General features: G+C 44.2%; 1 protein-coding gene, 2 long non-coding RNA genes and 1 other non-coding gene across 5 annotated transcripts in view; all 4 read right to left on the bottom strand.

Annotated features, from left to right (window-relative positions):
• Nucleotides 1-22,470: 22,470 nt before the first annotated feature.
• On the bottom strand, nt 22,471-23,967 carry LOC115299448. The gene is made up of 2 exons (XR_003912187.1): nt 23,916-23,967; nt 22,471-22,948 (listed from the first exon to the last, which is right to left on the bottom strand). It is a non-coding gene; the product is annotated as an uncharacterized LOC115299448 (long non-coding RNA).
• An 18,462-nt stretch (nt 23,968-42,429) lies between these two features.
• Nucleotides 42,430-42,502, bottom strand: TRNAR-CCU. The gene has a single exon. It is a non-coding gene; the product is annotated as a tRNA-Arg (tRNA).
• Nucleotides 42,503-48,161: 5,659 nt separating this feature from the next.
• On the bottom strand, nt 48,162-51,634 carry LOC115299446. Of its 2 annotated transcripts, XR_003912185.1 has the most exons (5): nt 51,070-51,634; nt 50,121-50,300; nt 49,665-49,822; nt 48,911-49,002; nt 48,162-48,338 (listed from the first exon to the last, which is right to left on the bottom strand). It is a non-coding gene; the product is annotated as an uncharacterized LOC115299446 (long non-coding RNA). The 2 variants fall into 2 exon arrangements; XR_003912184.1 differs by lacking the exon at nt 48,162-48,338 and having other exon boundaries at nt 48,751-49,002.
• Nucleotides 51,635-55,805: 4,171 nt separating this feature from the next.
• S100A10 (S100 calcium binding protein A10) overlaps nt 55,806-65,481 on the bottom strand; it is a 9,963-nt gene continuing 287 nt past the window's right edge. The window contains exons 2-3 of the mRNA XM_029948814.1: nt 59,300-59,452; nt 55,806-56,223 (exon numbers count right to left, since the gene is read on the bottom strand). Of these exons, the coding sequence (XP_029804674.1) occupies nt 56,062-56,223; nt 59,300-59,431 (294 nt within the window). The 5' untranslated portion in view covers nt 59,432-59,452 and the 3' untranslated portion in view covers nt 55,806-56,061. The remainder of the gene's footprint in view (nt 56,224-59,299; nt 59,453-65,481) is intronic.

Genomic DNA, 65,481 nt, shown 5'->3' with positions numbered 1-65,481 from the left:
CCCCCCCCCCCCCCCCCCCCCGGGCCAGTGGTGTCCTGGAGCTGGCTCACGGACCAGATTTAAACATTAAGAATTTGGCTAGCCAGTCCTTAAATACTGCCATTATTAAAAAATTTAAGTTATGTTGCCTTACAATAAATAAATAATTTTCAAAACTTCAGCTCAGGTCATGATCTCACGTTTCTTGGGTTTGAGCCCCGCGTAGGGCTCTGTGCTGACAGCTCAGAGCTTGGAGCCTGTTTCAGATTCTGTATCTCTCTCTCTCTCTCTGTCTCTCTCTCTCTCTCTCTCTGCCCCTTCCCCTGATCACACTGTCTCTCAAAAACAAATAAATATTAAAAAAATTTAAAAATACTGAAAACTGTAACTTCCTAATTATTTTACTATTATATGTCCTCTTGGGGTTGTTTACTTCTATCCTATTTGTGTGGTGGGAATAGTGGGCACAAATCTTCCCAACATCGCTTTCAGTCATATCACCTGGCAGCTTGAAATCCACTGCCTGGGCTTATTCACTCACTGCAAATGAGGATCTCTTCTCTCCCTTTTATTAAACATTTACCAAATACCACAGTCCTAGTAGGTCCTTAAGTCTTAAGACTCAAGAAGTTACTAGCATAATAGTTATTAAAATTGTTTGACACCAAGCACATATTCCTTACATAATGTTTTTCCTCCAACACACTTCTGTCACGACTCGTAGTAAAGGGGGAACTGGAGGGACTATTATCAGGAAAGATTTATCACAGAGAAACTTGGCTTTGAACTTGGCGCTAAGTTGAGAGAGCCCCCATTGTACATTTTTTGGTAAGCAGTTAGTTATCTATGAAACTGGTTTCCCATTATTTCACCACCCTTTGTTGAAAAGCTCTCCTCATTCAGTTGTGTTTGCACTTGGATCAAAAATTGATGTATCCATATACCTTTGGGTCTTTTGCTGGACTCTATTCTATGCCATTGAGCTAGTTAACTTTTCTTTCTTTCGTTCATTCCTTCCTTTCTTCCCTCTCTTTCTTTCTTTCTATTTATTTTGAAAGAGAGCAGAGAGGAGAGAAAGATTCCCAAGCAGGTTCCGTGTTGTCAGCACAGTGCCCAACGCGGGGGTCAATCCCAGAAACCCATTGAGATCATGACCAGAGCTGAAACCCAGGTGCCCCGAGCTAGTTATCTTTCTTGATGCTAATACCACACTGTCGTTATTCCTGTGGCTTCATAATTATAGTTTTAAAGTTATTTTCAACTTTGTTCTTTTTCAAAATTGTTTTGGCTATTCTAGAGATATTTTGCATTTCCATGTGAATTTTAGAGTCAGCTTGTCAATATCTACAAAAAAAAACCCCACTGGGATTTTAAAAAAATGTTTTTTTATTTATTTTTGAGAGACAGAGACAGCACGAGCAGGGGAGGGTCAGAGAGAGAGGGAGATACAGAATCTGAAGCAGGCTCCAGGCTCTGAGCTAGCTGTCAGCACAGAGCCTGACGCGGGGCTCAAACCCACGAACTGTGAGATCATGACCTGAGCCGAAGCCGAACACTTAACCAACTGAGCCACTCAGGCGCCGTATCCACTGGGATTTTAAATTGACATCTCAGCAAATGAAGTCTTCTCATGAATAAGTTATATTTCATCAGCAGGTCTTATGAACAAGTCATGTCTTCCCATTTATTTAAATCATATATAATTTCTCTCAGCAATGTTTTGTAATGTGGGTCTTGCACATCTTTTGCCATATAGACTTGCTTTGTTTTTTTGTGATTCTCTTTACTGGGCTTTGCAGATGTGTTTATACAGATTGAAGTTTTGTGGCAACCCTACAATGAGCAAGCCTATTGGTTCCATTTTTCCAATAGCATTTCCTCACTTCATGTCTCTGTTGCATTTGGTATTTCTGCAATATTTCAGGCTTTTTCATTATTATATTTGTTATGTGAAATGCCCAATATTTCAATATCACCCCAAAACCAGAAGCCGCCAGGGAGACCGAGTCACGCATGTAAAAGCAAAGGGCATTTATTATTACGGCTTAGGCTCGCCGGGCCCAAGTTCGGTCTCACAGCCTTCACCAACGCAGTGGCTCCGGGCTGAGAGCCCCGAGCAAGGGCTGAGTAGGGTTTTTATGGGGTTTGGGAAGGGGGAGTTACAAGAAACTGTGACATCCAATCATTATTGTGTAAGAGCATTGGCAGCAGCTCTAACCATACACATTGTCCAGGGTGTTCGTTACTTTTGGCGGGACCCAATTACAACATGTAGGGTATCTTTGAAATCAACCAATCACAGAGCAAGTTCAGGGTCTTCTTCCGTGACTATCGGGTTAACTTTAACATTAGGTCACAGGGTCCTATCTAAAGTTCCCATCTGCAGGTCTCACCCTTAGGAATGTGGGGAGAGGTAGCTGGCCTTCCCTGATTGGATACCGCAAAGTGGTCCCTTTTGCCCGGGGGTAATGTGTAACCGCCAAATGGTTCCTGAGAGACTGACCTTAGGCCTTCTAGCTTAGAGGGGAAACTTAAAGCCTGTCATGGCGTCTGTTTGGTTTAGACTCATGTTCTTACATTATGGTGATCTGTTGATGAGGTTTTTTTTGGGGGGGGTGATAGTGGGGTTCATGGGGTCCAGAGCCAAGAATTCTTGAGGCTATTGTTATGCCCAAGTTTTCATTATTGTCCGCAAAACCAGAGACCGCCAGGGAGACTGAATCACGCATGCAAAAGCAAAGGGCTTTATTATTATTACGGGCTTATAAGCTCAGGCACACAGACTTCAATGCAGGGGATCCATGCTGAGAGCCCCGAACAAAGGCGGGGTAGGGCCTAAGGTTTGGGAAGGGGGAGTTACAGGAAATTGTGACACAGGTACAGTGATCCAATCACTATCGACTATCATTATTGGCAGTAACTTTAACCATATACATTGTTACTTTTGGTGAGACCCAATCACAACATTTAGAGTATTGACCAATTACAGAGTGGGCCCAGGACCCTCATGTAGGGTGTAACTAGCCTTCTAGGCCTGCCCTTGGAAATGTTAAGGGTGTTAGCTGGCCTTTCCTGATTGGGTGTTACCTCCTGCCTTGGGCAATGTGTGCCCTTCTATTTTCTAATGATTCTGAGAAACTGACACTTAGGCCTTCAAGGTCAGAGGGAAACTTGAAACCTGTCTTAGAGTCAGTTTGGTTCAGACCTGCGTCCTTACAATATCTTTGGTGCAAAAGTGACTTTACTGAAGCACAAGGGCAGGACACTTGGGCAGGAAGAGCTGCCCCAGACCCAGGAGGAGAGATTGGTTTTATACTATGGAGTTGAGGGGGGAAGGGCTGAAGTCCAGGGCAAGTTTCCATTGAGATTTTCATATGCTAAAGTATTCCAGGATACTGGAGGCCTAGCTATCTTCAAGCTACGGTTATTTTCCCTCTAGCAAAGCACTAGCAGAGAGTAGGGAGTTCCTGGAGGGATGTTCTACTCTGCCAGCCTCAAGTATCTGTCAATGGGCTGCATGTTACAAGGAAATTTAGTTCTATCTGCCTGCCCTTTCCTTCTACCTTTGTTTCCCACAGCACTATGGAGGGTGATGGAGACTTAGGTCCTGTAGGACTATGATCTCTATCAGTTAGCCATTTGTTTACCCCTTTCCTTTGTTTGTGGGCAGCCAGGAGTGCCCTAAGAATATCATCTATCACCTGGGGTGGGGATGGGGAGTGTTTGCGACCTTTCAGCTTGCTTTATGCTCCCTCATCACTGTGATCCGTGATTCTGACTCACTGAATGCCCAGATAATGGTTAGCATTGTTTAGCAATACAGAATTTTTAAGTTATGTACATTGCTTTTTTAGACATATGCTATTGTACATTTAATAGACTGTAGTGTACTGTAAACACAACTTCTTTGTGCCCTGGGAAACCAAAAGGTTCATTAGACTTGGTTTATCGTGGTGGCTCGGAGCTGAGCTTGCAGTACCTGAGTGCGCCTGTAGTTATCTTTAAGTATTTCATGTGGGTGATCATATTATGTTTCAGTCCTTGATTGTTCTCTGTTAGAGTTGCAGAACCAGGCTGGATCTCTGGAGGAAAAACCAAGCAGCACTTGGGGATCTTGGTGGATCAGAGTTTTATTTTACACTGGTGGGCTCAGAGGAGATCCTTCTCCAGAGATCTGAGACCTGAGCACAAGCATGAGGGACAATTTATCATCTGTTACTTCTGCATTCTGCATTAGTAATAATTTGGCGCACACACGGCGAGCAGGGCAGGAAGAAGAACCCGGAAGAGGCGTCTCTAAGCTAGGGGCTAGAGTTAGTCCTGTCAGCCATCTTATGGTGCACAACTTTATTTTCCCGACATTCCCCCCTTTGATGCTTCTTTTAAAAACATTTTTCAATAGACATTGCCCTTTAGCTCTAGGGGTTGGTACCCTCAGGGGGCTAAGATGTATGTTGCAGTTTGGGGAGCAACGGTCTTTTCAGTGAAGTGTTTGGGATATAGGGGCTGATGGTCACAAGTAAAATTATGGAAAGGAGGGGTCCTGCCAGGGCAGGGAGCCAGGATGTCCACTTTGTGGGGCAGCCTCTATTAGTTCAATAGTACAGAGCAAGAGCAGGGTTATGACACTGGTAAGGAGCAAGGTTGGCAGAGTTGCATCCAAACACCCAGACTTGGTCCACAAGCTGATTCCTCAAGCTTCTGCCATGCGCAGGCCAGCAGGCTTCTTGGGAGTGGCTGGAGAAGGGCTGAAGAACTCAGAGGCCAGTGTCTTTTTGAGGGTCATTTAAAAATTTTTTAAATAATTTATTTATTTTTGAGACAGAGAGAGAGAGAGAGAGAGAGAGAGAGACAGAGCATGAGTGGGGGAGGGGCAGAGAGAGAGGGGGACACAGAATCTGAAACAGGATCCAGGCTCTGAGCTGTCAGCACAGAACCTGATTCAGGGCTTGAGCCCACAAACCGTGAGATCATGACCTGAGCTGAATTCAGATGCTTAAGTGACTGAGCCACCCAGCTGCCCCATTTTGAGGGTCATTTTAAGTGGGTTGACCAGGTCTGAGTTACTTTGCCAGGTTGAGGGCACTTTGGAGTTGGACTTCTTAATCCTGGAGTGATGGACCCATGGGGTCTTATTATTATCCCCACAGAATAACAAGCACAGAAGATTGTCTATTCATGAAATACTGTGACAATTTTCTGAAGTTTACTTAAAGTTATCTAGTTTAGGCAAACAAACACTTAAAGGCAATCAGAACTAGAATTTAACATACATAATGGTGCATTGTTGAAACATAGTTTTTCTCTTTAAAAACCCCCATTTTCAGAGATAGCCAAATCAAGACCAATGCATTTGTAGAACAAGTCTAATCTTAACAACCCTGGCCTAATTATTTTCATAAGCTCAGTAAGAATAGTGATTGTTCATGAGGATCTTCAAAGTCTACTTTGCTGGGACCTTTTAGAAGGAATCTCCAAGTTGAACTTTTAGTAGCCTCTACGGGCCAGAAATCAAGCCAAGCCCTTTCCATCAGACAGGCCTGCAATACCTGTAGAACTGGGTGAATTCCTCTTCATGAGGTCCCCAAGATATGCTGAAGTTCCTGCACCTGCCAGGAAGTGACCTTCTTTACTCACCTGGGGAGGCTGCTGGGAACTCCATAGGCAGGTATCAGGTCAGCATTTCCAAGGGACTTCATGGCTACATGTTTCATAAAGCCAACTTTAGTTCCTTAAAGCTACATGGTCATATCTGAGTCTATGTATGTCACTCTCAATATGACATTCCTGTCAGATAACCAGTATTTCCTGTGGTGTCCTGTTACAAGATGAACAGATTCTTATTGAACTTATGCAAACAACTGTAATTGCCATGAAAGAAAGAATACTCACTGAAAGTTTATGAATTTCAGATTTAGGTAAAAAGCTAAGTGCTTCAGTTTACAAATGAATACTTTATGATATTTCTGTATATCACAGATATCTTAAGAGAAAGTCTCTTTAATTTCGAAGAGCAAATGTTAGAGAACAAGCAATATTTCCAACAAGAGTCACAGAACGATAATCTTCCTCAGTTCATTTAGTCTCATGCTCCTAATTCTTGTTCAGTTTGAATGCAGCTTTTAGCTCTGGAAATTCTTACCCATTTTCGTATTAAAAATTAAATGTCAAATTTAAAATTAAATTAAAAATTAGATGTCAAATACCTGTATTTGTCCCAAAAGTCCTTTTTATAAATCTCCTTGAAGAAGAAACACATTTTGTGAGAGAATAAGAACAACTATGAATGACAAAATCTCAGAAATGGACACTGTTAAAGATCTGATGAGAGTTCATTATTATGCAGTTGACACATTTGGTTATTTCTGTGACACATAACACTTCAAGTTATCAGAATATTAAGTGATGACTTTATGCCAAAACATTAAAAGTTTAGGAATTACATATATATATTTGGGGAGTTACAGCATTTACCCATGTAATATAACCTAAGGTTTGCCATTGTATGACAGTACTTTTCCAAGTAACTTAACATCCCAAATAAAAGGGCCTAATTGGCCCCCAAAGACTTCATTTACCATTGAAATCCTGGGAACTTTGTTAAAACCTTAGGAAGTTATAAAGCACATCCTAAATAGGATTACAGATCATTACAAATCTTAAAACTTTATTTATTCAACCAAGGTGGCAATAAAAGATCCTAAAGACAAATGTCGAGCATTATATAGTTGTTAGCAAGACCAAGTTCCTTTAACATTGAGATGTTTTAATTAAGCAATCAAAGACCTGATAAAGGTGAAACCTAAAGCTTTGGTTTTCTTGGCAGGCAAACGAGAAAAAGACCTTTGTTTACCTTGTCTTATCAAGAGCCGATCAACAGCCCAAGAAAACTTTGCCTTTTGAATAGAGAGAAAAGCAGAATGTCAACCTTATACCAGGGTACCTTTAAAATTCCAGTCATCTCAACCTTGGTCCATCCTGAGCACACATGAAATTCCTTTCCAAAGATTTCCCTTCGCGAACCTTCTACAACTCTCATTTGCCTTCAAGCTTTGTCCCAAAGCCATTTATCTCCAAACAACCAGTCTCATTTAGGACAAAATTACTTCCTTTTACCCTCAACAAAAAACTCATTTCCATTCCTTATATCTTTCTGACATATCTCTTACTTTCCTACATAGAGGGTTGCTTTCCTTATTTCCATCAGTCTTAAGTACACTTAGCAGAATTTTAACTCTTAGGAAACCTTAGTCTCCAATTGAGGACTTAGTAAGCAACTGAGAGATGTTTACACCAGAAATTTTTTTCGATGGTGAATTCATGAGCCAATTAAGCACAAAGCATGTTTTCCAATAGATCCAAATAGCCTTAGTTTCTCTGCAATAACAAATTAGAAACACAAATCTATGTTCAGTAATCAAAGCTTTAGCACTCCATTCTATTTGGAAAAGATCTAGATGTCCAATGAATTTAATCTCATTTACCATGCAATCAAAACGTTAAAACTTCAGGTTACCAAAGACCTTGAAAGTTATCTTAACAATTACCCATTAAAACTTTGTGACAGACAAAATTAACTACGATTTTAAGTCATCTTTTGGCTAACAAATTGCAACAGAGATAACATGAGCTTATTTGACCATTGGTTAATGCTGATAGAATGAAAGTTTCATATTTAATGCTGATAGTTTTAAAGACAGGTCCAACAAACTTAAATAGTATAAACACGGAATATGTTTTACCTACATCCACTTAAAATCAATCAATTTTTCTCCATTGTCAGTTTTCACTTGGGACACCAATGGGAGTATTTGAAGTGGGTGGTCCAAGGTGGGGTTCTCTTTGCTTCTTGACCTTGAGGGTGAGGGGAGGAGCCAATGGTGCCTGAGGCACTGAGGTTGGTATAGGAACCAGTAATGTAGGGCACACCCAAGTTAGTGCAGAAACAGGACGGGGAGAGGAAGGCAGAAGAGGCAAGGTGCCAGCAGAAGGCGGAGAAGGAAAACCTTATTCAAGACTTTAGCTCAGACAGAGGAGCAGATGCTATGTTTTTTTCCACCAAAGTGGAAATATGGAGTTCACATCAAGCCAGAGAAGACCAGGAATTTCCCCGAAACAAATGGAGTTTCAGCAACTGCTTGGGAATATTCATTAAAATTCCTGTCCCAAGGTAGACTAACCACAGTTGGCTCCAATTATAGCTGTTAACCCAGGAAATGAATGAGGGAGAAACCCTCATATCTATTATGCAGAGGAACAGAAAGAGAGAGAGAGAGAGAGAGAGAGAGAGGGAGAGTCAGCAGCCCTTCAGTCTGATTCTCTCTGCCAGATCAATAAGGTCCCCATCTCAAGGTTCCTCTCGATATCAGCTGGGTTTTGGGGACCCTTTCCAATTTGGGCACTTATTCTTCCAGTGTCCCTTTTCTTTACAGTAGGCACATTGGTCTTTTGCTATGGGGTCTCTGGGCTTTCCCCCCTTTGGTGGTGGAAGCTTCCCCATCCTTGCATTGTCCTTTTCTTTCAGCACTGCTATGAGAAGCGTGACCCTCTTCTTTAGTCTTTTTTTTTTTTTCAGCTTTTCTCTTGCCTGTGACTTCCCTGTTCATGAAAACTTTATTGGTGACCTCTACCAATCAAGTGATATTCATCCCGGCAAAGCCCTCTAGCTTTTGGAGTTTTCTCCTGATGTCTGGGGTACAGTCTAGCAGCTGGCCCTGGTGAGAGAGGATTCTCACCTCTATGGTGAGGTTCCGGGGGTGGAGGAGAGATGGATGGCAGAGGAGTTTCAGGCCCCTGTGTGAGGGGTGGAGGGGTGTGGGCCTCAGTGGGTAAGGCGGAGGAAAGACAGGGTCCTCCTCTGGGTCTCCCACAAATACTGGGGAAGCATTGCTTCACCTGCTGGCCAATTCCTATCAACCCCACAAGACTTAACTCAGACCTCACCTGCTCAGGGACTTACACACGGACAGTTTCATTATTAATCTATTGAAGCTTTCCTATTCAGGACTCTTAAGGCATTTGGACTAGCATCTAATCCTAAATGGTTTAATACTGTAGCAAAGGAAGTAATCCCACAAGTATAGAAGTAGATTTCTTTCTTTAGTCACATGTTGGTGCCTTAAAGTCAATCTGTATTGAGCATTTATAAGTATTTATAAATGGTGCTTTTAATTAGTCATGGCATGTCAGGGCAAAAATAAGCTTTCTTAAAATACAGCTCTGTAAAGAGTGCTGTGCATCCAGAGTAGTGGACCCCACTCACTACCAGAATCTCCATCTAAAAGCAAGCGTGGATCCGTCAGCCGAGGTGTCTTTACCATAACAAATCTTATGGGAGCCTTTAATTCTGAAAGCAACAAAAGCAGTGTTGAAAAAGACTGACCCAGCACTCTGTGACGGTAACGACAGAGCAGACCTTCTTAGGAATGTACCTAAGGAACCCTCCCTTTGATGATAGCACCAGGGCATATCATTTTCCTCAGGTAGGGCTAATAATGGTTCTCCCGCACGGTTATCCTAGTGACTGACTGAAGAGAGCTTTGAATTAGAGATAAAACGTTGGAAGCATCGGCATACATACAGTGTTTAAATACACGGGAACTGATGAGATACTATAGAGAGGAGGGCGGATAGAAAAAGAGATCCCAGCCTCTTTCCAAACGTTTCCTATATATTCACCCCACAGCTAGTTTCCGAGTGCCATGAACTGTCAGTTACTGTGCCAGGCACTGGAGACGCAGGGCTGAGCTCTGAGACCCGGAGAAAGCACAGTCTGCGGAGGCAGCAGGCACACAAATACATACTCACTTGCGAACTATACTAAGTGCTTGAAAGGAAAAGTTCCAGCTACTGTGGGAGAGCATCATGAGGACCTAACTCAGATTGAATAAAATACCGAATGTACAGCACCTAGCGTTGCCTCTGCCTCACTTGGTCAAGGAAGGTGTCCCTAAGAAAGTGGCAGTTTTGCGGCCACCAGAGGATTAGTTGGAGTTAGCCAGGTGAAGAGTTGGGGTAAGAGCACTGCCAGCAGAGGGACAGCACACAAGAAGGCCTGAGGCAGGAAAGAATTTGGGGTAGTCCCTGGAAGGGGACCCAGTGTGACCAGAACATATGACAATTAGACAATGACAATGCAAAAAAAAAAACAACCCACGAAAACCAAAAGACAGACAACAATACAAAGGCAGAGGCCTGGCCACTCAGGGCAGAACTCTCCTCAGTGCCACTTGGTTAAAATGACTATGAAAACCACCCAATACCTCTTGATGCCACATCAACATAGTAATAACGCACACGAATTGCATCTGCCTGAAGTGCTCCTCTTTGTAACCGCCCCTTTCCTCACCACCTGCTCCCCCACCAACCTGCACCCTTCACCATCCAGAATCTCACTTTGGTGTGCTGCCTTGGGGAAACAATTCGAGAATGTATCCTTCCTAAGCAGGATATATTCAAAGTGCTGAAAAGGAAAAAATCTGCAGCCAAGAATAGGCATCCAGCAAGGCTGTCATTCAGAATAGAAGAGGTAAAGAGTTTCTTAAACAAAAACTTAAGGAATTCATGAGCACTAACTAAACCAGACCCACAAGAAATATTAAAGGGACTCTGAGTGGAAAGGAAGACCATAAGTGAGAGTGTGAAAAATAGGAAGCACAAAAGCAGTAAAAATAAAAATATTTATAAAAATCACTCAAGGAATTCACAAAATAAAAGGATGTAAAATGGCACCATATACCTAAAGAGTCAAGGTAAAGGAAAGGAGTGAAGAATGGGTTTAAACTTAATCAACCATCAACTTCATATAGAGTGCTATATGCAGAAGATACTATATAAAAACCTAATGGTAGCCACAAACCAAAAACCAGTGATGTATGCAAAGAATAAGGAGAAAGGAATCCAAGTATATGACTAAAGAAGCTAGGGGCACCTGGGTGGCTCAGTCAGTTAAGCGTCCGGCTTCGGCTCAGGTTATGCACAGTTCGTGGGTTCGAGCCCCGCATTGGGCTCTGTTCTGACAGCTAGCTCAGAGCTTGGAGCCTGCTTCGGATTCTGTATCTTTCTCTCTGACCCTTCTCTGCTCGCACTGTCTTTCTCTGTCTCTCAAAAATGAATAAAAAAATTTTTTAAAAGCTAGCAAATCATGAAAGAGAGCAAGGATCAGAGAAAAACTATAGAAACAACCACAAAAGAAGTAACAAAATGGCAATAAATACATAATATCAAAACTACTTTGAATATAATAGGACTAAATGCTCCAGCCAAAAGGCATGTGGTGACAGAGTGGACAATGTTGCCAGAAGAGACTCATTTCAGACTCAAAGACATCTGCAGCTAGAAAGTGAGAGGATGGAAAAACATTTCTCATGCAAATAGGCGTCAAAAGAAAGCTGGGATAGCAATATTTATATTGGACAAAACAGAGTTAAAACGAAGACTGTAACAAGAGACAAAGGGTTCTGTGTCATAATAAAGGGGACAGCCCAACAAAAAGATAGAACAATATGAAAGCACCCAAACCATAACACAGTTAATAACAAAAATAAACTAATCAATAGTGATATAATAATCGCAGGCGATTTTAACGCTCTACTTACATCAGTGGACAGATTATGCAAACAAAATCAACAAGGAACCGTTATAATGTGCTCCCAATAATACAAGGTGTATGTTAACAACACTGGAATAAAAAAAAAGAATGCATCCCTCACATGGAAGAGTCTAATGATAGCAAATCTGAGAGAAATTCAGCAAGAAACATTAAAAGCCAGAATCTTTTCTTTTTTTCTTTCTTTTTTTTAGATAGAAGCAGAAAGAGAGCATGAGCAGGGGAGGAGGAGAGAGAGGGAGAGAGAATCCCAAGAAGGCCCCGTGCGGTTACTACAGAGCCCGATGTAGGACTCAAACCCATGAACCCTGAGATCATGATGTGAACTGAAATCAAGAATCAGATGCTTAACCAACTGAGCACCCAGGTGCCTCAACACAGCATCTTATTGCCCCTCAGGTAAAGTACAAATGCAAGGTTCAGAATTTAACTTAAAATTCAGAAGTGAAATGGTTTATCAAAAGGATGCATATTAACACCATTATTTGAACTGAAAAATGACACTTCTAAGAGAAAATCTGATTGATTTGGCTGGATGGTTTTGCCAATTAGTTCATATGGCAAATATTTCCAAAACGAATGAGCTAAATCTGCAGCCCTCCAGATTTTGATGAAAATATATCTAAGGTATATTTTCTTTATATAATACACAAAAAATAATAAACCCTACAACTATTTAAATTTATGAGGAAAATTTTATTTTTTTATGCTTATTTATTTTTGAGAGAGAGAGAGAGAGAGAGAGAGAGAGAGAGAGAGAGAGAGAGAGAGAGTATGCAAGGGGGAGGGGCAGAGAGAGAGACACACACAGAATCCAAAGCGGGCTCCAGACTCTGAACGGTCAGTGCAGAGCCCAATGTGGATCTTGAACTCACAAACTGCAAAATCATGACCTAAGCCACAGTCAGATGCTTAACTGACTGAGCCACCCAGGTGCCCCTATGAGGAAAAATGTAAATATCAACTTTAAGACATATGAGAACACATAGTCTTTCTTTTTTTTAATATTTTATTTATTTGTTTGTCTATTTATTTATTTATTTATTTATTTAGAGAGCACCTGAGTCAGAAGGGGCAGAGAGAGGGGCAGAGAGAGAATCCAAGCAGGTTCTGTGCTGTCAGCATATAGCCGGATGTGGGGCTCAATCTCATGAGCTATGAGATCATGACCTGAGCCGAAATCAAGAGTTGGACGCTTAACTGACTGAGCCACCCAGGTGCTCCAAGAGCAGACAGTTTTCCAAAATTATTTTAAGGCAAAACCAAAAACGTGAAGACAACTGGATTACAAGGTAAACTCAAGAGTATGTGCTAACTAGATGGGGAGAAGGGTGTGGAACAAGGAGAGGTCAAGAGTGATTCCTAAATTTCTAACCAGGAAAGGTAAGTTTGAGATCCAATCAAAATTCAGTTATGTTCATGGTGCATTGAGGTATCTCTTAAATGTTGTTAGTTATACTTTGTCACATTTTGGCAGAGAAGGGGTATTATGGTAATATGGGAAAATGTGAAGATTTGTGAAGAAATCTCAAGAAAATCCGAAGCCCACTGTAGCAGGCCCCTCGGGTGGCTCAATCGGTTAAGCATCTGATGCTTGACTTTTGCTCAGGTCATGATCTCACAGTTCATGAGACTGAGCTTCACGTCAGGCTGTATGCTGACAGCAGAGAGCCTGCTTGGAATTCTCTCTTTCCTCTCTCGCTGCCTCTTCCTTCCCTCCCCCACTCTCATTCACATGCTACTCTAGACTTTCCTAAGGAATCTTAAAAGCATGTCTCCAAAGGATGAAAGGATCACACTGTTTCCAAATAAATTAACTGTATCCCAGAACAAAGCTCAAGAAAGTTTACAGGAGTACAAAACTATCAGGTACCTAACAGGGTAAAAGTCACAATGTCTGACGTTCAGTTCTTCCTCTTCTAAAATCTAACCCATATTGAGGAGAAAAATCAACCAGTCAAACCCAACCCAGGACTGACATAGATATCAGAAGTGGCATAAAATGACATTAAAACTGTTACATCTGTATTCTGTAAATTCACAAGATTAAATAGACATAAGGCAGATATTTAAAAGACTGAAGTCAAACTTCGAGAGATAAAATTTACAATGTCTTAGATGAAAAATATACTGATGGGATTTAACAGCAGATTAAATATTTCAGCAGAAAAAAGATTAGTGAACTTGAAGACACAGCAATAAAAACTATCCAAAACAAAATAAAGAAAAGGGATTTGTAAAAATGAGATTTGGAAAGAGAAAGAGCATCAATGAGCTACAAGACAATGTTAAGTGGCCTACTATACAAGTATTTGGAGCTCCTAAAAGAAAGGAAGAGGGGGGAGAACTGAAAATATACTTGAAGAAATAATGCCTTATGATTCCTCAAACTTGATAAAAACTATAAATCCACAGATTCGAGAATCTCAATGAACCCCAAACACAAGAAATATGAAAAAAACGACATCATGGCAGATCATAACCAATTTGCTTAAACAAAAACATAAACAAAACCAAACAGTGATAGGGGCGCCTGGGTGGCTCAGTCAGTTAAGCATCTGACTTCAGCTCAGGTCATGATCTCACGGTTCATGGGTTCAAGCCCCGCGTTGGGCTCTGCACTGACAGCTAGTTCAGAGCCTGGAGCCTGCTTCAGATTCTGTGTCTCCCTTTCTCTGACCCTCCCCTGCTTGCACTGTCTCTCTCTGTCTCTCAAAAATAAGTAAAAAACATAAAAAAAAAAACCCCAAACAAACAGTGATAAAGAGAAAATTTAAAAAGCATCCAAGAGTAAAAAGACACCTCATATAGGGATGCCTGGGTGGCTCAGTTGGGTAAGCGACCGGGTCATGATCTCGAGGTTCATGAGTTCAAGCCCTGTGTCAGGCTCTGTGCTGACAGCTCAGAGCCAGAAACCTGCTTCGAATTCTGTATCTCTCTTTCTCTCTGCCTCTCCCCGGTGCTCTCTCACTCTCTCTCAAAAATAAACATTAAAAAAAAAAAAACCACCTCCAGTATAGATAAAGGTAAGGGTGACATAAGATTTCTCATCAGAGAGTGCAAACGACACTACAGGGGCGCAGTATCTCTAAAATACTGAAAGATGAACTGTCAACACAGAACCCAGTACTCAGTAATCTTGTCAAAATGACAGCAAAACAAAGACATAGTCAGGCACATGAAAGCTGAAAGAATTCACTACCACACTATACACCACAAGAACCCACACTACACGCATAGACCCCCACTACAAGAAATATAAAGGAGCAATTTAAAACATAGAAGTATTTGAGCCCCTAAAAGAAGGGAAGAGGCAGAAGAAAATGATGCCAGATGGAAACCTAGATCTCCACAAAGGAGCAAAAAGCACCAGAAACAGTAACTATGTGAGTAAGATTTTTTTCTTATTATTTAAAGCTTTAAAAAAAATTTTTTAATGTTTTATTTATTTTTGATACAGAGAGAGACAGAGCATGAAAGGGGGAGGCGCAGAGAGAGAAGGAGACACAGAACCGGAAACAGGCTCCAGGTTCTGAGCTAGCTGTTAGCACAGAGCCTGACGCGGGGCTCAAACCCACTAACGTGAGATCCGACCTGAGCCGAAGTCGAAGGCTTAACCGACTGAGCCACCCAGGCGCCCAGCTTTTAAAAAGATAAATGCCTAAAGAATAATACTGTGGGGTTTTAACATTTGCAAAAGTAAAATTCATGATCAAAAGAGCATCCATAAAGGCCAAGAAGGAAGAAATGGAAGTAAATTCCTGCAAGGTTCTTATGGTGTATGCAGTGGTATAATGTCACTTGAAAGCAGATAGTGGTAAGTTAAACTCTGATGTATAAACTCAAAGTACAAACTCTGATGAAGAAATAAATAGAACAGAAATTCTATGTGTGGTTGAAAGATTTGCCACAAAGTAAACTCTATGTACAGATTGCTTCTCTAGTAAATGCTATCAAACATTTAAGAAAAAAAGAAAGCCAGTTCTACACAAACCCTTCCAGAAAACTAGAGAGAAAGGAAAACTTTCCAACTCACTCTGCGAGGCCGGTATTACCCTGAATCTCACAACCAGGAAAAGCTATTATGAGAAAAGTACTTGGTTTCATGCCAGGGAGGCAAGCTTCGTTTCATGTTCAGAACTCAGGCAGTTATGTGTGGTGATGGAGGCTGACTAGACTTAAAATGGTGACCACTTTACAATATATACCAATCTCAAATCATGTTGTGCCTCAAACAAATATAATGTTATATGTGAATTACATTAAAAAAAAGAAAAAAAGGGCATCTGGCTGGCTCATTTGGTGGAATGTGCTGCTCTTGATCTCGGGGTTGTAAGTTCGAGCCTCACATTGGGTGTAGAAAGTACTTAAAAATAAAATCTTAAAAAAAATGAAAAAGAATCACGTGTCTCATCCTTTCTTCCTTTCCCTCCATTATGAGTGAGAAGAAAGTGTGTCAGATTTCAAAATCACCCAGAAAGCCAAGCTGTGAGCCGTGGCTCTGCCACAGATGACAGAACTGCTTGGAAGTAATGCCCAAACGGAGGCCTCTTGGCATGTGAAAGAACCACAAGGGCCACCTTAGACGACATGCAACAGAAGGTACCCAGGAACCAGACCCAGGTCCTTCTGATGTCGTTAGCCACTAAAAGGGGGCCATCAGTAGTCATTCACAGGATGGACGTGGGGAAAAGACAAAGTTTCAATTTTCAAATGTCATCCATACATTTAATGCTTGTTACTTGCTATTTGTGAGATGCTTTTCTGCGAGGAGTTTGTAATAAGAGTGGCAGGAAGGAAATGGCTTAAACAGAACACATCTGCATATTTCACATCTTCCTAGGACTGCTGAAAGGGAGTGGGGAGGGGAAAATGCCAAAAGAAGTATCACATGAAATTAATTGCCTGCAAGACTCATGAATTAAGTCTTACATGTATTTAATATACAATAATAGCTACTATGTATTAGGCATTTGCTTTGTTTCTAGGATTATATTTGTCTGATCTCATTTAATCCTTCCCACAACTCTAATGGCAGGAAAGCGGTACTATTGACAAATCAAGAAATTGAGGCACAGAAAAGTTAAATAATAACTTGCCCAAGGCCAAACATATGTGTCAAAGACAGGATTTGGATCTAGATGTTTGATTCTGGAATCCACACCTGCACTTTAAACCATGACACATACTGTCTGTCTTTCATATGACATATGCATATACATATTCATATGTCATAGACATGCCTATACTGCATTTCAGCTTCCACATATACATGTTTTTTATTTTATCTGTTCTATTTCTCTATTTGAAACCACATACACTTATACAGATTTTGCTTATCGACAACTGAGTCCTAATTCGATCTGAATTATTTATACATAATTTCCCTTCTAAGTACACGTCTCAGTTATATCTCTGAACTTTATTTTGGCAAATGCAGAGACACTTGGCACTGGCCTCTTCTTAACTCTCTTCCACACATTTAGTCTTGAAATGCTGATGCATCTCCTCTACAAATGAGGCATTTAGTGCTCTGTGTAATCTCTGGTATCAAGAATAGATTCACATGCTGAGATCATTAGAAATACACGGTCCGGGACAAAGAAAAAAATCAATGTAATTCATGCTATCAAACAAATTTTAAAATAAAATGACGTGATCATCTCAATAGATGTAGGAAAAGCATTTGATTATCCTCCAATTCCCATTAACAAACGAGGCATAGGAGGGATTTTTCCACCTGTTAAAGAGCATCTACAAACATCTTACAGCTATGATCATAGTTCATGGTGAAAGCCTGAATACTTTCCTCCAAGATTAGCCCATAAGACAAGGATGTCCGCTTCATCACTACTACTCAACATTGTACTGGAGATTCGAGCCAGTGCAATAAGGCTGGCTAAATAAATACATATACATACATAATACATGCACACACACACAAGCTGTCCAGAGAGTAAAGAAAGAAGTAAAACTATTCACAGATACCACGATCATCTATGCAGATAATGTAAGGAATCTATTAAGAAATTATAAGAACTAGGGCACCTGGATGGCTTAGTCAGTTAAGCAGCTGACTTCAGCCCAGGTCATGATCTCACGGTTCTGTGAGTTCGAGTTCCGAGCTGGGCTCTGTGCCAACAGCTCAGAGCCTGGAGCTGCTTCCGATTCTGGGTTTACCTCTCTCTGCCCCTGCACCACTCACACTCTGTATCTGTCTCTCAAAACGGAATAAATATTTTTTAAAAAGTTAAAAAAATAAAATATTTCTACATACTAGTGTTGGGGAAATAAGTAAAATTATGCACCATAAGATGGCCGATGGGACTAACATAAGTTCTAGTCTCTAGTTTAGAGACTCCTCTTCCGGATTCTTCCTGCCCTGCTAGCTGTGCATGCCAAATTACTACTAATGTGGAATGCAGAAGTAACAAACTATAACTTGTCCCCCGTGCTTGTGCCCAGGACTCAGATCCCTAGAGAAGGATCTCCTCTGAGCCCGCCAGTGTAAAATAAAACTCCAATCCACCGAGACCTCCGAGTGCCACTGGTTTTTCCGCCAGTGATCCAGGTTGGTGCCATAACAAACATTGCTTGTGTTGACTTTAGATTTAGAAGGTGGTCAGAACTAAGGAAAAAATAAAGCAGAAAAAGCAGATAGGGAGGTAATTAGGGAAAGGACTCCCTGAAAACATGATACTTGAGCAAAGACTTGGTGAAAATAAGGGAGGTTCTGGGAAAATGACAAGTGCAAAGGCCCTGAGGTGGGAATTTGCCTGGTTTTTCAGGGAATAGCTAAGAGGCCACCGTGGCCACAGCACAGTGCGTACAGGAGAGGAAAACACAGAGAGAGCTAATTAGGGCGCCTTGTGCGGTTCAGTCAGTCAAGCATCCAACTTCACTCCAGTCATGATCTCGTGGTCCATGAGACTGAGCCGCAACTCGGGCTCTGTGCTGACAGCTTAGAGCCCAGAGCCTGCTTCAGACTGTGGGTCTCCCTCTGTATCTGCACCTCCTCCGCTCATGCGCGCGCTCTTTCTCTCTCTCGCAAGCGCGCCCTCTCTATTATAAACATTAAAAAAAAAGAAAAGAAAGAGTTAATTAATGAAAGCCAAATTACATGGAGCTTTGTAGATCATTGGAAAGACTTGAGCTCTTACTCCTACGATCACTACTCCTACTATTGTTTTGTGTGGAACAGGGACATGATGTGACTTGTGTGAGCTAACTTCACAGTATTACATTGATCACTAGGTAGATAGTCACAGAAGCTGGGGCCTTTCTTCCCTCTGCCCCCAAACCAATTTTCTCCTTATCCCATTTTGGAAAGAGTGTCCACCATTCATAGCAAAAAATCTAGGTAGCATCCTGACTCCTCCTTCTTTCCCATGCCTCACCTCCAACCAGTTACTACTAGTCAAGGAGACCAGTTAGAAAGTCAACGTGGTAATCTGGATGAGAGACGATGGTCACTTGGACCAGGGTGTGAGTGATGGAGGTACTGACTCTAGATATATTTTGAAGGTAAAGACAACAGGATTTGTTGATGAACTGCAAGTGGAGTGTGAAGAAAAAGCATCAGGATGATACCAAGAGCTTGGACCTGGGCAACTGGAAGTATGGAACTGCCAGCAGCTAAGACAAGGCAGAGAGTAAGACTTAGAGCAGGTCTTAAGGGGGAAAGATCAGTTTGGGATGCATTAGGTTTGAGACAGACAAACAGATCCATCGAATAGTGCCCCAGACTTTGAGTCTGGAGTTCTCTTTTGTCTGTCAAGAGAACAGATGCAGAACTGATATGAGAGGAGCTAATGTCCAGGAGGAGACAAGAGCCTGGAACAGGGGTTTTATATACTTAGTGAATATGCAGAGGAAAACAATAAGACAGTGACCATTAATATGTGTAAGCAAAGGGTTTGGGGTGCCAGTGGCATTAGAAGTAGGGATTAAAGCACAATGATATAATGGCGCCAGATGTCAGATGGACAGTTTTTCTCTGTGAGGGACACAGCCAAGTATCTGTTATCTCCACACATGCCGCCTCAAGGCTAACAAGGCCCCCTTTTCACTAGCTAGCCTTGGGTGCTTTTTGCCCTGTAGTGGTTTGTGCCTCTTAACTGTTCTGGGGTTGGGAGGGGCTTTTGACCTCTGTGCTTTGTCTACTTAATGACAGGCCTTGGGCACTTGCCCTGTGGCAGCTTTGCGCCCTAAGCCTTGTCAACCCTTTGGTGCAAGCACGCAGAAATATTGAACTTATTTCCCACCAAATAGAAAAGAGCATGTAGACACAGACTCGCACATATATGGACACCTGCTTTACAACCAAGGTGTCATTGCAATAGAGCAGGTTAGATATGTTCTTTTTTTTTAATGTTTTATTTATTTTTGAGAGAGAGAGAGAGAGAGAGACAGCATGAGCAAGGGAGGGTCAGAGAGAGAGAGGGAGACATAGAATCTGAAGACAGGCTCCAGGCTCTGAGCTAGCTGTCAGCACAGAGCCCGAAGCGGGGCTCGAACCCACGAACTGTGAGATCATGACCTGAGCTGAAGTCGGATGCTTAACTGACTGAGCCCCTCAGGTGCCACTAGATATATTCTTTTTAACAAATGGTACTGGATCCATTGGGTAGCTGATGGGAAAAAATAATCCTTGACCCTCTTTCATACCATTCACAAAAATCAATTCCAGATGGATTATAGGCATACACAGGAAGGAACAAGAAAACTTCTGAAAGGAAACATGGAAGAAGACCTTTATGACTGTAGAGTAGAAACAATTATTTCTTAACAAGATACAAAGTCTCTAACCATAAACAAAATATATTGATAAGTTGAACATTATAGTTAAGAACTTTTATTAATCGAAAGATACCAATAAAAGTAAAAAGGCAGGCCTCAGAGAAGGAGAAGATACTTGCAAAAATGCATCTAACAGAGGGTTTTGTGTATACAAAGAACACCTACCTATATGTCAGTAAGAAAAAGTCCAACAACACACCCACATCCCCCTCCCCCCCCACGACTGGATCAAACACATCAGAAAAGAGGATACCCAAATGGTCAATAAGCAAATGGAAGGGTACTCAGCTTTATTTGTCACTAGGGAAATGCAGATTAACCAATATATTCCTATCAGGATGGCTCCTAAAAAACCCCTGACAATCCCAAGTTTTGTATTTGTACCAAGTTTTGGAGGAGCACCTGAAATTCTCATTCTCTGCTACTAAGAGTATAAATTGATAAAAATCACTTTGGCAGACTGTTGGGCAGTATCTGCTAAGGCTGAACACACGCATTCTGTGACCGAGTGGTTCCGCTCCTAGGCTTAGGCCCAACAGAAGTGAGTGTAAGGGACAAGGGAAAGAACCCACAGTGGCTTCTTTGGTGAGAGCACCCATGTGGAAGCCCCTGTAAATCCCTCAGCAGTAGAACAGGTAAGTTGTGGTAAACATCCAGCTTCTTTAACACCTTGATGAAGAATGGACTGTGCCTCACACAACAGTCTGGTTATGTTGAGTTAAAACCCAATCAGAATTCAGCAGATTCAGGAAGAGCTCTTTACCTCCTTCACAATTGCCGGAAAAGAATTTAGACAGAGAACTTGGTCCAGAAAGAGGGCTATCACCTTAGATAACTACACTGCGCCGTAAACTAGGGGTGGGAGACAGGGAGGAACTTAGCAAGGCCTGTTTGACCCAAGTCCTCTGTGTCCCATTGTTTCTGAGCGGCCTGGCAAACATGTACTCTCTTTTATCTTCCTGGGTATTGCATCCCTTCCCTTTGAAGTTCTAGACCCTACCTCCTGCTCCTTAGCTTGGGACCACATATACACCTCATTTTGCCTGACTGTTTTTAGGTTAAAATTTGATTTTTTCCTGTGAATCTGTCTCATGTCAATTTGATTCTTAGTCCAGCCAGAAGGACCTTGAAGGAGACAGGAAATTCTTGCTCCCAACACTGTGAATGTCCCTAAGGTGTTGGTTTTTCTATCACCTTCCCAGTCTGGTTTTAGGTGAGGATTCAGAGATTGAAAAATTGCTGTCACCTCTGCCCCATCTTTCCAGAATCCCCTATGCCCTTTGCTGTATTAGGTATTTTAGATAGACTTTCTATTTTAGAGCATTTTCGGTTCATGGAAGAGTTCAACAGAAAGTACAGAGAGTTCTCATGTACCCCTTTTCCCCCAAACAGTTACCCTTATTATTAATACCCTGCCTTTGATACAGTTGATGAGCCGGTAGTAATGCCAGATTTAAAGTCCATAATTTACATTAGAGCTGGCTCTTTATGTTGTGTAGTTCATGGTTTTTGACAAATGAATAATGTCATATGTTATATTTCTGTAAGAGTTCAAAAGTCCCATTTTCTGCTTAGAAACTGCTCTCTTGTTTCTGGTATGGAGACGTCAAGGCACGGATGGATACAGGGGTTCTCACAGAGGGAATTCTTATAACACAGTGAATAACACCCTCGATGACATCCTGACTGTAAGGACAGGAGAAAGCTTCATACAGCTCTACCATGTAAGTCCCTCAACATATGTGATGGTACCATAGTCCAAGGAAAAAGATTCAAGGGGATGGAGAGACCCAGCAGGGAAGGCAAAAAAAAAAAAAGTATAGGCATATAGCTTCCTGGCAGTCTGGCCTATTTCAGAGAAAAATGTACTGCAACTTCTATATACTTCAGATAATCCTACATGAAAATTTTGATAGGCATCTGGGTGACTCAGTCAGTTACATGTCCGACTTCAGCTCAGGTCATGATCTCCCGGCTCGTGGGTTTGAGCCCCGCACAGCTCAGAGCCTGGAGATTCTATGTCTCCTTTCTGTACCCCTCCCCTCATGTTTTGTCTCTCTGAGTCTCTCAAAACTAAATAAACGTTAAAAAAATTTTTTTTTAATTTTTTGATATTGAGAAGTGACACCAGCATTATGGCTCTGTTTGCTTCTTAGACATTCTCTGTCAGATGGATGCCTCTTTCTTTCTTTTGCTTGAGCTATTGTAAATCTGGGCTTTAAGGCTCCTCTTCTGTCTGAGGAGAGGCAGGCTTTACGCACGGTTATTGGTTGGTCCAGTGACATCTTACCAGCTCGTGGAAAAATGCATTAAGAATAACACCAGATTTCTGTAGTTTATTCCCCCTTTGTGTGCTTTTGTGTGGAACTGTTTGCAGCTATATGTTCCATAAAGTTGTGGTTTTAATACTTCCAATCAGGCTATAGTAACTCTGCCTTCATTTACATATTACATTTTTTTTCTTTCATGTCTTCTGAAAATGCCTTGTGGTACACTGAGCACACACAGAAGGATCATCATAGAATTTGTTGACAATTTTGTTGAGTGTGTTCTCACCAGAACCTGAAATAGCCAAAATAACATGTATTAGTTTCCTACTGCTTCTGACAAGTCACCACAAACTTAGTGGCTTAAAATAGTGCAAAGATAGTTCTGGAGGTCAGAAGCTCAAAATGGGTCTCATGGGGCTAAAACCTGTGGTGTCAGCAGGGTTGGAGGATTTAGGAGAGTCGGTTTCTTGCTTTTTCCAGCCTCTAGAGGGCGCCTTCATCGCTTGGTTCTAGGCCTCTGCTGAGGTCCTCACACATCCTCGGATTCTTCCGCCTCCCTCTTCACATGTAAGGACCCTTGTGAGTACAGTGGGCCCATCCAGGCAGCCCAGGATCATCTCACTTAAAGTTCCTTAATTTTATCACATCGGCATAACCCCTTTTGCCACATGAGGTCACATTCATAGATTCTGGGGGCTACAATATGGACATCTTGGGGAGCCTTCTATTCCACTTACAAGTGTTTTTAGACAATTATCTGTCCTTCCATTGATTTTTATCCTAAATCTTCTTAATTTGTGATCAGTAGGTAAAATTTTTGGCTATTTATAAACACCTTTTTGAGTAATCAGGAAAATTGTATACGTCTTTATTTCCCTGTGTTCTTGTGGCTAACTTTCCTCAATAAGCAGATAAGTTTTGTCTATCTCAACACCTAATAGTTTGTTCCTTTAACTGATGACTACTGTCTTATTAAGGGCTTAGAAAAACTTCAAAATTTAGTCTGCTAGCCCCACACCGTGATAAATTGTTATTTAACTTTTCTGGTTTCCAAACGGGGCATGGAAGAGCCAACAGATCTATCAAATAAGATCTTGGGACTGTTTCCTCTTCTGTGAAAAGAGGGATAAGGTGCTCCCTCCCTCTTTCTCCACGGTTCTTAGAGTTCTATCTCCACGGTTCTTACATCCACAGCAGCACTGAATATTCCTGGAGCGCAATGAAATCTGGGCAGTGATTCCAGCTAGCTCAGAACTTACCACCAGGAGCGCCCATCCTAGGTCTCCCGGAAACATGGCGGGCAAAGCGTGTTGCCGTCAAGTCTTACGGAATAGAAGGGGGGATGGCTTCCGGTTTGTTGCTATTGGGCGCCCTGTCCTGCAGCAGACACAGAGCAGCTAGTGAGCGGTATCCATGCCCCCCCGCCCCCCCCAGCAAGGGGATTAAGGTTGGAGAAAGCAGCGTCCTGGGCACAGACATCTGTTGTGTGAAATGTCTGTAGGTGAATGCCCGTCCAAGTTTCTAGGGCTACAAGGACCAAGTACTGTGAGTTCTCGGGACCCTCCTGGGAAATGGGGTGCGAGTCACACTGAGGATATTCCTTGTCGCAGGGGAGCAGCAGCTGCAGGAAATAGGGCTCCACCTGTGGGATTTGTCATTCCGGAACCACAGCAGCTGCAACAGCGTCAGCGTGGAGGAATAGGGGAGAAAGGGAGAGAGAGAGAGAGAACATAAGAAGATGACAATTATTTACATGTCCTTGGTTTCTGGATCACCAGAGATCTAGAGCTCTTAATATATTTTTTTTCTCTTTGGGATGAGGTGATTAAGAGCCACCAGGTACTAGATACTGAATGAGGCACTTTATACCCATAATACTGCATTTAATTCTCACAGCAATCCTATAAGGTCTACTTTGATATGTCTATTTAGAGGTGAGGAGACAGCTCCAGAAGATCTAAGAACTCTCCCAGGATTACAAAATTAATAAGTTATAGAGCAGCCTTTCTGACAAATTTCATGCATTTTAACTAAGTCACAGCTAACTACACTACCAGTCTTGTATAAATCCTGGTGAAATCTCTCATCTCATTAATATGAGGGATGCCAGAGCATAATCTTGATGTCATTCCCAGAAATTTACACTGTTGAAATGGGTTTGCTCTGTCTCGTTGGGCCCAGGTTTCTCTATACAGGTTAAATGAGGTCTAAGAAGTCATATTTAATTTAATTTAATTTTGTAAATGTTTATTTTTGAGAGACAGAGAGACAGAGAGCAGGGGAAGGGCAGAAAAAGAAGGAGACACAGAATCTGAAGCAGGCTCCAGGCTCTGAGGTATCAGCACAGAGCCTGACGTGGGGCTCAAACTCTGGAACCGCGAGATCATGACCTGAGCCAAAGTTGACCACTTAAGCTACTGAGCCAACTAGAGGCCCTTTAGTCATATTTTTAAGAAGGGCCAGCAAGTTGCCTTGAGGACCTGCAGGGGGCATCAGAGGCCTATTGACCTGGTACTGGTTTGCCTTTCGCACAATTCATAAAGAAGCCAAGGGGCACTGTAACCAGGGGTATCAGCTGTTTGGGGGAGCAGAGTCTGAGAATAAAATGAAAAAAATGTGTCCCACTCCTCCCTGCTGTTTTCCTACCACACTGCTCTTCCTTTTCTTTAAAAATTGTTTTGTTTTTGTGTTGTCTTTTAACTTTTCTTCCTGATCTTGTCCACCATAATTACGTTGTGCTTCTTACCTTAGCTTCCTTATTCTTTGTGACTTTCTCTCTTTCCAAATCTTTTATACCTCCCTTAAGATTATTTCTCATTTTTAAAAACCTTAAATTTGTCTTAAATTATACTAATTTAAAACTGCCTCTATAATGTAAAGATAACAGTAGTATCAGTATTATAAACAAGTAATTACTACTGAAAGAAAAAAGGGCCAGTAGGTGCTCACTGACTTTTTATTTTTATTATTTAAAAATATTTTAAAAAATGTTTTATTTATTTTTGAGAGAGAGAGAGACAGCATGAGCAGGGGAGGGTCAGAGGGAGAGAAGAGGATGCAGAATCCGAAGGCAAGCTTCAGGCTCTGAGCTAGCTGTCAGCCCAGAGCCTGACTCGGGGCTTGAACCCACAAACTGTGAGATCACGACCTGAGCTGAAGCTGGACGCTTAACTGACTGAGCCACCCAGGCACCCTGCTCACTGACTTTTTACAGAGAGGGGACACTGAATTAAAATTAAATGGAATTGAAAGCAATCACAATACTTATACCTTAGTTTGGGAGGAAAAAAAAGTTTCACAGAGATGCTTTGAATTGAGATAAATTAAGAGTGTGATTTACTGTTTCGGAGAACTCTTTTTGGTGCTCTAACTTCCAATAACTGTTTCCTGCAGTCTAACAAAATTTGTGCACTCAGGGAACCTCACGCATGTACCTAACAGGTAGTAAGCATTAAAATTCTATTTAGATTCATGCATTCGGAGACTGTTAAAGGTGAATGAGACCTCAGAGCGCATCTAGTCACCTCTCTTCTGGAGTGACTGAGAACCCCCTGGAGACCAAGGACAACGCTCCATTCTTTGCCCCAGGAAAGCTCAGCCCACACTCTGCTTAGTAGCAGGTGTTCTGTAAATATTTGTGATGTGAATGAGGATACTGGAGGCCCAGAAAGATGACTGATTCTTTTTTTTTTAATGTTTATGTATTTTTGAGAGACAGAGAGACAGAGTGTGAGTAGGGGAGGGGTAGAGAGAGAGACACACACAGAATCTGAAGCAGGCTCCAGGCTGTGAACTGTCAGCACAGAGCCTGATGAGGGGCTCCAACTCACGAACCGAGAGATCATGACCTGAGCTGAAGCCGGACGCTTAACCGACTGAGCCACCCAGGTGCCCCGAAAGAGGACTGATTCTTATAAGTTCGTACAGCAAGCCCGTTGTGAAGCCAGGGGTCTCCTGACCCTTGATTATGGTCTAGTTCCATAATTTAAAAAACCAATCTAATACCCGAGCAGTCATATAAAGGAGAAATGAAAAGGAAGTAATTTATAATAAAACATACCAATTCCAGCATGTAGTCGCTCAGGAATAACTACCTTGGAAGACTTATGAGGGAATGAGAATCTTGCACACACACCTAGAGATCACGCTGATTGCACTAGTACAGGTACTGGCCGGTACAGGTGTGTTAGGTTGGTGACTCAGGCTTGTTGTTAGTTACCTCATTTGACAAAATGTGAGTAATTCTTGGGAAGGTTCTAAACAATTGAAGTTTAACTTTGCTTAATTTACGTGCCAGTTGCATTCCTGTAAAATTCAATAATGTTCAATGCTTTGCATTTATATGTAAAATGGAACTGGGCTCTAGGTTCAGATAGTCATAGACAAAATTCTGACCCATGTGAAGGCTGGGAGGACATATGAAATTAGATAGGATCTGGGGCAGCTCACCACTGCCCTGACCTATGGGTTGTGGGACATCTAGCCCTAAACCTGACTCTACGTAGCTATGGAGTGTTGGCCGTGTCTGCCGATCATGGTGACAACCAAAACACTCACTTGTAAATTCCCCACTTTTTAGAGGGGACTCATCCTTGTTGAGAATCACTGGTCAAAAGGGTCAGCATTTTTGAGTTACCTCTGATTTTCATTGGGAGAGATAATAACGTTGACATTTGTTGAGTACTAATTATGTGCCATCCACTGTTCTAAGCATTCAATCTATTTTAACTGATTTAATCCTTATAAGAACTTCACAGGGTAGGGTCTGTTATTATCCCCCATTTACAGCTGGAGGAATTGAAACTTATCAGGGTTAGACAACTCATCCATGAAAACATAGCAAGGAAGTAAAGCATTGGAATTCAAACTTAGGCAGTCTGGTGCCAGAGTCCGTGCGACTAAACATTGGACCCACTGGCTTATGGTTGAAAGTAGTCTTGAATCAGTTCCCTCAAAGTACATCGTGATTCTCCTAAAGTTTATCAGTGTCCTAAACTAAGCCTGCTGCTGGGGAAATTGATGATCATTTGACTCCGTTTCTTGCTGCCCTGCCCCATTTCTGACACTGCTTCTTTCCCTCTGGTTCATTGGAAGAACTGATGATATCATGGCCACTGTAAATCTGTGAGTGATGTTATTGACTGGTGAAAATGAGTCAGGGGCCTTTTGTTGGAAAGATCATGAGTGTGTGTGTGTGCGCGTGTCATTATTTTCACCACTGATGTAGTAACTTGGTTACAGTTGCCTGGTAACTATACACCATTGTAAGCAGATTTTAAAAATTAAAACTGGCTCTGGTAAAAGCCCATACAGATTTTCCCACCCCTTTTACAGTCTCTAGATCTCACTATGATCACAGAGAAACAAAAAGCCGGTAGTCTTCTGTGCTTTACCTTTCCCTCACTCTTCCCTTAGTTTTGGCATTCACTCAGAACATTCTTTTTGCCAGATTTTGCAAGTTTAGACATTTGAATCCATGGCATGTAATTACTTCACAGTAGCTTTGAAATAGCTTTACTTATTTATTTATTTATGGTTATATCTTTATTTTTGAGAGAGAAAGAGAGTACGGGAGGGACAGAGAGAGAGGGAGACCGAGGATCTGAAGCAGGCTCTGCAATGAGAGCCCAATGCAGGGCTCAAACTCATCAACTGTGAGATCATGACCTGAGCTGAAGTTGGACTCTCAACTGACTGAGCCACCCGGGCACCCCAGAAATCACTCCTTCTAGATATTTATTGGCAAAACTCTATCACTGATGTCCTTCACTAAAAGAGAAGAATTAAATAAATTTTGTATGTGAGTGGTCAACATGCAGTGTGACCACACTGAATTGTATGTATTAGAATCCACAGTCTGAGAGGCACGCTCAGTAGAATCCTAGCACATTAGGTCCGAGGGGTCAATGGAGTCCCACCCCTCAGCTGGAGTGTGTGGCTGCCCCAGGACAAACCACGTATTTCCTCTCTGACCTTGGATAAATTACTCAAAACTCTTCAACTAGATAAATAAGGCTTTTACATTTCTATGTGTCTACCTCCCAATTAGCAAGCAAACCGACTTCCCCTACATACTGTATTTCAGCAGGCGGGCTGAGCTCCTGTGGAAATACAGTAAGCTCAACTGAATGGCAGATTTTTTTAAAGTTTATTTATTTACATGATCTCTACACCCAGTGTGGGGCCCCAGCTCACTACCCTATAGGAATGGAAGGTTCTCAAAGACGAGGCAGGATTCCCAGGAAACTGTTACAAGCCTTTGGCACGGATTAGTTTCTTTGATCCTCATAACAACCCTAAGAGTAGGAACTATTACTGTCCCACCTTTTTACGAGTAAGCCTACTGAGGGACAGAGAAGTAGAGTCACTTGCCCAGTTCCACAGCTCGTCAGCCGCAGAGGGGAGGGGTGGTCCCAGGCAGCCTCCTGCATGATTCGCACTCCTCCGAAGATGAGATGGATTTCTGACAATCACGTTTTGCCGACCTCTCCACGGCAGGCCTAACATTGGCCATACTGGCAACACTGGCTTATCGTGGCACAACATTTTTGTAGTGTTGGGAGCAAGAATTTCCTGTTCCCTTCTAAGTCCTTCTGTCTGGACTAAGAATCAAATTGACATGACACAGATTAACAGAAAAAAATCAAACTTAATCTCGTAGGTACAGACATGGAAATTCTAAAAACAGGCAAAAGGAGGTACATATATTGTCCTGAGCTAAGGAGCAGGAAGTAGGGTCTTGAACTTCAAAGGGAAGGGATGCAATTCCCAGGAAGATAGAAGAGTACATGTTTGCTGAGTAGCCCAGAAACAGTGAGACACAGAGGACTTGGTCAAGCAGGCCTTGCTAGGCCCCTCCCTGTCTCCCATCCGTAGTTCGTGGTACAGTGTCGTTATCTGTGGTGACCACTCTCTTCCTACCGCAGGTCCTCCGTCTAAATTCTTTTCAGACACTTGTGGAGGAGGTAAAGAGCTTTTCCTGAATCTGCTGGGTTCTGATTGCTTTTTAACTCAAAATAGCCTCCATGCCAAAGTGGCTCATTCTGGGGCGGCCTGCCTTGGCCCCTACAGTATCAGGACACAGCATAATGCTCTAAGCCCAGAGGAATTTCCTGTTACCTTTAGTGACCTGAATGAGACCTAAGAAAACTGCTAGCCAACATGATACTTAGTTCAGTGCCTTAAAACAGTGGTTACATGTAATTCTCAGTTTGCTTTTGAATTCATGTGCATCCAAACCTCCACTCTCAGCTTTGCATTAAATGTCTGTAGTCATCGCCTTCTTTTCCATCTTTGTCTCAAATAATGGCTCTGGACCCAGAGCTAATAGCCCTCCTTGAGTTCAGACAGCTGAGAGGGTGTCCTGGCAAATGGGGACACTTGTCCAGGGCGTGAGGCTGTCCTGGGTGTCCCTGATGGCCCCCTATCAGTGGGATAGGGTCTGTGAATTGTGTTTCCAGCAATGGCGATGGACTTGTGCTGGCCCCTCCCTGGGAGGACCTCCCCCTACCCCCACCGGCCCCTTGTGGTGAGGGGCTAGGATTTGTGGGCTGCCTGGCCTAAGTGGGCAGAATGCATGGCTGTGAAGGAGAGTAAAGCAGTGAACTGTAAGAAGGAATTGGGGCTGATTAGCAGCAAACACAGAACTTTCTCCATGTATCTGAGTGGGACATCTCTGTCCTGGTCTCTTCTTCATTTTTTTGCTTACTTAGCAGTTAGCCGTCAGATTAGAAATCCATCCATCCTATTTTGGTCTATTTTTTTAATGTCTTATTTATTTATTTATTTTTGGGGGGGGAGAGAGAGAGAGAGCAAGTGCATGAGCAGGGGAGGGGCAGAGAGAGGGAAACACAGAATCTGAAGACAGGCTCCAGGCTCTGAGCTGTCAGCACAGAGCCCGACGTGGGGCTTGAACCCACAAAGCATGAGATCACGACCTGAGCCGAAGTCAGACGCTTAACCAACTGAGCCACCCAAGTGCCCCCATCCTATTTTAGTCTTTTAAGCCTTGATATAATCTAACTTCAGTTGGCAAAAACAAAAAAACGAATGCAAACAAGTTGGGAGGATCTTCCTGTCTTATAAAGTGATGTAGTCAGATACAGTAGTCCGGTGTGGGTCCCTGGAGCCAGATTGCCTGAGTGAATCCTGGCTCTGTTACTTACCATTTGTGGCGCCTTAACCTCTGGTGTCTTAGTTTCTTCATCTGTAAAATAGGAATAATAATAAGTGATGTGTGAGCATTAAGAGTCCCTCACTGTCCGACCTCAGTAATTACCATCACCATCCTCAGTAGTTCAGTGTTGTGTGTAACTAACGTCACATCATAGACATATGTTGAAGAGTAGCAGCAGTTAATAAAAAGTTAATAGAGTCATTTCGAGTCTCCCTTTTCCTCTTTGCTTCTTGCACTGCTGTGACAGCTCTCTCTGGTATGTGTCAAATGGCTTTTTCCTGTGATTAATGTTTCAAATTTATAACTGGTCAGAGAGATACAAAAAAAGGGGAGGGGAGCAGTACTTAGTCTAACCACACCCACATGAAAGCAGATGCTGGGCTGTTGCCATGGTGATGCAGAGTATTTTGTAAAACACTTGGCCTAGGGGACAGCGATGAGTCATACTCTTGCTGGGTGGGGAGAGGGCGACTGCTTTCAATTGAAACTGCCAGACCAATAGTTGGGAGACTCCCTGGTGCCTGCAATAAATCAGAGATGTCTCAGGTCCGGGGTTTGGTTGTATGTGGTTCATTTGTCATCTGGACACTTTTTCTGATTTCCTTCCTCTGGATACAAGGAGCTGGAGATACCCCTTTGCGTACATATCTATACCTATAGACATCTAGATAGATATAGATCGATCAATCGATCGATCTATCTATCTATCTTGAGAAACCACAAACTTAGTTCCTGTAAAAATAAGGTCTTCTTCCTGTATGTCTTGACACAGCTAAACCCAACAAAAGTTTTTTATGCGCTGCTTCTCCCATTCCCTGTCTCTTGCCACACACTCATTGTCCATAAGTAAGGCTCACTGAAGCGTATTATTCAGCATTTTCTTTTTAGCCAGAGTTAAACACACAGGAGGATATTTTTCAGATAGAAGTATTTGGACAACTATAGGCATTGTAATTTCAGGACGGAAAATCTGAACCAGACCTGACTTCTCTGGAATGTATTAGCTGGTTGAAGTCAGTAACTCTGCACCAAGCAAGCTGAGAAGCAGACTGACATGCTGATAGAATGTGCCATAGCCTCAAGTGGTTAGCGTGGATTACCATTGCTCAGTCGTTGGTGACTGCCCACAGCACCCGGGGCAGGAGCAGAATTAGACATCTGGGATCCACCTGTCAGTCCCCTACCCTTGCAATCATTTCCTATGCCCGTGCTATCATGCCTATGCTAGCCTATAAACAGGGATATAAACCCTCTAAAACACAGCTCTGGTCTTCTAAGAGTTTCTAATGTAGGTGAGGGAAGACAAAAGGCAGGAAAAAGCTAACTAGCAATAATATGATCCACAAGGTAATGTGAATAGTAGCAGCAATGGGCAATAGTGTGTGGAGGGGAGAGAAATCCCCATGGACTGTGGTGAAGGCAGAAGGGATTTGACTGGAGCCTTGAAGGATGGGTGGAGAAGGGGAGAGAACATTCAGGAAGGGGAAAAGACAGGAGCAACAGGGCAGAGTTGGGCCTCAGCACTGGAATTTGATGCAGGTAAAGATGTTAGGACAGGCCAAGGGAGGTCTGAAACTGGGGAAGAGATAAAGCCTTGGCATGGGGTGCTGTTACCACATGGTGGGGGTCCTTAGCACGGGGCCTAAAAATTGTGGAGCCAAGCAAAACGAGGAGAACCGTCTATAGTACAAAGGGTGCTATTTAAAAATGTGAGTTAGGGTGCTCCCAAGCAGGGAAAAGGTGAGAGAGACACTGAATTTGGTCAACCCCAATCATGCAATATTAAAAGTTTATGGTGTAATTTCATATTATGAGCAGGACCTGATGAACTGGCATTATGATATTAATGGGACTTGAGACTCAAAGGAAGGTCTTAATCAGAAAAAGGATTAAAAAGGGAATTATAACACACTAAATCTACAAAGTCAGTTTTTAAATTTTTAAGAGCATTAAGTTAATTTGTGAAGGCACTTTGAAGAGTGATTGTTGAATTGTGCTTGATTAGTAACTAGGACGATGGAGATTTGCACTAGAAATACTGGTTTTTTTAATTTAATAAACGGGGTATTAATCTGAAAAATCAAAGCGTCCACAAATAGAATTTTTCTGTGCACCACTGCTGCTCCGGAGGAAGTAGCTACCTCGTTTGGCAGGAGCACAGAGTGGAGGCGAGGCGGCCGTCTGTGCCAGGCCGAAGGCAGTGTGGGCAGGTGGGGAGCCCCAGTGAGAGGTCTGTCCACTGTTGGGACTGAGCTGTGGGGAGAGACTTCAGTTCCCAAGGCGTGGAGAGGAAAAAGAAAGACTGACGGTGCAGGACCCAGGGCAGGAAGTGGAGTCACATAAAGTTCTCTCTCAGAAGGTAAACAAGCACAGGGAGAAAGAGAACTTTTAGGGAAGAATATGTGGAAATCCAATTAAACGTTTTGCTTTTGCCTTGCATCGAATGAAAGCTTATCTGGACAAGGGAAAAAACTGGTTTTGGTCTCTGTGATACTGGAAATTCATTATCATTAGTCTGGACGTTTAAGTAGGATTCAGTATGTGCTGAGAGTAGGCCAGAATTCAAAGGCCCACGAGAAAGGAGGGTTTTGAAAAATAATACTTAGGGCCTCCACAGAACAATTGAATCAGCATCTCTGGAGATAGGGGCTGGGCATCAGTGAGTTTTTGTTTTGTTTTGTTTCCGTATTCTTGGGAAGTCTTTTTAACTCTCTGGGCACTTGTTTCCAACTGTAAAATAAGACTGGACTACATGATTAAGGTCCCTAATTAGCTCCGACATTCTGTGATTCGTGGAGGAGAAACTGCGGGCCATTCATTATCAGCTTAGATACTGACCTGCCTGCAGCCGCAGGTCAATGGCCCACTCAGTCCTCAGTCCGGAGGAGTTTCACACAGGAGAGAAGATGCTAACTGTCCCTCTTCCAGAGAATCAGGCAGGGACTTTTACAGCTGGCCAGGGAAACAAATGAGAAAACAAATAGCAGCAACAAAAGCAGGCTCACTTCCCCTGGCTTGTCTGTGGACTTGTTCCTAAAATGAACTTGAGCAGGCAAAGAGTAGCAACGCTCAGGTCTTGTACATCTTACAATTCTGTATGTCCGAAGTGGGACAGGGGCTCACACATCTCCTCCTCTCTCAGCTCTCCAACGCTGGGGAAGTCTCTCTGCTTTTAAAGACTAATGTGATAAGATTGGGCCCACCCAGGCAATCCAGGCTAATCTCCCCAGTTTGAGGCCCTTCATCTTAATCCCATCTGCAAGGTCTCTTGCCAGGTAGGATTCACAGGTTCCAAGGATTAGGGTGAGAACCTGGGGGTGCAGGGGAGGAAGGGATTATTCTGCCTACCCTGTGCCTCCAGCTGGTTTTTTGGTTTTTGTTTTTAAGAGTAGAAGCTCAACTAGGGCACCTGGTTGGCTCAGTCGTTTGGCTGTCAGACTCCTGATCTAGGCTCGGGTCATGATCTCATGGTTTGTGGGCTTGAGCTCCATCATGTCAGGCTCTGTGCTCACAGTGCGGAGCCGGCTCTCTCTCTGCTCCTCCTCCACTCCCCTACGGTCTCTCTTTCTCTCTGTCTTTTTCTGTGTGTCTCTCTCTCAAAAATAAATAAATATATAAATAAACTTTAAAACAAAGATAAGCTGGGAACTTGCGGTATGTGTGAGTCTTAGGTTTATCTTCAGAGTCACTAGATAATGATCCTGGACAGAATGAGACTATTTAGCTGATATAAACTGTTACCCACGCCCACCCACCCCCAGTAGGTGGAGGGGAATCCTAGAACTGAGGGTGCCGCTCTCTTACTTCAGGGATAAGAAGAGAACATGTTTAATTCTGTTAGTGTACGTTATCCGAGAGCCCTCGGCAGCGGCGACGGCACCCACCCTTCTGGGCCAGAGCTTTTCATCCCTGTCCCCTGGAAGTCTCTGCCTTTCTACGGATACTCTAGAAAGTCTGGCTCTGTTGGTCATGTTTCATTTGCTCCCAGCTCAACTTCATCAGCAGTAACAACATCAGGGAATGGAATTTGGGCAAAGAAATGAAGGAAGACAAAAAACCAAACAAAGAAAAAGAATTTGTTTTTCAGATCCTTCGTGTCCTTAGGATCCGAACTCCAAGTTAGATGGCTTTGAACTCTTAATACGGGGATGAAAACGATGTATTCATTCAGTAGGTGTTTATTGGGTGCCCACTCTGGGCGAGGCACGACCTGTCCAGAGATCTCTGGGAGGAAGAGGCACGGCGTTTTTTATTTCAGAAACAGTCACCAGGCCAACTCCATGTTCTGATGAAGGGGCTGGGCTGCCTGATTTGGAGCCGGTGCCCTGCCCACGATTGTTTAATGATAGACAGGAGCCCGGGCCTCCCTGGAGCTGTGTCCCGTTAGTCAATTAATTATTCAAAAGACTGTTTCCACTCTAGAGCAGAAGGAAAAAGATGCTGTCCTTTGACCTTTTCCTAGCTTCCGTAGGGACTTCTGTGGCTGCGGCAGAGAAAGGAAACAGATTTTGTTTTGAAGAGGATGGAAGTATTGCATTCCAATGTGGTCTACTCTGATGGTGGGTTCTGATAAGCAGAATTTGGGAAGTGTTTCTAAATAAAAAAGATTTCCCCTAATTTTCCACTAAAACGTTGCAAATGCCTTTCCTCCATGTTAGTATAGCAGCATCTTTGCTTGGAGCAGAGGGAAATATTCTGTCCAGGTCTGGATATTGTGTGCCAGAATGGAACACAGATGAGAGAGACGGAAGCCTGCCACTACTTGGATGTCTTATTCTGTGGGTCATTTAACCTCTCTAAGTTTTCATTTCTATCATGAGATCATATCCACCTGTATCAGTTAGAGTTCTTAGTGGATAACATCAAACCAACTACACATTTGCTTAGGGCGAAAAAGAATTTGCTAGAGAGGTGTTGGAGACCTACCGCATCTCAGGAAAGGAAGATATGTATGAACAAGCCAGGTGAGGCAGTGGCCAGGGCCAACGTGGAAGCACACAGCCAAAGTTACACAGCCGGTCTGTTGGATGTGACAGTGTCCAGTGGTTGGGTGTTAGCTGCTTGTTGGCACCACTTGCTGGTGGAAACTCAGCACCCTGCCCTCCTGCCTGCTGATACAGTGGAGCCTCTGCAGTCTGTGCCTTTTAGCAGCACTGATTTCTAAGTCAGTGGGATAGGTGTGTCTGCTTCCAGAACTTAGGTCATTACTGTTTCCCAGCGGTGAAGGAGTCTGGGAAAGCATGTCTGCAGTGAGGGGTGGGTCCTTCAATCCACCAAAACTCTTTTAAAGACTGGGAAATTTTCCAGGGCGCCTGGGTGGTGCAGTCCGTTAAACCTCCGACTTCAGCTCAGGTCATGATCTCACAGTTCGTGGGTTCGAGCCCTGCGTTGCACTCTGTGCTGACAGCTCAGAGCCTGGAGCCTGCTTCAGATTCTGTGTCTCCGTCTCTCTCTGGCCCTCCCTTGCTCACACTCTGTCTCTGTCTCGCTCTCAAAAATAAATAAATATTAAACAATTAAAAAAAAAAGACTGGGAAATTTCCAAACAGGAGGAGGAGACTCAGATGCCAGGTTGGCAAACAAAACAAAACAACCGTTTGAGTCCATCCCTTCAGTGGCCCAACATCAACCTAAGTCCTTTTTCCTGTATTTCTACTTTTGAAAGAAGAAATTCCTTCCATAAAACCCAATGCAACTACACTTTGTATAATTTAAAATGCTCTCACCTGCCCCCAGGGAGTCCTGGGAGTCACCCCAAGATCTCCTGGAGCTGGCCGGCCTCTTCCCAACCTCCTTACGTGGCTGCATCCCTCTTTCTTCTCGATATTCAGGATCGGTCATGTAAAACAGCACCGGACCAAGCACAAAGCCTGTTTCCCTGGTGGCACAGGAGTCTGGCCTTTATAATCGGCTCTTGGGGCATCTGAGATCTGCTCTCTTTAGAGGTTCAGAGACAATGAGCATCATCCGTGGGTGGAGCGGGTGGCGAGCTGGCTCCCCCTGGCACTGCCTCTCTCCAGGTGCGATCTTTAGGTTGCCGAAAGCATTTCCTGGGACAAGGAAGGAGTGGCTGATACGGAAGACGCCCGGAGAGTGAGGGTTTGAGCGTTCTGTCAGCCGAACGCTGGCGTGTGTCCCAGTTCCAGTACTCGGGGTTAAACTCAGCTCAGTACCCTAAATCTCACACAAAAGATCCTGCAAGGGTGTGGATTGAACAGTTAATTTAGTGATCCACTGAAAGTGTGTGTGAGAGAAAATATACATAAGAGGGCTTTATTTTTTAAAGTTAAGTGTTGGATTTCAGTCCATGTTGTAAGGGTAAAATTGTAAGAATTTGAGCTTATTGCTGTCTTCGTTCTGTGCAGGGACATGTGGAGAAACCACTGCCTTCGACAGTCCTTGAATTCCTGGTACTGTTCTCCTTGCTCTGTGGCCACTTTGTCCCTCAGCTCTTCTCTTCAGTGGGTTCCTGACTCCATGCAACCGTAGGTAACAATTTAATGAGCAGAGATTCTTTATAGTCCCTGCCTGGGACTGGCTTCTGATTCAAGTTTGGGTCAGTCTGTCTGATAGTCTGGCCCCGGGCCTCTTGGTAACTTCCAGTTGTAAAGGGGTCTTGGAGAGTGAGTACCTGGCTTTTTAGCCTTTGTAGAGGGAGGCCGAATGCCTCCTGTGAGACTCACTGGACAAGGAATTCCTCAAATGTATGCAGGGGGTTCAGATGTTGGACAGTGTGAGAACCCATCTAGGGTCTAGTGCACTTCCTTATGTGGTTGTTTGGGACATTTATTCTTTCTTTATCTTTTAATTTTTCTAACATTTATTTGTTTTTGAGAGACAGAGTATGAGTGAGAGAGGGGCAGAGAGAGAGGGAAACACAGAATCTGAAGCAGGCTCCAGGCTCTGAGACGTCAGTACAGAGCCCGATGTGGGACTTGAACCCATGAACAGTGAGATCATGACTTGAGCCGAAGTCAGACGCTCAAAGGACTGAGCCACCCAGGCGCTCAGTTTCAGAGACATTTACAATGATGGTATGTACGTAAAGCATCTAACATAGTACCTGCTACATATTATTACAGCCCAATCAGTGTTATTTCCTAGCATCTTCCTGGCTAATAAAATTGCCAGGTCTGAGCCATGAAAGGATGAGACTGCAAATACATAGTTAAACACAAGCATTGAAATTTGACATAGGATTTAGATAAAAGATTTAGTAGGCAGGCTAGGAAAAGTTATTTTAATTCATTATCTTCTGATACTTAGAAAACTTTTATTTTTGGTATAAGTGTTAACATTTTAATTGAGAAAAAGTGTGACTATGTAGCTTTTTTTCTAAAAAGTTCTTTGATAAAACCAGCTTATCTGTTTTTATCTGGTTCTTGTTATAAAGAGGAGATTTAAAAAATTAGGGGCGCCCAAGTGGCTCAGTCGGTTAAACATCTGACTTCGGCTCAGGTCAAGATCTCACAGTTTGTGGGTTTGAGTCCCGTGTGGGGCTCTGTGCTGACAGCTCAGAGCCTGGAGCCTGCTTCAGATTCTGTGTCTCCCTCACTCTCTGACCCTCCCCCTGCTCATGCTCTAACTCTCTCAAAAATAAGTAAACAGTAAAATGTTTTTTTAATTTGAATTCATCTTCGTTCATAGGAAGGTGTTTGGTCTTGCCTCTGCCCCCTACTGTGTTGACTTCATTGGACAGGAGCTTACTGTCCCATCTGGGTGTCAGTCGGTTCCATGTGCTTGGTTTAAGCTTATAAATATGTATAAAAGGGTCAGCAGAAATAAGAAAATACTGTTTTGATTCCCAAGCCCAATCTGAAGTCGGCATGAAATTGGTCATGAAGTTTTCTAGTCACCAGATGCATTGAAAGTAGAGGCCCCAGAGGCGTATTTCTTAGCTTGGAAGTATATCTGCTTTATCTCTATCTGTTCCATAAGCAACAGAAGAATGTTGCCTCTCAAGATCTACTCTACATGAAAAAAAAATATAAAGATTCACTCTACATGACTGGCAGTTCATTTGCATTGTATCTGCATCTGTTAATTCATTCACCAAACATATATTGAGTTCCTAGTACATACTGGATATCACATCAGTCTCTGAAAACAGTAATGAAAAGACTTGGTCCCTGAACTGAAGGCGTTCTTGGTCTAATAGAATAGGAAAGACAGACATATAAGCAGGTTAGCGTAGTGTCATGGGACATGTGTGATGCTCAATGTGTGGACAAAGACAGGTGGTGGCTCAAAGGACAAATGTCTAACTGTGGTTGCGGGGGAGGTGGATCCAGAGACGTCTTCATGGAGGAAGAGACGTGTGAGCTGGATCTGGAAGGACAGCACAGGTTCTGCCCCGGGAGGAGGGGAGAGGGCGGTCCGGACAGCGGCGTGGCCCATGCGTCGGCATTACGGGGCCTGGTGCCGTGTGGGGCTGTGGGGGGTGCGGGGCCCGGCGCAGGAGAGGAGTGTCCGGAGATGAGGTTGGAGGGGAAGCGGAAGCCAGGACCTGGCGGGCCTTACGTGCCTTGCTGAGGACTACGCTTCATCCTTAGGGGGCTAGAGGCCATTCATGTGCCTCCCGTGGTGCAGGTTTGAATTTAGAGCAGTTATTCTGAAAACAAACTGTGTCGTCAGTTGAAAGTGAAGGTTGAGGGTGGAGCAGGGTGAATTTGGAGAAAGGGAAACCAGCAAGGGCAGAGCATCGCAGAGGTCCCTGTGAGAAGGGATGGCGACGTCCATCTCCAACTCTGTCTACAGTGGATACGACAGAGGTATCGTAGCTGTGTGGATAAGGGCTCCCGGTGCCTGTCAGATCGCTTCAGTTTCCTAAAACAAAATAACACTGTGGCAGTGTGGCAGAGGCTTCTGGCTGACCCTAAACACTCGTGTGCCCCTCGCATGGTGCGGAGCAGCCTGTGAAGCAGATCATGGAGGGCCGGGAGCTACGTTAGCAAGCTCCCTGCCCCGGGGCTGGGTAGGCCTCGAGTGACGAGTTCCCAGCAGAGGGAGGGACTCGATCACTTCTGGGCTGGGGTGGTTAAGTATCAGGTATGAGCTCCTGTATTCTCTCTGTCCTCTCTGTGTACCTTGTCCCCCTGCTGACTGGAAGTCCCTGCGTCACTGCTTGAAGGCTTGCTGCCAGACCCGACTGGACTTCACTGTGCTGTTGACTCAGCCTGTCTGTACTGTAGCCACATCACAGAAATGTGTTACTAGACTCGGCGGGCTGGCTGCTCGATCATTCAGGCTAACTCTAAGTCAGTTCGTGGATTACGGGTTATTTTGACAGGGACACTACCCATGTCATAGTTTGTGTCCTTTTTATTGAAAGCTGTCTCCATGATTTCTGAAGTTGGGGGTCGGTCCATTCTGTGCTCCACAGGGTGGTTGGGGCAGGAAGCAGAAGAATGTCAAGCCCTGTCACTTGTGCTCACTCTCTGGACTGTGTCCTATCAGTGTAGCCAAGTTACGCTGTGCCTTGTTTTGAGCATTATTTCGGATCTCCTTTCCTTTTCACTTCCACAAATATTTTTTGGCACTTGTCATGTGCCAGGCCTACTCATAAGTTTTACTTTGCCTGGGACTGAGCTAGATTGTTCTAGTGCAATAGTGAACAGGGGACACACAGTCTCTGCTCTCCTGAAACAGAGGATGGGCGGCACGAGGGAATTAAGGAAACGTTTCCAAATGATATTGTAAGTGCTATGTTTGGGGGAGAAGATGATGCCTTGAAAATAGATGGAAGGAATACAAAACCTGAACTTGGAAATTCAGGAAGTCTTTCTGGAGGAAGTGACATTTAAGCAGATAAAGCAGGGTTGTATGGGAGCTAGTCAGATGATGAGTAGGACAAAGGTAGTATGTGCGAAGGCTTAGGGGAGGGCTAAAAGCAGCTGTTTGCCCCTTGAGAATAGAGTACAATTTGGGAAGTGGCAAAGACTAATGTTGGGAAAGGAAGCAGGGGCCCGATGATGAAGGGGTTATGGGCCATGGACGGGGACTGTCTCGTGTTGGGGCACCCCAAAAGCAGAAACTGAGGCAAGTAGAAGTAGTTTATTTTCAAGTTGGTTCCAGGAAGCGCAATGAAGGAATGGGAGAGTAAGCAGAAGGGAAGAAAGCCCACAAAGGCGGCGTTAACCCGCGGGGCAGTGCTCTGGACAGCTGGAGTTCAGCACCACCAGAGACACCTGAGAGCCTGCTGGACATTTCTCGGAGCTGTCACATTGGTCCGGGAAGGCAGGGCGCTTACCCCGCGCTCTCATCCCTCGGTAGCTGGAGGTTGTACCTAGGAACCTTAACTCCTCCCGCTTCTGGCCAGTTCCCTGTACCTCAGAGAGTGACCTGGGGTAGGCTGAGGGACAGAGCCACTGGATGCCATTGTGTGCATGGGAACAGTCTGTAGGTGATGTCCAGGCGTGGTGTCCAGGGTAGGCTATGGGAACTTGATGTCCAGTGCAGGCCGTAGGGATGGTGGGCATCACTCCTATAGCATCTCCCAGAAGTCTAAACTCCATCCTAAGAACACATGGGATCTATCGCGGGATTTTCAAGAATGCATCTTATAGTTTTTTTATGTTTATTTATTTATTTTGAGAGAGAGACAGTGCAAGCAGGGGAGAGGCAAAGAGAAAGAGAGAAAATCCTAAGCAGCCTCCGCACCGTCAGTACAGAGCCAGTGTGGGGCTTGAACTCATGAACAGTGAGATCATGACTCAGGCCAAAATCAAGAGTAGGACACTTAACCAACTGAGCCACCCAGGTGCCCCTTCAAGGATGCATTTTAGAAAAGCTCATCTTGGCTGAATGGAGAGGGTGGATTAGACTGGGGCAAAACTGAAGTAGACAGATGAATTAAGAGCTATTTTATTTTATTTACTTAATTTTTAGATTTTATGTACGTACGTATGTATGTATGTATGTATGTATGTATGTATGTATTTGAGAGAGAGAGAGCACAAGCAAGGTAAAGGGACAGAGGGAAAAAAAGAGAGAACCTCAAGAAGGCCCCACGCTTAGTGCAGAAGAGAGCCCAATGCGGGGCTTGATCTCATGACCCTGGAATCATGACCTGAGCCTAAATCAAGAGTCGGATATTCAACCAACTGAGTCACCCAGGCACCCACCATCTCTATATCTTCTTTGGTGAGATATTTGTTAATGTCTCTAGCTCATTTTTTTTTTACATTTATTTATTATTGAGAGACAGAGAGAGACAGCATGAACAGGGTAGGGGCAGAGAGAAAAGGAGATACAGAATCCAAAGCAAGCTCCAGGCTCTGAGCATCTGAGCAAGCTGTCAGCCCAGAGCCTGATGCCGGACCCGAACCTGTGAACCGGGAGACCATGACCTGAGCTGAAGTCGGTCACTCAACTGACTGAGACACCCAAGCGCCCCTATTAGTTCATATTTTGGATAATAGTTCTTTATCAAATATGTCTTCTGCAGATATTTTTTTCCCCAATGTGTGGCTTGTCTTTTCTTTCTTCCTTTCCTTCCTTCCTTCCTTCCTTCCTTCCTTCCTTCCTTCCTTCCTTCCTTCCTTCCTTCCTTCCTTCCTTCCTTCTTTCTCTTTTGATTTTATTTTTAAGTAATCTCTAACCCAACATGGGGCTTGAACTCACAACCTTGAGATTAGGAGTCTCACGCTCTACTGACTGAGCCAGTCAGGCGCCCCTGTCTTTTCCTTTTCTTGACAGTGTTTCCACGACAAGCAGAAAATTGTAATTTTAATAAAGTGTTGCCTATTAGTTCTTTCTTTCGTGGATCATGACTTTGGTTTTGTATCTAAAAACTGCTAAACTTAAGGTTCACCTAGGTTTTCTCCTATTTATCTTCTAGGAGTTTTAAAGTTTCGTAGGTTACATTTAGATCTGTGGTCTATTTTGAGTTGAATTTTGTGAAGGGTGTAGGGTCTATGTGTAGATTATTTTGTGCATTACAGATGTACAGTTGTTGCAGCTCTTTTTGTTATAAAGACAGTCTTTATTTCATTTTATTGCCTTTGCTCCTTTGTCAAGATCAATTGACTATATTTACATGGGTTTACTTCTGGGCTGTATTTTCTTTTCCATTGACATATCTGTTATTTTGCCAGTAAGAACAGATTATGATTTCTGTAAAATATGGATTACTTTTTTTTTACATTTATTTTGAGAAACAGACAGAACACAAGTGGGGGAGGGGCAGAGAGAGAAGGAGACACAGAATCCAAAGCAGGCTCCAGGCTCTGAGCAAGTTGTCAGCACAGAGCCCCATGTGGGGCTCAAACCCACAAACCATGAGATCATGACCTGAGCCGAAGTTGCACACTCAACCAACTGAGCCACCCAGGCACCCTGAAAGTTTGATTACTTTTGATTACTGTAGCTTAATAGAAAAGTCTTGAAGTTGGATAGTGTCAGTCCTCCAATCTCCTTCAATAGTGTGTTGGTTATTCTGAGTCTGTCTCTCCATATAAACTTTAGAATCAGTTTGTTGCTATTCACAAAACAACGTGTTGCGATTTTGACTGGGATTGCATCAAGTTGAGAAGAACTGCCATCTTGACAGTAGTCAGTCTTCTTATTCACAAACGCGGAACATCTCTCTATTTATTTAGTTCTTCTTTGATTTTTCAGCAGAGCTTTGTAGTTTTACTCACATACAGCTTATACATATTTGGTAGATTTATACCTAAGTATTTCATTTTGGGGGGATGCTATTGTAGTATTATATTTTTAATTTCAAATTTCTCTTGTTTATTGCTGGTATATAGGAAAGTAATTGACTTTTGTATATTAAACTTGTATCTGGCAGGTGCCTGAGTGGCTCAGTCAGTTAAACATCTGACTCTTGATTTCAGCTCAGGTCATGATCTCACGGTTCATGAGATCGAGCCCCATGCCAGCAAGGTGCCTGTTTGGAATTCTCTCTCTCTCCCTCTCTCTTTGCCTCTCCCCTGCTGCACATGCACCTTCTCTCTCTCAAAATAAATAAATAAATAAAAATAAATAAAAAAGTATATCTGGCAAACTTGTTATAATCACTTATTAGTTCTAGATATTTTTTGTCAATTGTTTAGAATTTTCTGCATTGATGATCATGTCAACTGTGAATATGATTTTATTTCTCTTTCCAATCTATATACTGTTTATTTCCTTTTTATTTTATTTTTTAAAAGTTTATTCATTTTTTGAAGGAGAGAGTGCACACACATGTGCATGAGTTGAGGAGGGGCAGAGAGAGAGAGAGAGAGAGAGAGAGAGAGAGAATCCCAAGCAGGCTCTGCATTGCCTGTGTGGAGCCCAATGCAGGGCTCAAATTCGTGAACCATGAGATCATGACCTGAACTGAAATCAAGAGTTGGATGCTTAACTGACTGAGCTGCCCAGGTGTACCTGTTTATTTCCTTATCTTGTCTTAGGCAATAGCTGTTCCAGTATGGTGTTGAAAAGCAGTGATGAGAGGGGATATCCTTCCCTTTTTCCCGATCTCAGTGGGAAAAGCTTTTAGTTTCTTACAATTAAGTAGCTGTAGATTTTTGGTAGATATTCTTTATCAAGTTGAGGCAGTTCCCCTCTATTCCTAGTTCACTGAGAACTTTTTATCATGAATAAATGTTAGACTTTGTCAAATGTTTTTTTCTGCACTTATTGATATGATTGTGTGATTTTTCTTTGTTAGCCTGCATATGTGATGGATGACATTAATTGATTTTTGAATGTTGAATCAGCCTTGCATATGTGGGATAAATCTCATTTGGTCATTATATACAATTCTTTTCATACATTGTTGGATTTGATTTGATAATATATTGTTGAGAATTTTTGCATCTATATTCATGAGAGATGTTGAATTGTAGTTTTTTCTTTTGCTTGTAATGTCTTTGTCTGGTTTTAGTATTAGGGTTATATTGGCCTCATTGAATGAGTTAAGAAGTATTTCTTCTGCTTCTATCTTCTGAAGGAAGGGTTAAGAAGGGTTGCTGGGGGCACCTGGGTGGCTCAGTTGATTAAGTGGCTCTTGGTTTTGGCTCAAGTCATGATTTCACGGTTCACGAGTTCGAGTCCCACACCGGGTTCTGTGCTGACGGTGAGGAGCCAGTTTAGTGATTCTCTCTCCCCTCTCTTTGTGCCCCTACCCTGCTTGTGCGCCCTCTCTCTCTCTCTCTCTCTCTCTCTCTCTCTCTCTCTCTCTCCCTCTCTCTCTCTCAAAATAAATAAATAAATAAGTAAACTTTAAAAATTCTTTAAAAAAGGTTGCTGGTTTTTAGTTTGTTTGGTTTTTTACTTCTTGTTGGGATGAAGTGGTAATTTGCATGCTTCTTACATGCTGGACCTGAACCCCTGTGATTGTGTTTTTTATGCTGAGTTTGAGGGACTTGTGGGACATCCAAGTGCAGTTGTTACTCTATGAGTGATGCCTGAATGGGGACGGGGGTGGATAAATGAGATCAGCCAGGGGTACAGTTCATGTGGGAAGAGAAGAGGACGGAGGCAATGTTCTTGAGAAGGACCAACATTTAAGGAAAGAAAAGATTTTAACAAGGCAGAGTAAGAATGAGCCTGAGATGGGACACCTGGGTGGCTCAGTCAGTCACTGTTCCAACTCAAGTCTTGATCTCAGAGTTGTGAATTCAAGCCCTGCATTGGGCTCCACAGTGGGCATGAAGCCTACTTAAAAATAAATAAATAAATAAATAAATAAATAAATAAATAAATAAAATCTTTTTAAAAAGGATGAAGCTGAGAGGCAGGAGGAAAATCAGAAGAATGAGACCTTGTGGAACCTAGGGAAAGAATGTTTTAAAACAGGGACTAGCCAGCAAGAGTGAATGCTGCCCAAAGGTCAAATAAAGTATGGGCTAAAAATGGTCTCTTAGAGGGAGCTTTCTGGTAGTGTGGCTGAAAGCGTGTTGAGTGGCATGGTGTAGGTGTAATACAGATCGGAAGGAATTGAGAAGGAAAAGGTGAGGCAATGGAGAGAGCAGGCGAGATTAATTTTTTCAAGGAATTTGTGAGAGATGGATTTGAGGGAATGCTTTTTATCCTAGTAGGAGAGACTTAGGCATATATAAATGTTGATGGGAATGAGTGAAATGAGCTGGATGAGGGAGTGATGGAAAGAAGAGACAGAGGAGGGTAGGTGGTGGGTGGAGGGAAATCTCAAAGAAGGCAGGGAGGTGGTGAACCAGGGCACAGGAGGAGGGATTAACCCTTCAGGGGAAGAGGGATGTCTAGTCCATTTTAACCGGAGAAAGCATGTAAGAATGATGCAGGTTATATATTATGTCCTTTAATCTTTACAGAACTCTCTGGGGCTGGATGTTATTTTCCTCAATTTTCAAATGATGTAATGGAGGCCTGGAAAAGTTAGGTAATCTGCCCAGAGTCTCCAGGAGAACTTAGGTCTTCTGACCCCACGGTTGCTTTGAACCCCAACTATAATACTCATTTGCCTGCGATAGTGTAAAAGCTTAAGTTCCCCATAAGGAAGTGCCCTGAAAATGACTGAAATCTAGTTGGGTCTTTGTTTTATGATTTAATAAGCAAAGAGCTTTTACTGCAACAAACATACAGTTTCATTTGGTAGAGATCTAGCTAAAGAGGTTATGTTTGATTAATGTTTGACCAACTCCGTATCAAAGGTCTGACTTTTCTTTCTGAGCAAGACTGCTAGAATAAACAACCTTGCTTCTGTCTCTTTGTGTGGCTGAGAAACACTAACATGCATATCTTATATAGCTTGTCTTCTTCATTCTTCCCAACACTGAACTGCCACCAATGTGGGTACAATGAGGTCTGTATTATAGATGCACCTTTCTGAGGCTCAGAAAGGTCAAGTAACGTGCTCAAGGGCACAGAGTGGGTGGCCAAGCATGAGTCTGGACCCAAGTCTTTCTGACTCTAAATCTCTTGCTCTTTCAACAAAGCATTGCTTCATGTAGCTTGGGGGGTGGGGAGGGACCTTGTGGTTGGAGGATGAATTAATGATAAGACTTTGTGATATGCCGCGGCATATAACCTGTCTACCAGGATTTTGTCGTTCTCCTTTCAGCTTATTTAACTTAAACTAAGAAAGCATTGCAGAACTGATACCAGTCAATATTTACATAGTGCTAAATACACACTGAGCATTGTTCTAGGTGCTGTAGGTGTAACAAATTAACCCTAGAGCAAACTATGAGGTACGCTCTATTATTGTCTCCATTTTATGTAGGAGAAACTGAGGCACAGAGAGGCCCAAGCTTACTCAAGGTCACACAGCCAATAAGTAGCAAAGCCAGGTTTGGAACTCAGAAACTCTGGCCCCTGAGTCTGGGCCTTTGCCTCTCAGGCAGGGACTGTTGCTCTCTAACCAGGAGAATGGAGACATTGGATTCTCAAAGCCGATTCTCTGACAGAGTCTTCCCTGTTTACTCAGTTTAGTTATTTGACTAGAGGCACAGACTTTGGAGTCAGACCTGGGTATGAATCCCAGCTCTATCACTTACCGTGGTTTGACCTTGCTTCCCTTCTCTACCTGCTCAGTTCCTTCATCTGTAATATAGGGACACTGACAATACTTAACTCACAGTCTTTGTGATGATTAAAAGAGCTAAAACCTATGAGGAGCTCAGCTGGAATGCAGGGCAATGGACAATGGGCAGTAGTAGTTATCAGTGTATCATGAAGTTGACAATAACCAGCAGATTGGAGCACAGGTCTGCTGGACTTCGGAGCCTCCACATCCCCTACCATCTCAATTACTTCCTAAGCGTCCTCATCCTCGTGCTCAGCAGGCCCCTCTTGTAGACCTCCAGGATGCTGTCAGTGGACCTATCAGTGTTCTGTCCACTCAGGTGGCTCCGTTGGCCCTCCCTATTCCCATCCCACTGTGAGACCAGTCAGTGCAGAGAAGGCAGCAGCGGGACCAGACTGGGAGTTGGAGACCAGAGGAGCAGGGATACGGAGGCAAGACCTGGTCCAGGAAGTATAAGTCGAGGCCGCAGGTGTGGCCAGGGTCACACAACTGACCCACAGTGTTGCCGGGCCCTCCTTGTGGGAATGTGCAAAGTCTCTGTGGGCTGATGTCAGGTCCACATCGGGTCTGGTTTAGCCAAATCGTTATATATAATGATTTATTTCAGGCAGTCTTCTTTGGGAAGTCTGTCATCCTAGCCCCCAGCCATAGGGGCTAGATTTTGATGATTTTGTATAGATTCTGAAGGTGCATCTAATACTTCTATTTTCCATCCATTTTTAATCAGTCATTGAGTCCTGTTACTTTTTTTAAAAGTTTATTTATGTAAGTGATCTCTACCCACAGCCTGGGGCCCTAACTCACAGCCCTGAGATCAGGAGTCTCACGTTCTACCCACTGAGCCATCCAGGCATCCCACGTCCTGTTACATTTCTGTTTTTGTGTCCTGGCCCTTCATTTTGTGACCTGAGAATGCCCGGCAGCAGTGCTGCTCAGAAGGCTGCAGGAGTGTAGAAGGTTCTAGATGTCTCGGGGTGGTCTGAGAAGTCGTAGATTAGAGAGAATCTGTGTGAAGGAGAGAAGTTGGGATCGTTACAGACAAACTATGGGTGTGCTTTAGGCCCTAACGGTGAAGTAGGACCATAAATTAAAGTGTGATCAGATGCTGGCTGAACGGGAGCAGCTCTGAGAGTGAGAGCCCAGAAGGCGGGGTAATGGTGGGAGCCCAAGGGCAGAGGCATGAGGACTCTGGGCACTCGCCACGTGGGGCTGTTGGCATGGCATGGGTGAGCCCTGCTGCCCAGTGCAGGCTTCTCAACCGGGTCCCCCGAAGAGTGGCTCCCAGCAGAGGAATGTGGAGATGTGTGTGTATGTGAGGCGGGGGTATGTATGTGTACACGGGTTGGGGGAGGGGATGTCCAAAAAGTTCAGCCAAAAGGAATACCCTGTAGGAAAGAATTTTCTTTGAGGTCTTATGTTTTGTACTGAAGATCTGTTTATTTTAATATAAAACTGTTCGAAAGGATGGCAGGAAGTTAAGTGGGTGTTCCCTGCTTGTGCTATGACTTGAGATCTTGTCACTGTCCCTCAGCCCGGCCCCCAGAAAGACACAGTGTGAGGAGCACAGACTCAGGCACCTGGAGCTGGGGTGTTCTTGCCTTCCCATCTTGTACTCTGGTCCAGATCTCAGCTTCTCTCAACTTGGGTTATTATGATGTGCACTTAAAATCTTAAAAACACACACACACACACACAACATCGCGATGTAATTATTAAAACAATACATATTTACTAAAGACAGGATAGTTCTCAAAAACATTTAAAAAGCAATGAATTGTTTTTTATAAAGGTATTTATTTATTTATTTTGAGAGAGAGAGGCAGAGAGAGAGAGAATGCACCACGCAGTGTGAGCAGTGGAGGGGCAGAGAGAGAGAGAATGCACCACGCAGTGTGAGCAGTGGAGGGGCAGAGAGAGAGAGAATGCACCACGCAGTGTGAGCAGTGGAGGGGCAGAGAGAGAGAGAGTCCCAAGCAGGCTCTGTGTTGTCAGCACAGAGCCCAATGTGGGGCTCAAACCCACGAGATCATGACCTGAGTCAAAATCAAGAGTCAAAAATCAAGAGTCAGATGCTTAACTGACTGAGCCATCCAGATGCCCCACAATCAATTAATTTTTAAAGTAAAATTTTATTAAATTTTTTGCATCATGGATTCAATTCTAATGATATGGAAGGAACACATAAATATTCTCCTTCCTACTTCCTATTCCCCAGCTATCCTGTTTTTTCTAGGAAGCACCCAGTTTTATCAGTTTCTTATTTATTTAATTATGAGCATGTATTCTCCACTATCATTGCCCCCCAAATGGTAGTTTAATGGACATACTTACCGACAGAGAGACACACACTGTCCTGTACTTTATTTTTTGCTCTAACATTGTGTCCTGTGGTTGTTGCAGATCAGCATGTTGAGGTAGGTTGTTTTTCACTATCGCCTGGAAAGGAGCAGACCCTTCATTGGCTGGCCTCTCTCCAGGGTCTCCCGGGTCTGTCATATTGTGTCAGATTAATTGTGCTGAAATGTCACTCCCTTGCTCAAACCCACCTGCCTCCCCCCACCCCTCCCAGGAATGACAAGGCCCTTGCTCTCCTCCTGCACCTGATAGCGCACCCGCCCAGCCAGCCGAGCCAGGCCCCTCTCTGCTCATCGTTGCCTTTCCCATGTTTTCTGTTCCTTTCTGCTCTTCCCACCCTGCCCTGCCCAAAATGGATCTTCCGGTCTGTTCTTTTCTCTTGGATCCTCTCCCCATGAATCCCCAACTCTTGGCGCCGATGGTGGTACTTACCACTCAGCACTCCAGCTGTGTCTTTGCTTCACACTGTCACCTATGTGTTGTTGAGGTCTGTGGCTCTTGTCCTGACTGTGAACCCTGTGCAGGCCCGCGACCTCATTTTCTAAGTTGTTCATTACTTCCTGCGGTGCTTTAAATCCCATCGTTGAAAGGAATTTCATTACTGGAAATCACCTATAAAGTGGGAACAGTAAGTATCTCATGAGTTGAAAATTTTGTAAGAAGGCCAAGAAACCTGGTTCTGAGTGCTGACTTGCCCAGAATGGGGGCAGGACAGAATCGAGTCTTCCCTGCAGAGACCAGAGCTGAAGCCTCCTTCTCCTCCCATAAAACCAGGTTTGAGGCTAAATGCTGTTCAAGCTCTTCAGAGCCTTGGTGGATGTGCCTAGAAGAGGCTGACATGAATAGGCTGAGTCTTTGCAGGAAGAAGGCTCAGTGCAAGGGCTGCTCATTGATTAGCTGCTCAGGAAATACGACAGATAGGATTTTTAGATTGAGCAGTACAAGTTCGATGGTCCAGAGAACTACCTGAAATGACTTTTCCTCCTTTGGTCAATCTTATTGAAAGGAAGGGTGCATAACAATATTAAAGAAAAGGTTAATGACATCATCATTAAAAATTTATTTATTTATTTATTTATTTATTTATTAGAGAGAGAAAGAGAGAGAGAGAAACCCAGGCAGGCTCCAACGCTCAGCACGGAGCCCAATGTGGGGCTCAATCCCACAACCCTGGGATCATGACCTGTGGTGAAATCAAGAGTTGGACAATCAACCAACTGAGCCACCCAGGTGCCCCAATGACATCACCATTTTTACTTTTACATAACTCCTTCCAGAATTTGCCCACTTTTATGCATAAAAAATATGTAGGGTAGCTACAGTCAGGTGGGAATTTTGATAGGAAATGAGAATTAGTGTTCCATGAAGGCATCTTCCTCACCCAGATCTTATGGCCCTATCTTGATTTTCTCCCTCTCTTCATTTTGGCATGACTTTCCAGAGGTCAGTTTTTTTTTCTTTCTTCTTTGTTCTCACTGCTTCTGAGAAAGAGAAATATAAATCCCCACCCTGATTTATCTTTTGTAAGTAGAATGTAATTAGAATGTCAGCCTTGGAGGAAAGTGGGAAGAACATTCACAAGAACATATTTATTGTCAATCACTGCCTATTAGACAAGAGGGCCATTTCTGTCTCCCAAAGGAATGAGATAATCCAAACCTTAGATTTGTAGAGTTATTAATCTAGTGACCTCACTTACCACATTTCACATATCATTTACTATTTCCCAGTTGTCATTTATTTATCACCTACCTTTTCTATCTTATCTATGTGTAATATCTCACATGAATACACTCTGTTATAATCTCCCGGGGACTCTGTGTCCTGGACATTCCTTCGTGCCATCATGACCATGTCCAGGGAGGTGGCAGGGATGAGTGGCGAAAACCGTAGACGGTCTAGGCTCCAATTCTGCCTCACCACTTACTAGCTCCGTGCCTTGGTCAAATTACCTGCAAAGTGGAGACAGTAAAAGTACTGGTTGTTGGGAGGAGTGAAGGAGTTAATACTTGTAAGGCACTAGGACATAGTAAGAGCTCAATAAATATTAGCTATTATCTGGTTTTCTTCTAATCGTCAAAGATCAGACAGCACACTGCCGCTTACCTGTCATCTTCTCGGCCTGGTCTTGTCCCAGGCATAATCATCACTCACTCTTTTGATAGTACAACGCACTTGATACTTAATTTACCCAAGTAGCATGTGGAGACAGTTGCACAATAGGAAGAAAGAAACACAACGTCTGAATTCTCATTTTGACATTGCCACTTTCTTTGGGGTTTTGGGATAGTTACTAGTGTCTTGGTTTTGCCATTTGTAAAAAAATGAATGTTATAAAACATAACAAGGTTATTGTGGGTGCTAAATAAGATAATGCCTAAAAAGTATCTCATACAGGGGTGCTTGGGTGGTGCATTTGGTTAACCTAAACCAGACCTGGGGCTCAAAGTCATGAACCCTGAGATCATGACCTGAGCCAAAACCAAGAGTTGGACTCAGCTCAGGTCTTGATTTCAGGGTCATGAGTTTGAGCCCTGCATTGGGTTCAGTGCTGCGCATAAAGCCTACTTAAAAAGGAAATTAAAATAATCTCATAAACTTCTTCCTGGAGACAAGTTTCCCCAGCCAGCAACTCCTTCCTTAGAAACTAAAATACAGCTGGGCATATTTCCTTTAGTCTTTTGTCTGTGGGTAGACACACATATTTCAAAAAGGAATCCCATTATATACCAATTTTGCAATCTGCTTTACTTTTACATAGACATTTCTGCATCTATTTAATATTTTCAAAGTCATGGTTTTCATGAGTTATATAGTATTCCAAGTACATTTATACTTAACTTATTGGACCTTGAGGTTGTATTTAGATTTTAGCTGTTCTAAGGATTGCTGCGTCAAATATCTTTGTGTATGAATCTTTGTAACCATCTTTTGTTACTTTATCTTTTTAAAAATTTTTTTTCTGTTAACATTTATTATTGAGAAACAAAGAGAGACAGAGCATGAGCATGGGAGGGGGCAGAGAGAGGGGGAGACACAGAATCTGAAGCAGGCTCCAGGCTCTGAGCTGTCAGCACAGAGCCTGAGGCAGGGCTCAAACCCACGAGCAGAGGGATCACGACCTGAGCCAAAGTCGGACACTCAACCTACTGAGCCACCGAAGCACCCCACTACTTTGTTAAGATAAAGTCTCCTGGGAATAGAGACTTTGAGTCAAAGAAAACACATTAAAGGATGCTGGTACACATTGCCAAATTTTGCTTTCCACAAAGGCTGCGTAAATTACATTCCTATCAACGGTGACCATAGGTGCCTGTTGCCAATGCTCTACTGTGTTATTTAATTTTTTTGTCTGCTTTGTCTATTATCTTTCAACCAGATTGTAATCTCCTTGAACAGGTGCTGTGGGTGTCTATATATGCACCACGGAACTTTGCTCAGTGTCATGCACATAAATAGCCTTCATAAATATTTGTCAAATACGAATTTCTCTTCACAAGTATCCCTCTGGGGTTAAGAAGTGGGGAATATGCTTGAACAGTCACTTTCATGTTGGTCACGTTGAGAGAGAGGTTTATATCCTTGCTTTTGGTCTCCCACAGAGATGACTTGGGTAGGAAAGCATTAAATTACAGATAATTGGCTCATGTTCAGGGGACTTGGAGAGGGGCATGGGGTCCAAGAAAATGAGCTGTTTCAGGGTCGACTCTGCAGCGTGCTTGGAATGGACGTTCCACACCGCCACTCGTTCTTTCTAAATGACTGGGTGTGGAGAGGGGCGGGATCTGCTTCTACAACTCAGCCTCGAGTAGCAGAATGAGTGGAATTTTCCAGAGGCTCCTCTCGATGGCACTTGGCATAATCTCAGCTTTGCCCTCTGGGAGCTATTTGGCTGCGGCTCTTGAAGCCTAGACGGCTGTTTCAGGTCAGATTGTGGGTCTGTGTGTTTATGTGGGCATGGAGAGTGATGTAGTGTTTTGAACCATAAATACTGTTTTTATTTTCCTTATACTAACCCACAACTATATGTTTTGAGCAGTGGGGTTAACATAAGGAATGTGTGTTACTGTCCCAATCTCCTACCAGTTCCAACATGCACACACATACTCTGCACAGAGTGGCCCAGATCATTCCCTGCCACTGGGTACTTTTCCGGATGCCAGAGTCTGGGCTCATCTTCTGGGAATGAGACATTGCTTGGGAGTTCTTTTGGAATCTCCTTTCCACTGTGAACATGAGTGGATACTTCTGCTGCTCTACTCCCCAGAACCCTCTCTCCTGGGCTAAAGAGGTTTAGAGTGTGAAGGATTTGGGGACATCTGAGCCCACAGTAGTATCTCCATGTTACAATTTCACTTGCCCATTTGTGAGTTGAACACCTTTTTTTTTTTTTTTAATTTCAAACATGTGCATGAGCGAGGAAGGAGCAGAGAGAAAGACCGAGAGAATCCCAAGCAGGCTCCGGCACGTCAGCACAGAGCCCAATGTGGGGCTCCATCTCATGAGTTGAGACCATCAGATCATTTCATCTCAGATCATGACCTGAACCAAAATCAAGAGTTGGACACTTAAGCCACTGAGCCAGCCAGATGCCCTCAACTCCAATTTTATAATACTCCGTAAATACATTTGCCCCAGGACACAGGTGGATGTACACTAAAGGGTAAAACTGGGCTGATAAGGGTTCCTGTAGACAAAGAGATGGTTTGCTTGACTGTGATGGGTCAGTTTCTTCTTCAGTCCCTGTAGCTGTCAGAGTTTATCTTCTAGAGCCTCCTTTCTGCAGAGCCGTGGTTTCTTTAACCTACAGGCTGGAAGACTTCCCTTAGAATTAAGAATCATCACTGTGGCAGACATAGATCGGCCAATTGCTAAGGTTCAAGGCTCCCTTGAACCTAGGGCTAGGGCTAGGGCTCTGATAGGATTGCAGTTCTGCTTATCAGATGTGCTTCCTTGAGCCTTGGATATGGAGCCAAGTCCTGTGTGGAAAAAGTCTGGGAAACGGGTGTCTGGGTTCTGGGCCCATCAGTGGTGTCCAGGGCTTCTCAGTTAGCAGACCCTTCTTGAGCCAGTAGCCCCCTTGGTGGCCCATTCTGTGACAGGATGACATTCCTGGGGTCAGTTTCTTCAACTGCCAACTCCCCTCCTCCATTTAATATCTTGCAATAACAAATCCTTCTTTGTACACCAGATAAGAGTCCCATAGCTGCAAAGCCGTGGGTTGTCCTGCCTTGTTCATTTGATGCCTGAGACAAAATGAAATGGTTGGAATTTTATCTTTGACCTTGACTTTATTCAGATTTCTTTTCCCCAAAGCTAGTTTTGGACTACCCTGTTCCCTTTTGCATGCTTTTCCTTGTGATGGTAGATGACCTTCTCCTGAACTTTCCCCCCAGAATTATGTTGATATGTCCAATCATAAAAACAAGTGTTTCACTGACCTATTTAATTGGAACAATCTCATGTGCCAATTCCTACATCATCTCTCCATAAAACAGACTATTGGTATTAATAAGCGTAGAGCATGTGCTGAATATATATGGGAGCTTGAGATAGGGACAGACAGGGCTGGGAGAAATATTTTGCTGGTTTTTAAGACCTCAGTAATACCATTTTGTTTTTAACTGGAAAGGACCACCCCACTGTGTGCGTTTTGCGGGCCTGTTTCCTGCCATCTCAATATAATCATGACCTCTTGTGACAACTCGGTGTATGTTAATGGGCTCTTGCTACTAAAGCATCACATTCCTGTGTCTTGATCTTCTTCTCTTACGGACTTATTTCTATCTGAGAGTTTGCTGAAACTTTGCCTTGAAAATTGGACTCAGACATCTCAGGTGTTCCAAGAGCCCGTTGGGAAGGCCCTGACCTAACTAGACAAGACTGGGCTCCGTATTTATAAAATCAGGGTATATTCCAGGAGTGCCTTGGAGTTTTGGCACATCAGCAGGTCACAGCTAGGAGGGCAGATGTATCAGAGAAGTCAGACCCCAGGCCTCACTGGAGAGGCTTTCCCACCCTGCTGGCTCTGTGGTGTGCCCGCTGCCCAAGGGCATGCGGGCTCCTTGTGAATGAAACAGGCACCGGCCATTTCTGAAGAAGACACAGACATCTGTCTCAAGTGAGGAACTAAAAAAGGAATTTGTTTATTGGGGGCAAGAGGATGCAGGCAATATAAAAAATGGAAAGCTTATCTGGTTTTCATGGACTTTACTTTCTCTGCTTCTCAAACGGGGGTTGCATTTTATGTGTACATTTTCTAAGGGTCCCGCTCTGCTCATGGAATCCTTTGTACAGCGGGGAGCTGCGGGGCAGACTCTGTGAGGGACCGTCAGGAGAACTCTCTTGGGGTGGGAGCGCGGCTCAGGGCTGCCTACTTCTTCCCCTTCTGCTTCATGTGAACCACAAAATAGTCATTGCACGCGATGGTAAGCCCGGCGATGAGTGAGAAGAAGCTCTGGAAACCCACTTTGCCGTCCCGGCACTGGTCCAGGTCCTTCATTATTTTGTCCACAGCCAGAGGGTCTTTTTGATTCTGGGAAAAAAAAAAACCAAAACAAAGGCAAGAAATATCAGTCAGTGGCGGCTATGGTGATGAACTTCTCTGATCTGCCTGCCGATGACCATCGATATAATCTTCCCATTTCTTGAACTCCGGAGGTTTCTTATTTTAAGTTGGGGAAGAGGTTTCCCGTGGCATCCTCTCATAGAACTATAGGGATCTGAGGAACTGCCTATTTCTAGAAAGAGGAGATTCATTCAGAGAAGCTAGGGTCAGGCCTTCTCATTCTCAGTCCACCATGCTTCCCGCTGTGACCTGCTTTGCTTCTTGTTCAGCTGTTTCCACAGTTTTCAAAATCGCAGGATTCTGCCTAAACTCCCCATTTTGTAGCATCAGCCTACAGTCTCTTAACAAGTGTTGATTCCTGATGGCATGGTCAAATCCTTGAAAAAGGGAACTCCTTAAGATCTCTAAACATTAAAAAATAAATAAATAAAATTTTAATAGAAAAAATTTTTTTAAATTTAAAACATTTTTTTTACAAAGGCAGGGGCACCTGGGTGGCTCAGGTGGTTAGGCATACGACTTTAGCTCGGGTCATGATCTCGCAGCTTGAATTCGAGCCCCACGGTTGGGCTCTGTGCTGACTGCTCAGAGCCTAGAGCCTGCTTCCAATTCTGTGCTTCCTCTCTCTCTGCACCCCCCAACCCCCATGCTCTGTCTCTTTCTCAAATATAAACATTTTTTAAAATTAAAAAAAAAAGTCTCGGAAGATAATTTAGGGAGTACTCTTCAGATCACTCCTTGTCCTGTGAGGGGGGTAAGTGTGGCTGCTCCCACAGGGCCAGACCATCAACCGGGGCGGGGTGTGTGTGTGGGAATATGGCCCCTGGAGGTGTACAAGTGTTTAGGGAAAGTCCCCGTAATCTCCCAGACCGAGTACTTGAGCGAGGAATCGCACTCAGTGTGTCCGGTGTGCTGGAGGTTTACACCCCGCACTCAGAAATCCCCTGCGGTAAGGCAGCCATGGACTGGAAACTCCATCCTAAGCCATCAACTACAACCCGCTCTAGGTGGCTGCCTCCACTTTGGGTGGGTTTCAGTTAATTCTGGCTTCACCCCCAGCTTCCTGGCTGTGGTCAGAAGGAGTGAAATTTGGATGACACAAGGGGTCAACTTTAGAAACAAAATGCTCTGTCAGTTCAGCAAGTGTGGGTGTGCTCAGAATAAATTCCCGTGCCTGGAATAAATTACACTGCCACATTCGGTACTCTGTACTATATACACACCCTCTATGTTTCTCCTGCTACAAAGTCTTTAGGGAGCAAGGGTCTGTGTCTCACTTGATACTCATCTTGGCTTCTAACATAGGCAACTGCACAATTAACAAATGTTTAGGGGGTGCCTGGGTGGCTCAGTCAGCTGAGCATCCAACTTTGGCTCAGGTCATTATCTTGAGGTTCGGGAGTTTGAGCCCTGCATTGGGCTCTGTGCTGACAGATTGGAGCCCGGAGCCTGCTTCTGATTCTGTGTCTCCCTCTCTGCCCCTCCCTGACTCACTGTCTCTCTCTCTCTCTCTCAAAAATAAACAAACATTTAAAAAAAACAAGAGAAGCACAAGGATTTAGTGAGTGGGGAATGCCTTTGTGTGATGGGCAGGCTTATAATGAGCACACGTCTTTGCATTTTATGTTTGCCTGGAAGGATCACAGAAAGTGGAGGCATGGAGGTAATCCTGTTCAGCCCTCTCATTTTTCAGGGGCAGGAACTGAGGCCCAGAAAGCCAAGGCAACCTGCCCAGTGCGAGGGCAGAGCCAGACCTTCTAGCTTCTGGTCTGGGGCTAAACCAGAGGATGTTCAAGAGCATCAGCATGTTCTAACTCCTTCTGGGGTAGCATTGTGGTAAATGCAGCTACAAGACCGTAGTTAGGCGTTATTCCTGTTTACTTAACTGGTACTGATGACACGTGAATCAGAAAGTACCGTAAAACCCTGCTCACTGAGCCAGGAGTCAGGGCTTCACTAGTGTGCTCCATACCAGGCACAGCACAAGGGACGGGACCCAGCCTTTTACCATCACCTCTCTTCACCCTTCAGAGGCTAAAGTCATCTTCTGCACCAAGCACGGCAGTGCACGGCAAGAGAGGCTTGCATTTCCCGCTAATATTTTGTCAAGTAATGTTTCACCTTCTGTTAAATGCAACAACCATGTCTTGAGGGCCTACGATGTAAAAGGACAACGGTGCCTTGTGGCCTCTTCCAGTCTTGGTGGAGCCCTTGGTCTTTCAAGCTGGGCTCCTGTGTTCCCATGGCATTTTTGATCTCATAGCATCCTCTTTTTTTTTTATTTTTTAAAATGTTTTATTTATTTTTGAGAGAGAGAGAGAGAGAGAGAGAGAACAGGGGAGGGTCAAAGAGAGAGGGAGGCACAGAATCAGAAGACACATTCCAGGCTTTCAGCTAGCTGTCAGCACAGAGCCAGGCGCGGGGCTCGAACCCACGAACTGTGAGATCATGACCTGAGCCGAAGCCGGACACTTAACGGACTGAGCCACCCAGGCGCCCCTCACATAGCATCTTCAATGTGAAAAGCAATTATTTCTGGAGTGATGCTTGTCTTTCATTCAGCAGATGCTTGACACTGTTCCTTTATAGAGTAGAAACAATATTTTAAAAAGCCTTTATCCGAAGGGATTTAAGAGACACAAGCTGCTCAGAGTGGCTGTGACCAGGCTGCGACATCTCCAGTGCCAAGTTCAGGACCTGACATGGCCATTGTCTGGCTGATGACTCCCTGGGAAGAAGCTTTTCTTCCATGGCTCTGGCTCAGTGGATGCAGGTGACCCGCCTTGTCCTGTGGTGATTCATGTGCAGCCTTATTTCAATTCTAGACTGTAAGCTCCTTGAAGGCAAGGACTTCTCTACCTTCTCTTTCCCCTATAGTATCTTACACACAGTAGGCACACAATGTTTAATACATAAATGAACTAGTGGCTTCTTTCTACTAGTGGCTTCTACAGGGAAGGGACAGGAAATGGAAGGAAAAGCACTCAGGGCCAAGAAGCCCTGGTTTTCCCATCTGGTTCTCTCTGCACCTTCTAGCACTTACTTCCAAAAATCCAGGGAACTCCTTTTCCATGAGTACTCTCAGGTCCTCCTTCGTTAAGTAGCCTTTGTCCCCAGCAAACTTGTGGAATGTGAACATCATCGTTTCCATGGCGTGTTCCATTTGAGACGGCATCTTGGTGAGGTCTGTTGAAACCTTTTAAAAGATGTAAAGGAAGAATTTACGTTACTTTTCAGCCACACGTATTGCCAGTCTTCTGTAGGTAACCGGAAGGAAGATGAGTAGTAGATCATCCATCAGACCCTTTTCGGCTCTAAAGTTCAAGGACCCTAAGGCCCAGTTCTCCTCAGATGGGCCCTCTGCTGATGGAAACAGGTACCTCAGATATTGGTGCTCTGAATGAGGAATTTGTCTAGTTGCCCACTAATTCTGCATAAATCACCTAATGAGGAATGAAAACCGTAATCATTTGGAAAAGCAAGGTCAGCATTCGTCTGAAAGAGCAGATTTTTCCTCTTTTCTCTTGGCACTGGAAGATGGGACTCTTAGATAGGCTGATTCCAACCTTGCACACCATCAAGCCTGGTTAATATTGAAAACTTCAACCCTCCAAGCTTAACTAGATGACCTGGTTCAGTGTGAGTCTAGGTTTAGAGATCCGTTTACAAATGGGTTTTGTCTGCCGGACGCGTAGTTTTTACTAAAGGTCTGAACTTGTTAGTGATAGCAGTACAGACACTTGCGTCTCAGGCAGTAGTATGGCCTTGCTCAAAGCTACCTAAAGCTCACCTAGTTTCTCAAAAAAGAACAGGTAACAGTATATCCTAACTCCTTTGGGGACCTGGTTTTTGGCAAGAAGGACAGAGAGCAAGAACTCTCCATCAGAAAGTATTTGAAAGAAGGGCAAGGAAGCATATCAGATCACTATAGTCACATATAATGATCTGGCGGCATATGCTACATCAAGACCCAGCTCCTGGCACTTAATAGGAACTCAGTGAATTCTGGCTTAATTGGAAGGAATGCTTTGGCCAGAACAGAATACTGCTGGCTAATGCACCAAAGATCACTAGTGGATTGAAAACAGGTAAACTTGAACAGAGACTATAATATACCACTCCAAACAAAACAAAACAAAAACACCTCATAAGAATAGGTTTTGAGCACAGGTGGAAGGAGAGGCTGGCACATTTCCCTGCGGATTTCAGTCTGGTTCCTGCTTCTAACAGTTGAACAGATTCCTAAATGCTGCCTTTTACAGAGAAGGTGGAGTTAGTTGGTGACCCCAGGGACTGAGTAATCACACTCAGGGAATTGTAAATTCTACCCCCTTAATCCCCAGAAAAGTGTGCAGGAATCAGCACGCCAAAGAATGTGCTACTCTAGAGAATCAGGGATGACTCAACTGAAAGGCAGTTCTCTTGGACAGATCAACAAATTAATGCTTCAGCGTCTGCTGGGAGATGAATTCCGGCGGGGGGCGGGGAGCCACACCCTTTTCCCTCTCTTCCTACCCACGGCCCTTGTGGTTTCAGAGGGCAATCCTCAATGCTGAGGTGGAGTTGTCCTTGCCTGGACTATGCTGGAAGTCCAGCAGTGTAGGAGAACAGAACCAGATGAGTCATTTGCGAGAGAAAGAAGTGGGCACCCACCCTCGTTCTGAAATAACTTAGGAAAGGAATCAGCGACCAGCGGTATAAAAATATCTGTGTCTAAGCTGAAAGTGCCCCACCAAGCCAGAGGACAAAGAAAGGGGACACACAGAGAAAGGACCGCTAAGATAGGGGTCCGCTAAATTCTGATTTGGGAACTTGTAAGAAATATACGTTGTAAGCAAGAAGTCTCGGCCACCCTAGAGAACCTTCTTCAAGAGCGTGAGGCCGGTCTTCCCTGAGGGATGGCTCAGGGCTCGTTCCTTTGAGGCCCGCCCCTCCGTGTCCACCTGCTGTTTTATTCAGCAGGTGGGCCGTGAGTACTGCACCCAGCTGACTCCCTATTTGTCAGGTAGGCCTTTTGAAATGAGAATGCAGGACAGTGACCAGCCAGGAATCTAAGTTCACGAGGGTCAAATAACCGACTTTGAACACCAGAGACGAGGCCCACGGTCTCCTTGGGAACGGTGCCCAGAGAGCACGGACCAGGGCAACGAGCAAATTATCGTTTTGAAGGAGGAGCCAGTGCACTGGTTTTAAAGAGGAAGGAAAAGAGGGGACAGTCGTGATGAGAAGTGTTCTCTCGGCCAGTGGGTGAGTCATGGCGCTTGCCCACGGGCTCAGCGGCCCTCTGGTCTTGGGCGGGGCAGGCGGTGGGGCTGACCACTGGTTGCTGAAGTAGCAAGTTCAGGGACCTGAATGTGGCACTTGGATCTTCCCGACACCAGACATGCTCCGCTCCTGGGCAAGAGCTTGTCACACCCTCAGTGGGGGGCTTGGGCCTGTGGCCCAGAGGATGGTGGCATCTTCTCTGAGACAGCCTGCTCCTGAATTCGAAATACTCTGTCCATTCAACCCGTTTCCTGTTGGTCCTTAGACTGAAGACCCTCTAGGTCAAGAACCGCGAATTGTTCTATGAACCACAAAATAAGCATCTGCTAAATAAGTGAATGAATAAATCGGACAAGCCCCTTGGCAAGACTGGAGGGATGGGTGTGACCACCCAGGGCTGGACTGGAAACCCTGTGGCTCAGAGCCCGGCAGGAGTCTGGGAGGCTGGGGAAAGCGGGGAAGGGGCCCAGAGGAAGGCACATTCCAGGAGTGCAGGAAAAAACTGTGTCCTGCTAAACAGGTCTGGCCAGACCCTGAACAGGATTTCTTTCTCTTCTCACTCCTGACGTTTTCTTGGGTTTTGTTTCTCACTGTGAGCCCCATAGGCTATAACTACCTCATCGTTCTCTCATTTTTTATTGAGCCATTTTATTCTGATGTCTGTGTATCCTCCCTCGCTGTTTGCCTGGGTAAGTTGGAGGCTCAGAACTCTGTAGTCTTTCCCTGTATAGTTGTCTTTTTTCTCCCTCTAAAACTTTTAACGTTTATTTTTGAGAGAGAGAGAGCACGTGCAAGTGGGGAGGGGCAGAGAGAAAGGGAGACACAGACTCTGAAGCAGGCTCCAGGCTCTGCGCTGTCAGCACAGAGCCCGACGTGGGGCTGGAACTCACGAACCATAAGATCATAACCGTGAGCCGAAGTCGGAGGCTTAACCAACTGAGCCACCCAGGTGTCCCGAGTGTAGTTTTCTTTATAGAAAAGAATTCTGGACTCCACAAATTTAGTCACAGTAAACTTTCCATTTCTTGTCCTCTTAAAATGAGCACTTGCTGTGCATGTCCTGGAGTGGGGCTGGCACACTCTCTCTCTCACACACACACACTGTCTCTTTCTCTCTCCATGGTGCTTGCCTTTGGGGTTACTCACCGGCTCACGGCATTCTATTTAAAAAGTCTAGTTAATTGTGTTTCTGTTTCTTTTCCCACTAGACTGTGGGCTCCTTGAGCAGGGTCCCATTAGCTAGCACCCTGCCCTCACAGCCTGCTTATGAATTGGTAAGAATGAAACTGACAGTAATGTACATTTTTTATTCTCCTGGGAGTAGCAGCGGCCCGAGTCCTCCTTAGAAAAGTGCCTGCTCCGAGCAATCCCAAATGTTTGCTCTGGATCCGTGCCCGGACCCAGACCGTAATTTCCACAAGGACACTTCTGAAGCTCAAGAGGCCTGATTTATTCTGCTCTTCCGTGTCTTGTCCATACCCTAGTTTTCTTGCAGCCCACCCAGAAAATAATTGGCAGGGTGTCAGCAAAAACAAACATCTGTTATTTATAATGTGCTTGGGGTTTCCTCCCTTTTCCTTTGGAGATTTTGAAAAGAAAAAACAAAATTTTTTTTTTAGTTGAACACAGAAGGTGTTCTTGGATTTGATCCCTAAGGAGAATTCAGAAATAACGAGTCGAGGCAATGCCATCTGGGTCCAGGCTGTCTCTCCCACCTTCCCCCAAACATAAAACTTGCTCACTAAAGAAGCAGGCAGCAAAGGAGAAATTCCAGGTGTAATGCAATAGGAAGAAAGAACCCAGAAGCCTTCTCCACCCCAATGGAGTGCATCCAGGCTTCTTTGAAGAACTGTCAATCAGCATGAATTGGCAAACAATAGCCATTGTGACAACTGCTATCAAATTCATCAGTGGGTTGGGAGGTAGTTATTTAGTGAAGGGGTAGGAAGAATTGAAAATTGTTAAAAAAAATAAGTGAAATCATCCTTTTTATTTCTGATACGAGATTCCTCAGTTAAGTCCCCAGGAAAATGAGAAACTTGAGCAAGATGCTAAAACTTCTTTTCAGTCTTCCCAGACCCAGAGTGCTAACTTACACATCGTAACCTGAAAGGATTCCATTGTTTCCCTCGACTTTGAAAGACTGGACTGTGTCCAAGGGCACACCAAGTGGGTAGTGCTCTTAAAAAGCCACATTTTTGGAACTGTCATTGGAAAGCAGGAGGGCCCCCAGTTTCAGCTTCACCCAGCCCAAGGCCTGACCTCACTGGGGTGGCTGCTTAAGTCGCTGATTGGAGGCCAAGGACCTGGGAGGAAAGGGCCCCTCCGACACTGTTTGCAGGAGAAGCCAGGGAGAAGCACCCTCTAGAAATCTGTGTACTTTTATGTCCAGTGCACCTTTAAGAAAATTTGAAGAACTGAAATAAGAAATCCAAATGGTAGATGAAGAAAGTAGGCTCTGGCGGCCAAGGAAGGCACATAGCATTCAGGAAAGAGGAGTAACTAGAAACAGGATAGGAATCTGTGGGGGCAGGATGGAGGAAGACATTTCAAATAAGTTACTTGAACTCATTTCTGCCCCAGCCTGGGGTATTAACTTTTGCAATCTGCTGAAACGCGTTGGAGGCAAAGATCACCATGGGCGTGTTTCCACGAGCCCCACCTCACTGGAGCACAGGATGCAAAGACCCACTGCTGAGGGTTGGAGCTCAAGCTGTAGGGGGGAAAACCCCTGCAGCAACCACCGCAGACCTCTTGCCGGAAGAGCCACCTCACAGTGAAGCTTAGGCCGTCATCCAGCAGGCCCTGGGGCCAGTCACCCAACGGTGCTGTGTCTTCCCATGGCCCTGCCAATCTAATTGCTGCCTTCGGCCACAGTTCAGTCAAGAAACCTCCCCTTCGGATTGCCAGCCAGTCCTGGTGTGACTCACTTCCTCTTGGAAAATGCCCTCTGAGATGGCACGGTTCCCCTTTTCCTTCAGCGAGGGTTCTGTCCGGCCATCCGCAGGGAGTATCTGGAACCATCCTGGACCACACCCTCACGGTCTCACAGCTGAGTCACCGCCTGCACTAGGAGAATCTGGGAGCCCTTTGTGCTAACCACGCCCAGCACCATGCTCTCAGTTCCCTTGGGAGGGAAGGGGGGGTGGGCTTAATGTATTCCAGAGTCTGGGCTAGGGCTTGGCTCTGCCTAGCTTGTAGCTGCTCTACTTTCCTCACCATCCCCACTCTGCACGCCACAGCCCCGATTTCAGTTAGCTGGAGTCCAAGCGGACAGTTAGCAGCGTCCAGGGCCGCAAGAAGCCGCATTCCTTTTGCCAAGCTCAAGTTGTGACCAGGTACCAAGGGCCGGTCTATCTGTCTCTTTGCACTGGGCCAGATTAATCTGGGTTGGGAAGCCTACTCTTTCCCCTCTTTATCATTCCACTTGTTTAATTAAGATCGCAAGAAGGGAACACTTTGAGTAGAGAAATCCCTTCATATAGTCCTCTCCCCGGCCCTCCCCCTCTAGCCAAGCTTTGTAAAGAAAACAAATAGACCCCCCCCCTCCGGTCTAGCAGACAAACAACAGGAAGCCCAACCTGAAACCTCTGGGCGAGGGGCTGAGCAGCGCCCTTTATGAAGGGAATGGACCCGCTACCTGGCCTGTGGCCAGCCCGGAGGAGGCGGCACACATCTGGACAGAGGTCAGCCCGCAGCCAGAGCCCGAATGCCGGCCCGGACGGGGCGCGAAGCGGGGATTCGGTGACTAGTGGAGAAGTAGGAAGGTGGGAATAAGGAAAGGGAACTAGAAAAGGGGCAGAGAGCAGCGGCCCCAGGCGTCGGCACGGCGGTCCCGGAGTTAAGGACGAGCGCCCTTCCTCCAGTCCGCGAGGGTCGGGGCAGGGGCGCTGCCCGCCTCCCCGGGGTGTGGCCCAGGGCGCTGAGCGGCGCGCGCCCCACCGATCCCGGCGCCCGGAC

Source organism: Suricata suricatta, chromosome 8 (assembly GCF_006229205.1).
Source record: "Suricata suricatta isolate VVHF042 chromosome 8, meerkat_22Aug2017_6uvM2_HiC, whole genome shotgun sequence".
Lineage (NCBI taxonomy): Eukaryota > Metazoa > Chordata > Mammalia > Carnivora > Herpestidae > Suricata > Suricata suricatta.
The sequence above is the reverse complement of the archived record's forward strand: the minus strand, read 5'-3'. Positions and strand labels throughout refer to the sequence as shown.